Consider the following 72,089-nt stretch of genomic DNA (forward strand, 5'->3'; position numbering starts at 1 on the left):
ATGCGGTAATCCGCCGCACAAACCGCGGCGGATTAGGTGTAAGATGGTGGTTGTGGTTTACTTCGATTAATACAGTGTTAGTCAAAAAAAAGTTTACACCTAGAAAATTGCTAATTATTTTAAAAAATCATCTATGAACAGTAAATTATTTATCTGATGAAAGAGTGTTTTATCCCGAATCATTTGGTATCATTTTTGTGGGGTATGTGTTCACGCTTGGATGAACAGGAGGCATTTTTTGCGTGAGTGCAAAATTCGACTTGCGCCAAAGTTGCTTATGTGATGTCACATAAAAACAATTTGGATTTGGGTATTAATTCGGTCTTTGCAGATCCACATAACATTCCTAACAAAATTAATCATGCCACACATATTAGATATCAACGAACATTTTGTGCGCGCGTGTGTGTATGTGACTTTGTTTTTGCAAAACGCATATGCAATCCATTTCATTTGATACATTAAATTCATTCTCTCACTCCACTAATCCGAACATAATACATACTGTAGGCATCACTTTGGCACAAGTCGATTTTTGCACTCTCGCAAACAATGCCTCCTGTTCATCCCAGCGTTAACACATACCACAAAAAAGATACCAAACGATTTGGGATAAAACACTCTTTCATAAGATGTATAATAATTTACTGTTCATAGATGATTTTTAAAATAATTAGCAATTTTCTAGGTGTTAACTTTTTTTTGACTCACACGGTATAGAGGGCTTCTTTTGATTTTTTATTTCGAAATCTGTGTTGGTAATATCTTTAATTTTAAAGCATTACATACTGCATTCTATTCAACATTGTCTTGAAGACTGCAATGCTGTTTGCAGACATGGGAATTCTGGTCTTGTTTCTTAATCTTTACCGTTAATGTCTGTGTGACTATTATTTGTTTTTATTTTATGCTCTTTTACTTTTGTACCATTAATTAAATCATGAATTTTAGTTTTCATTTCATCGTTGAAAGACAATCTTTATTATTATCCTTGGCATATAAGTTCATTTCGTAAATTCAATTGTAAACTTAAACTTCTTCTAAAATGAGGAATTCTTCTGTCAAAGTCTAAGTGTGTGAACCAAGTTAAGTCACAAACGGTAGGCCTATACTCGCCGTGGGCCGGGAGCGGCAGGGAGGACGTTTCTTGAAATCAATCAAAGGGCCCTTGTATATACGCAGCGCATGAGGCGGTAATAGAAACGTCAAATTTAACTACTATATGGAGGGGAATTTTTCTTTCCTGGAGGGGCCGTTATAAATAGGCAATTTGTGCTTAAAAATAGGCAACAACAGGATTATAAGCACCAGAAGGGGCCGGGGAGGGGGGGCGAAATTTTTATTCCCAAACAGGTTGGCAATTTCTTATATTTCCGTTCTTCTCAATGGCTGATATGTTCTACGTCATTAGCAGCTTGGAAAGAGGTCACAAACAATTAGACTTTGATTTTTTATTGCTTTGCCTCACTATTTATAAAGGCAAAAAAAACTGTATAAACTGAGACTTGAACCCACAACTTTAAGATTGTATTACGCTGACCTTACCGATTGAGCCAACGATAGGTTAATGTAAAATGATTCTGCATGATTTCTATAACCCTATCACTCACCCGAACGGTTACGTCATTGCTAATGACGTAACATATCAGCCAATCAGATGACCGGAAATATTAGCATAAGCAAACTGTTTGGGAAAAACAAAAAAGCGGCCGGCGAGGGGGGGGGTGTAGGTAATGTTCAAAATCTAGAAGAAAAATGTTTCGCAAGTAGACCTCATAAATCAAGTAAACCCTTTGTAAAATCGGTTATTAATAAGTTGCCCACGTTATAAATCCGTCAACCTAGTTTGAATGGCTAAGTTCTATCCTATTTAAATCATTGAAGTTGATATTAAATGAATGAATTTTAATCCATAAAATTTGTCATTAAATTTTGACCTGAATATTCAACCCTCTCTTAAAGGGAAATTTGGTGGAGTTATTTATAATCTCTCATTTGATACACTTGTATGTTGTATTTCTTCTGAATAAAAAGTTGGTATAAAGGGAAACAATTAAATGTCTTTGTTTATTTGTTGAGTTATGTTCCATTTTTAAGTAGGCTGAGAGGCAAGGAAATGTCCATATTTCTTTCCCCAAAGAATGAAAGACCTTGTCAGTGGTAAATATATGCGTTTTATGGTTCGGTATAAAAATGTCAGAGGTAAAAATGCCAGAATTGACAATTCTACACCAAAGATTTTGATAGATTCCTCCACATTTCCTTTTCCTCTATCAATTAAAAAGAAACATTCCTAAGCAAAGTATCCTATCCAAAATTACTGCACTAGATGTTAACGTTTCAACATTACACGTCCCCCCCCCTTTTCTCCGTTTTTTAAAGTTTTTTTCGACCTCATAATACTGAATGTGAGTGTGAATGTTGCCTCTTTTCAAAGAACGTCAGTTATCAACCAGAAAAGCTCCATAAGAAAATAAATGGCTATCATACATTTCGGAATTCGGCGCTCACCACACGATCCTCTTGCGATCCCATTTTGGTTGAAAGGCGGAGGTTATTTTTTATGTTGAAAACTAAATTACCACTATCCTCCTGATTTTGTTCTAAATAATGATAATAATATTAATAATCGAAATAAGTGTAAGCATTTAACTCTTCTAATCGAGAAAAAAGGCCGAAAAGGCTCCCAATAATTGTAGACAGTCGCAATATTGGTCTGGCGTCCCAACGTTTCCGTAGCCGATTTAGCTTCCCCCTCGAAAGAAGCATGAAATCCCGTGAAATTTAGATTTTAATGATTTTAATTAATGACTATTCAGATCCTCGGCAATTAAGATGTTACATACTTATGTATGGATGTCCAAATTAAATTGTGTACAAATTATTCAAAAATCGGATCATAATCAAATCGTGAAGTGTGCGCCAGGCTTTAAAGGAAAATAATTACATGACTACTAAAACAACTATAAAACTGTTAATTTATTATCCGATTATTTGTATTAAACAAAAGCTATAGATGTGTATATTGTCAATGAGGAATTCTTCTGTCAAAGTCTAAGTGTGTTAACCAAGTTAAGTCACAAATGGTAGGCCTATACTCGCCGTGGGCCGGGAGCGGCAGGGAGGACGTTTCTTGAAATCAATCAAAGGGCCCTTGTATATACGCAGCGCATGAGGCGGTAATAGAAACGTCAAATTTAACTACTATATGGAGGGGAATTTTCCTTTCCTGGAGGGGCCGTTATAAATAGGCAATTTGTGCTTAAAAATAGGCAAAAACAGGATTATAAGCACCAGAAGGGGCCGGGGGGCGAAATTTTTATTCCCAAACAGGTTGGCAATTTCTTATATTTCCGTTCTTCTCAATGGCTGATATGTTCTACGTCATTAGCAGCTTGGAAAGAGGTCACAAACAATTAGACTTTGATTTTTTTATTGCTTTGCCTCACTATTTATAAAGGCAAAAAAAAAAACTGTATAAACTGAGACTTGAACCCACAACTCTAAGATTGTATTACGCTGACCTTACCGATTGAGCCAACGATAGGTTAATAAAAAGAGATTCTGCATGATTTCTATAACCCTATCACTCACCCGAACGGTTACGTCATTGCTAATGACGTAACATATCAGCCAATCAGATGATCGGAAATATTAGCATAAGCAAACTGTTTGGGAAAAACAAAATAGCGGCCGGCGAGGGGGGGGGGGGGGGGGGGGTGTAGGCAATGTTCAAAATCTAGAAGGAAAATGTTTCGCAAGTAGACCTCATAAATCAAGTAAACCCTTCGTAAAATCGGTTATTAATAAGTTGCCCACGTTATAAATCCGTCAACCTTGTTTGAATGGCTAAGTTTTATCATTTTTAAATCATTGATGTTAAATGAATGAATTTTAATCCATAAAATTTGTTATTAAATTTTGACCTGAATATTCAACCCTCTCTTAAAGGGAAATTTGGTGGAGTTATTTATAATCTCTCATTTGATACACTTGTATGTTGTATTTCTTCTGAATAAAAAGTTGGTATAAAGGGAAACAATTAAAAGTCTTTGTATTTTTGTTGAGTTATGTTCCATTTTTAAGTAGGCTGAGAGGCAAGGAAATGTCCATATTTCTTTCCCCAAAGAATGAAAGACCTTGTCAGTGATAAATATGAGTTTTAATGGTTCGGTATAAAAATGTCAGAGGTAAAAATGCCAGAATTGACAATTCTACACCAAAGATTTTGATAGATTCCTCCACATTTCCTTTTCCTCTGTCAATTAAAAAGAAACATTCCTAAGCAAAGTATCCTATCCAAAATTACTGCACTAGATGTTAACGTTTCAACATTACACGTCCCCCCCCCCCCTTTTCTCCGTTTTTTAAAGTTTTTTTCGACCTCATAATACTGAATGTGAGTGTGAATGTCGCCTCTTTTCAAAGAACGTCAGTTATCAACCAGAAAAGCTCCATAAGAAAATAAATGGCTTTCATACATTTCGGAATTCAGCGCTCACCACACGATCCTCTTGCGATCCCATTTTCGTTGAAAGGCGGAGGTTATTTTTTATGTTGAAAACTAAATTACCACTATCCTCCTGATTTTGTTCTAAATAATGATAATAATATTAATAATCGAAATAAGTGTAAGCATTTAACTCTTCTAATCGAGAAAAAAGGCCGAAAAGGCTCCCAATAATATTGTAGACAGTCGCAATATTGGTCTGACGTCCCAACGTTTCCGTAGCCGATTTAGCTTCCCCCTCGAAATAGGCATGAAATCCCGTGAAATTTAGATTTTAATGATTTTAATTAATGACTATTTAGATCCTCGGCAATTAAGATGTTACATACTTATGTATGGATGTCCAAATGAAATTGTGTACAAATTATTCAAAAATCGGATCATAATCAAATCGTGAAGTGTGCGCCAGGCTTTAAAGGAAAATAATTACATGACTACTAAAACAACTATAAAACTGTTAATTTATTATCCGATTATTTGTATTAAACAAAAGCTATAGCTGTGTATATTGTTAATAGTTTAGCATTATGTATAGGTCTCTTCAGGGATAGATAATTTACCTTTTGCTGGGGGGGGGGGGGGGGCAACAAGTCGTGAAGGCTATTATTTCTTATTTTGATAACGGTGATGATGATGATGATGATGATGATGATGTTGATGATACTAAAAGTAGGCCTGATCATATTGGTAATAATAATATCATTAAATAATAATAATAATTAATTATATTTATAAAGCGCTTAATACAATGTTTTTAAGCTCTTAACATAACGAGGTACAATGTACAAAAAACATACAGTAATAATAATACATCATTCTAATAACAACATTACAGATAATACTTACCGTTAAACTTAAACTTACTTTAAACAAAACTGCCCTATAGCTTACTGTCAAACAAATAATACTTCAAACTTGCCTTAAAAGACTCTACAGGACGGGGATTGACGGATACTAATTGGTAATTTGTTCCACAATTCTAATACTATTATTACTACTAATAATAATAATAATAATCACTATTGTCATAATAATAACAACAACACTAATGATGATGATAAAATAATAGTAATACTAATTATGAAAATTATGAAAATTGGCCACTAAAAAAGGTGCCTCTTACCTTACGGGTTTTTTCACACAAAGTAAGTTAATACTTTAACCCAGGTATCTATGAATTTTCAAAATCGTAGGTCAAAGGGAAATATTTTAAATGTTTTGTTAATTATAGTGTTTTCTAGTGCAGAGCCTTGTATAATTATGTGTAGTGTAACCACGGACAAAAGTACTACTCATAGTGACATAGTGACATAGTAATTTATTGGTTAAACACCACTATAACAAATGTCACGCAAAACAAACACTCACAAATAATTATTCAATAAAATCTGAGAATGTATACTATTATTTAGATCTATTAGGAATAAATCATTGTCAAAATCATTCCATAAATAAATTGGGGTAAAAATAATTATTCCACCTTTATGACCAACAGTGTACTAAATGTCCCCTATACTTGGAGATTATTGGTAGACAGGTCAAATGGCTCAGTGAAAAAATAAAAATATTACGGAATGCATTTACATGTTGCCAATATGATAGTTGGCTGCTAATTAGCTAATTTGCATATTATTTTAATGACAAATTACTTATTTTTTTGCGCAGATAGGCCTATATAATACTTTCCAAGATCAACATACCTGTAAAGCAAAGGGAGGTAATATTAAATGATGTGTTACATTGTTACTTAAATGTACATGTATCCACATATCATGTATCGTAACTAAAAGATGATATTGACTTTTAAGATGATTATAACATTCATGTGCAACCTTATTGAGTTTCCTCCAAAACACACCCCCCAAAAAATTGACCCCCCCCCCCCCGCGCCATACGCGCCTGGTACTACTACTTCTGCCTACTATACTGCTACTATTACTAGGCTTAGAATAGTAATACTTCTAATATTGATAATAATAATAATAATAATAACAATAATAATGACAATGATATAACTATAAGAATAATCATTCATAAATTATTAAGTAGAAATAAAAAGTCATATATTCTCTGACCAGCTCAAAATATAGAGTCTTGTGGCATTTGTAAGATGCCGTTGAGTAACTTTGGTTTACTTACGACTTGGGGGGGGGGTGGAATATGACATTTTTTTACGTTTGTAATAAGGCATATCAAGTCAAGTCCGTCACTTATACGCATATCTACTGAAGATACCAATCAGTGACCTCAGTCTAAAATAAAATTCATCAAGACTTGCATAAAGACTATGCAAAATGTTAAACGCCTGTATTTTATTTATGCGTAACTTTAATATTTTCTAGCAATTAATCATCTTTTTCATTAAATTTAAAACATATTGTCATAAACGTTATATTTTTGATATATTTTAACTAAATTAGTATATAAATTAACCTTATTCAATGCTTTTTTTGGACAAATTATTCTGTTTTTAAAATAGAGTTGACTGTCATAAAGACTAGAATTCTCTAATAAACATGCACAATAGATTTAACAAGCTCTGGGTACGAAGAGCAATGGCGTCTGTACATAAGTTTCCCGATTTCGCCGTAATATGCTCCTTTTTGGAGCGTTACGGCGAAATGTTGCAGCTGCCCGACCTCACAATCCCAGAATTACAAGAAGCAATAGAAGAAACAAAATGTGGTAAGTAACCATTACGACTGCATAGCCCCTAAAAACTGGAAATTGTTGTGATTGTCGTCTAGTCTCGCGAAATAGAAATGCCTTGAACGTTGAATTATATGCAGACTTGCTTGAACCTGTGTGAGTGTGAGTGGGACTGTAGCTTTGACTGTCGACTGTGCAGCTGTGTGTTGTTTTACCCAGGCCAAAGCCTAGCCCTGGATCTGGCCTCGTCTGTAAATCAGTGCGAGTTTGATTCAGTGTGATTGCAGTGCCTGGATGTACTAATGAAAAATGGGCAACAAATTGAATGCTGTCTGCATCTGACTCTTCTGAGACTGAAACTGAAAGTGATGTGTGATGTGATGTTTGTCCATGACATATCGGTCCGAGAATAAGGATCGTCCACATAAACGAGGAATGCCTTTGCATACTCGGAAAGACCTGTGCACAAAAAATAAGAATCGTCCACATTTTCGCAGACGTTTTATATTTCCGATCCGCGCATTGGGGATGCAAAAAAACGGATTCTGTGATGTAGACTCTATTTCACATTGAGTTTGTACAGAGACTCTTACGTTATGATCAATAAATCCTTGGGAAGACCCATAAAAGTAGATGGTGAACAGGGGTTATTTTATTAGTAGTTACCTGTTACCTGTAGTTGCCTGGAGAGTCTGTTTTTCGCAATGCCAGCGCACGGTTCGGGAACCTGTAACCCACAGCGCGGATGGAAAAAAACGTCCATGAAAATGCGGACGATCCTTGTTCTTAAGGATGCAATTTGTCCGCATTTACGAGGATATCCTCGTTTATGAGGACGATCCTCATTTGAGACCAGTGCCCCTTAAACATAAATCTGGTGATTGGGCTTTGGCATAATCGTTAGTAGATAGTATTGTGTAGTACTAGTAGAAGCAACCATCATGACCATTCGCCTCAGTCCACACTGTAGTGTTTCATATAAAATTTCATTGCATCACACGCTTCAGTCTCCTTTTTGTTAGTACCCATAGACAGCAAATTGCAAAGCCGTGTGAGGCGCAATTCTTCGACTGACACAAAAATTTCAATGAAGGATGTAAAGTATTTGAAATTAAAGTAAAAAGTTGGCAACAAATTTTTGACAACTTTGGAACTTTTACTTTCATAAACAATACATGCATGACACAGCGTTCAGGTACCGTTTATTAACTCAAAGCTCAATGATTGCACATACGTACATACGTACGTACAGAAATTGCAAATTTGCACACCACTAAAATCAATCCACCTTAAAACTTAAGTATTTAATTGTTACCAATCATATTCTAGCTCATCCTGAATCAATCCAAACTGCTGATATAAATATGGGTTGCAAAGCAGTTCATAAACAATACATGCATGACACAGCGTTCAGGTACCGTTTATTAACTCAAAGCTCAATGATTGCACATACGTACATACGTACGTACAGAAAGTGCAAATTTGCACACCACTAAAATCAATCCACCTTAAAACTTAAGTATTTAATTGTTACCAATCATATTCTAGCTCATCCTGAATCAATCCAAACTGCTGATATAAATATGGGTTGCAAAGCAGTTCGCCCCATGGGGTTGTTGTTGCCAGCTAGCTGCTAGCTAGCTACTGTACTGGCCGGGTCTCTCGGCAGGATTAATAAATCAGGTTGAAAGAAACATTAATGTTTGAATAATAAAACTGTTTTCTAAAAAGTACTTCTTTACAACATACCGATCGAACAATTTTTAAAAGACAAAATAGATATTTTTTCTTTTATTTTGAACACCGCATGCTTCTTTAAAAATCTGAAAATTACTTGGTAATCACAAGAAGTTTCGATACGGATAGCTGTTGCAAGGCAAGTTGAGACTAGTCTCGGAAAAATGCGCAGTGCACCTCGTTAGCTGTAATGCGTGCCAGAACGAACCCAAACAAAGACGTGATCGTAACAAGAAAAAAATCATTAAAAACTACGAGAGCACAATTGGAAAGACAACTACTCAAAATTATCGTAAGCAGATACATAACTTGGAGGAAGAATACAATAGTTAATTGTCCAAGAAAAGCCACATAAATAGTGATATTTAGGGAGTTACTATACATGTAGGTACAATCATTATCGGAAGGGCCTAGCTGCTGCGATATCCGAATTACACGTGTTTAAATTGAACACGAGGCTAGAAACCAAATAAGGCCCTCTACGGTAAAAAGCAGTAAAACAAAGGATTCGAGTATTTGCAGCAGGCCCCTTGCGATAAAAATGTACCCAGTTACTCCTCGATTATCACAATTTCTGTGGCATTTCTTGGGCGATTATTGTGTTCTTTGTCCAAGTTATGTATCTGATTATGGTAATTTTGAGCAGTAGTTGTCTTTCCAATTGTGCTCTCGTAGTTTTTAATGATTTTTTTCTCGTTACGATCACGTCTTTGTTTGGGTTCGTTCTGGCACGCATTACAGCTAATTACGAGGAGCACTGCGCATTTTTCCGAGACTAGTCTCAACTTGCCTTGCAACAGCTATCCGTATCGAAACTTCTTGTGATTACCAAGTAATTTTCAGCTTTTAAAAAAAAGCATGCGATGTTTAAAATAAGAGATAAATATTTATTTTGTCTTTAAAATATTATATGATCTGTATATTGTACAGAAGAATTTTTTAGAAAGCCGTTTTATTATCCTAACATTCATATTTTTTGACCAGATTTATTCAACCTGCATAAATCAAAATGGCGGCTCGAATGTTGTCTTTCCATTTCTGCCCCAGTTTTTTTACTTTTAGAGGCACGATAATGGCACTAAACATCGCCAATCATGGATGAAAATAATGTCAAATGGAAGAATATACCGATCTGAGCCGAGGTATGCATGTGTTGATTTATTTGATTGATAAAAAAGGTCACTTTTAAGGAACATACTGATGATATGCGCTTTTTATAGAGGCAAGTGACAAATCCTGCGAGCTGATTTCGGGACACCGGGTCCCGATCGGTGCAACGCCGTCGGGACCCGGTTTATGAAAATCCCGACATGACTCAGGCCTAAGCCATATTACCCACACACAAAAAATGAAAAAAGTTGTACAAACTATACTTCTAATTATTTTTATTTATTTATTCATTTTAAATGGTTTATTTCATTAAAAAACATCTTTTTTTTTTTACTCTACAACCCCCCCCCCCCCCCCCTCCTCCTTGAGCCAGGAGTGGGGGCCCATGCCCCCCTGGATCTGCCACTGCTGCCATCTATGATAATTTTGAAAGAGTAATCAGAAAATCCAAATTGATGGCTCAGTGGTAGAGCAGTGGTCTCTTGACCGGAGATCCCGTGTTTGAAACCAAGTTGATGTGGTAGTGCCCTTTGGTAAGGCATTAATCCTCATTACCAAGTCCCTCAGAGAGGACTTACATGTAAATGGTTAGTCCAATGGTTGCTTACTTACAATCACATGCTTTCTTAGTAGGCTGTAAAAGAAACAAACCGACCAACTTACTTCAAGATAATGTCTTATAAACTCTCATATTTTGTTTTATTCTTCAGATGTTCCAATTTTGAGAGAGATGATCATCAAGTTGATGCGTCGTCTAATCAAAAACGTGAATGCCGAAAAATGGGAGAGACATTTAGTCAAGGTAAGAGAGAAAGTAAAGTTTGCTCAGTTTCTATGCATTTTTAGTTTGATTTGAAGTGATTTGAGTTAGATAAAGTGTATTTATTTCTAGTGATGACTGTAATATTGTTTTTTGTTATTGTCTTCAGTTGTTAATCACTTGTCAAGAAATTATAACTTACCTTTGAATCTGGGGGGGGGGGGGGTGTTTCACAAAGACTGGACTTGAACTATGGCAGGCCATTCATGTCACTGGTTGCTCTCACAATTTGTCTCTCTAGGGACGTCACAAATCTACAGAATTTACATTTTTGATAGTTCATTGTTCAAGGGGAAAAATTTACTTACATTGTAAGCTTAAGTTATATTTAAGACTTGGACTTATACTAGATGTAACATGAGAGGGGAAAAAAAAAGAAATTTTGATCTTTCCTTCAATAATGAACTATCAAAAAATGTAAATTCTGTAGCTTTGTGACCTCGATTTATACGTCCTTTGAGAAACCAATGCCAGGAATGGTTAGAGGAACTAGTGGCATGAACTGCCTGCCATAGTTGAAGTCCAACTTAAGTCGATCTTAGTCTTTATGAAACACTCGCCAGGTGTACCGTTGATAGAAATGACAACTTCCTACAGGTTGAACTTCGATATATGAAATGCCTTGCTATCTTTTAAGGTATGTACTAAATTATTGAATGTGCACAATCTTATTTCTCTCCGTATACATGTAGATAAGCCGCTACTATTCAGGAATGGCAGCATGGGAGGTGGACACCCTAGGTTACATGCAGAGTAAAACAGAAACAAAATTAGGTCTCCTAAAGGTAAGATTGTTGTCAATATTTCCCTATTTTCAAAGAAGAAAGAAGATTAATTTCCCTTGAATATGGTTATCAACCTGTACATAAAGACCACCTGCCTATTAAGACCACTTTTCATGTTTCCCTTGTGCAGTTTTTATATACAGGTTTCACGTAATGTAAACAAATAATTCATTGTAGAGAGGACCCAGTTGAGGATATGAACCCAAAGTTATCTCTTTGATTTTTTTTCAACAGTCATTTTTGTTTGTTTGTCTTTCATTATGTAGTGATCAGAATCGAACAGTAATCAATGCAAGTGCATGCATCTGATAAGGCGAGCATTTTTGTGATCACACGATATTTGAAATACAATCTTAAAATCTTAAAATACGATTTTTCATCTTTAAAAAAAAAAAAAAAAAAAAAACCATAAAAACAGCAGAAATCACATAAAAACCGACGGGCCAGTGGTAGTGTCAAGTTTTCGTGAAAATCTGATTTTTCTCTCCAAAATCTGATTTTTTTAGGATACTCAGTCTGTTTTTTTGTGCCAAGAGGTTGGCATCTCTGCAGGTATACAGAAATTGTAAATCCAATCTCTACGATGAAAATGTAAATGCAAGATTCCCCTTGTGGTTTTCAACAGTTTCTATGCGATAGCCAATTTGACGAGCCAAAGTCCAAGTTCAGGCTGGCTGTGAATGAGATAGAGCCAGAGACCATGAGGATACAGCCAATCGGAAGGGATAAGATGGGACTCGTCTACTGGTTTCAAAAGGTATGTCAGAGCTGCTAACTATTACGTTTTTCTAGGAATTATTCTGTTTTTTTCCTCCAAATTATTATTTTTTACATTTTTTTTTTTACATACCACACGTCAAACAACTGCCTGAAATGTTGTTTTGATCACAAATTCAAATAGAAAGATAAGGTTAAACATGCTTGAAACATACTGGAATAGGCAAATATTCTCAAAAAGGATGAAACGCAGATAATACAAAAATAACAAAAAAAAAATATGTACTTGTATTAGGCGCCACGGATTTATTCAACTGGCATTCGGAATGCATTCGGAATGTCCTTGTTAATCTTTCTGGAATGTATCTGGAATGACCCCATTCTAGCCACATTCTCAAAAAATCGATGCGACCTGCGCCTATTGTCTAGAGAACAAAGGGGCATTCCAGAATGCGCACATTCTGGAATGCATTCTGGAATGCGCCTTTGTTCTCTAGACAAAAGGCGCAAATCGCATCGACTTTTTGAGAATTGGGCGATTAAAAAGCATGCCCGAGACGCTGGCGATTAATCAGAATTGCGTGATTTCAAATGCCTGCCAAAGTGACTACAGCGCGGCGCACAACAGGCTATAACATTCGTTCTCTCAACTTCTGATTTTCTGAAGTTGATAACAGCGGAAATACGTTGTCTCCTAATTGAAGGGAAAAAATATCTTGGAATTACGTTTCCATTTTCCAATAAAAAAAGAGTTACGATCGCTTTATTTCTTAACCGTTAAAATGAATTTTGACGCTACGAGCTTGTTTTAATACAAGTATTTTCCTGCTCGAAAAAAGATTGCATTTATATAAAATAAATTGTTTGTGTTTTCAAATTTCTGCCGACATAGTGTTGGAATATGAATAAGTATCATATTTATATAGACAGCGCGGAGCACTTTTAGAAGGAGTAAGAGCTATTTTTATTTATCTTTTTAAACAAGGTATAACATTCGTTCTCTCAACTTCTGATTTTCTGAAATTGATAACAACGGAAACACGTTGTCTCCTAATTGAAGGAAAAAATTATCTTGGTATTACGTTTCCATTTTCCCATAAAAAAGTTGCGGCCGCTTTATTTCTTCCCCGGTAAAATGAATTTTGACGCTACGAACGAGTTCTAATACAAGTATTTTCCCGCTCGAAAAAGATTACATTTATATAAAATAACTTGTTTGTCTGTTCAAATTTCTGCCGACATAGTGTTGGAATATAGACAGCGCGGAGCACTTTTAGAAGGAGTAAGAGCTATTTTTATTTATCTTTTTAAACAAGGTATAACATTCGTTCTCTCAACTTCTGATTTTCTGAAGTTGATAACAGCGGAAACACGATGTCTCCTAATTGAAGGAAAAAATTATCTTGGTATTACGTTTCCATTTTCCCATAAAAAAGTTGCGGCCGCTTTATTTCTTCCCTGGTTAAATGAATTTTGGCGCTACGAACGAGTTCTAATACAAGTATTTTCCCGCTCGAAAAAGATTACATTTATATAAAATAACTTGTTTGTCTTTTCAAATTTCTGCCGACATAGTGTTGGAATATATATAAGTATCAGTTTATATAGACAGCGCGGAGCACTTTTAGAAGGAGTAAGAGCTATTTTTATTTATCTTTTTAAACAAGGTATAACATTCGTTCTCTCAACTTCTGATTTTCTGAAGTTGATAACAGCGGAAACACGTTGTCTCCTAATTGAAGCAAAAAATTATCTTGGTATTACGTTTCCATTTTCCCATAAAAAAATTGCGGCCGCTTTATTTCTTCCCCGGTAAAATGAATTTTGACGCTACGAACGAGTTCTAATACAAGTATTTTCCCGCTCGAAAAAGATTACATTTATATAAAATAACATGTTTGTCTTTTCAAATTTCTGCCGACATAGAGGCTGTTCACACCGGCAGAGATAGCGCGCGCTAGACCGCGCTATCTCTGCGGTGTGGAAGGTACAACGTCGTTTCGGTCCGCCCAACAGCGAGCCACGGCGAGCCAAAACGGCGTGCCACTGGAGCACCTCTTGGGGGTGGTCCACGAGAGATAGCGCCGTCCAGCGCGCGCTAGAAAAAAGGGGGTGCTACGATAGACCGCGCTATCTCATTGCGGTGTGAACAGCCTCATAGTGTTGGAATGTGAATAAGTATCAGTTTATATAGACAGCGCGGAGCACTTTTAGAAGGAGTAAGAGCTATTTTTATTTATCTTTTTAAACAAGGTATAACATTCGTTCTCTCAACTTCTGATTTTCTGAAGTTGATAACAACGGAAACACGTCGTCTCCTAATTGAAGGAAAAAATTATCTTGGTATTACGTTTCCATTTTCCCATAAAAAAGTTGCGGCCCCTTTATTTCTTCCCCGGTAAAATGAATTTTGACGCTACGAACGAGTTCTAATACAAGTATTTTCCCGCTCGAAAAAGATTACATTTATATAAAATAAATTGTTTGTATTTTCAAATTCTTTAAACTCGGTCAAACTATCATCAATCTCTTTCTCTCTCTTTTGTTGTTGTTGCCATTTTGCTTTCGTTCAAATCAACTGCGTGTCAAGTAAATTACACTACCCGTTCAATAAATGCAAGGGAAAAGATTTAACGGTGGAGGCAAAGGACGTATTTTACTCAGTGGGAACATCATAATTATTCTGTATTAACATCGACTTCCATTACGACTGGTTCCTAGGAAACCAAAAAATATCGATGGACGATGCTCCACCCCCCCCCCCCTTCCCCGAAAGATTGAATGGAATATGAAACATCTGAGACTTGGCATTTATAAATTGTACTTAATTAAAATAAATGGGCAATCCAACCCTGTGGTGGAAATTTGCTTTAAAGGAAAGCAAAACAAATCAGGGGAAAACATTCATAAAAGTTTGAAAAACGATCCGATAAACAAGATCAGATAACAAAACAAAGGCCTTTGCGGGTTGTGAAAACAGCCATTAAATAACCGACCCCTGACTTGGTAATTCTTCTCCCCTGTAATTACCAGTGTCGGAACTCTGACAATACAGTTTTCATGTTATCAACTTGATCAGTTTAGCGAATCATTCATGTATGGACCTCCTCTATTATGAAACGCTTATCTCAGCTGCCTGGACCGGATCCCACAATAAGAGGAACAAACGAATGTAAAGGTGTAACTACTCTGGAAGATTACCGTGTTGAAAGAAGAGGATGTAGGCCCAAACGTAGGTCAAGCTACATGACAATACAAACAACCACTGTTTATGTACCTTTACGAGGGCATGTAACCATTTTAGAGCAGGTTTGAGTTATAGGTATAGCCACGAATATGAGAATTTTCCTGGGCAAATATGCTACCATTGTTAAAGGGGGAAAAAAAGCAAGGCAACATAAAAAAACAAACAAGTTTTCTGGCAATAAAGAAAAGCGAGTGCAAGATGAAGAAATTAATGTCTATTATCATTACTATTCTATTACAATATTGTAAGCATCATCATCGCCATCATCATCATCATCATCATTTCATGTATACATGCCATCTACAGAACTGATCATGAGAAGATTAACAAAGTTTTATTGACAGGATAGGTTGAACGAGAACACAGATGGAGACGAAGACAAATAAATTGAATTCTCACGAGGGATAACCAAAACAAGTCTAGCTGTTCAATGGTTATCCTGATAAATGGGGTTTGTGTGTCATTTTATTCCATAAAATATATCTAGGCAATAGTGGTAAGATTGTAATATGGTAAGGCACACGACAAATGAATATTTCTAATTATGAGAAACAAAGTCGAAAGTATTCAAAGTAAATATTATTTTTGTTTTCGAGAATAAAACAATGTTCATTTCAAAATGCATAAGTTCCCCAAATAGTCCTTTATTTGATTTGCACATTTGAAAGAAAGGGCATTTAGTGTAGATCATGGCATAATGTTGGTCAGAATATAGTTACAAAATGTGTCGAAAACCCGTGTAAAACGAAGGCTTAGGCCTATTATTTATGGCTCGGTTGATAATCGGCCGAGCTTTAGCACACGACAATCATAGACAATGGGGGAATGAATGGAGGTATCGACCGATCTTACGCAATTTGTATCGTGAGTGTATTGAAAAGGAAAGACGTGAAGCTTCAGCAAAATAAGACGGCAATTTCCCTCAAAAAATAACGGACCTTATTTTTCGTATTGATGAACATTACTTATATCTTTAGAAATAAAAAAAAGTCTGAACTTTCATTTTTATATTTACAAAAAGAATCACGAAATTGACTGAATGAGGCGCAATGAAAGTAGAAAGCACCGCCAAATTTTCCATTACTTGCGATCTAACCGAAATCGCTCGAGAACCCCGTATTTCTTTATAGGGGCACATTACGGTGCGGGATCAGTCTAAAGGCCGATATTTTGTTATGCTATTAATATTATGTGCCATTTTTAGATACATGTATTCATATTACCGGACGTCTCGTAGTTTCACGGTTCAGACCTAGTGTTATCCATTACGACTGTCAATTTAAGTTCACGAGATAGGAACCAAACAAATATCAATGGATGATGCTCTTACCCCCCCCCCCCCCCCCCCCCCCCCACCTCCCACCTCCCCACCTCCTTCCCCCGACCACGAAAGATTGGTGGGGATTTGAAAGTTGGATTGATGACTGTATCTTAGGAATGTTGTAATCAACACCCAAGTTCGAACAGACTGCGATATTTATTGTTAAGTCGCCTCTGTTCTGAGAGCGCCGACATGTGGCGGGAATGTCATAATAAACCTGTCATTATTTGAATGTCGTTTTGCGACTGGTCAATGGTGAGGAGCAATTATTTACGATGACAAAAACATTTGTGTATTACAAAATAATCCAACATTTTAGGATTGCAATACCTTTAATCTCTCTCTCTCTCTCTCGATAATAATAAATCCATCTCTATCTCGAATCAACACCGTCTCCTTCTTATCTAATATGAGGCGTCATGTCAATCAACACCAAAGTTTAAAACGCGCGTATATTTGACATTGTTAAGCGCCTTTGTTCTGAGAGCGCCGACATGCTTATGGCGGGAATGTCAAAATCTGTCATTATTGGTATGTGGTTGTTGCGCACGTGTCATGTTGTTGTCCACATGCCATGTTGGCGTGAGATAACATTGTTAAATTATTAGAGCATACGGACTATTTAGATTGGAAATAAGAAATAAGAAATCTTTTTACTTCTCATATATATAAAAAAAAAAAAGACTAAAATCAGATTTCACCACCTCATATGTCAACATTCACCATCTCTTGCATCCTCTTTCTTTCCCTCGTTCTCTCCAATTCCCCTCTCACTCAGTTATCATCTCTCCCCCACTCTCTACTGATCTATATATGACCTTCTCTTTTTTTGTTTTGGAATAAATAAGCACACCCTCTACAGTTTTTATGAAATTCCGTAAAGAAATATGATATAAGTCATATTTTATTTATTATTGAAGAAGAAAAAAAAGAGATAGAATTAAAAAATTAGAGAGGGAAGATGAGGGAGGTGATGAAAAAAAGGGGGGGGTAGGATAGTGTGCGCTAAACAAACATGATACGCAACATATAAGCACAGACCACAAACAAAATTATGTCCGTCTCGGTTTGGGAATAAGATTATTCGAAACAACATACTTCATAGGTTTACATTAAAGCATGTGCTTTCCTTCATGCGCAGACTCGTGGAGGGGGGGGGGGGAGCAACGGGGCCAGGCCGCTTCCTCCCTGGCCACCAAAAAAAGACGGACCGCCCCATCCCTGCCCCCCAAAAAGTTTAAAAATAAGATGGTAACCACAAATATCCACTCTCGCTTTTTATCTATAACAAGGATAACATGATAACGGAATAGGGGCAGTGATGAGAGAGAGAGAGAGAAGCGAAAGCAATTAAATATCGAGATTCTGATATGTCTATTGATCTTTTTGTGGGTACGATGAAAAGGCACGAATGAAGTAGAAAGTTGGATTGATGACTGTATCTTGGAAATGTTGTAATCAACACACAAGTTCCAACAGACCGCGATATTTACGATTGTTACGCCTCTGTTCTGAAAGCGCCGACATGTGGAGGGAATGTCATAATAAATCTGTCATTATTTGAATGTCGTTGTTGCAACCGTGGTCAATGGTGAGGAGCACTTATTTCCGATGACAAAAACATTTGTGTATGACAACATACTGTAATCCAACATTTTAGAATTGTTACAGGCACACAGCCAATTTACACCTGTAATCTCTCTCTCTCTCTCTCGATAATAATAATAAATCCAGATCTCGAATGAACACTGTCTCCTTCTTATCTAAAATGAGGGGTCATGTCAATCAACACCAAAGTTTAAAACACGCGTACATTGTTACGCGTCTATATTCTGAGAGCGCCGACATAGTAGTGGCGGGAATGTCATAATAAATCTGTCATTATTTTATTTATAAATAAGCACACCCTCTACAATTTTATGAAATTCCGTAAGTCGTATTTTATTTATAATTGAAGAAAAAAAAACACACACACACACACACACACAAAAAATCATTATTTATAAGAGAAGGAATTTAAAAAATAGAGAGGGTAGATGAGGTAAGTGATGTAACAAATTAAAAAAAATGATACGCAACATAAGTACAGACCACAAAGAAAATTATGTCTGTCTCGGTTTAGGAATAAGATTATATGAAACAGCATACTTCATAGGTTTTCATTAAAGAATGTGCTTTCCTTCATGCGCAGACTCATGGAGGGGGGGGGGGGCAACGGGGCCAGGCTGCTTCCTCCCTGGCCAAAAAAAAAAAGACGGACCCCCCCCCCCCCCCCCCCCCCCCCATCCCTGCCCCCCAAAAAGTTTTAAAATAAGATGGTACAAATGTAATCACCACAAATATCCACTCTCGCTTTTTATCTAAATGTATCATTTCATTAGTCCTCCGATCTTTCAACACCCACCATCTCTTGCATCCTCTTTCTTCCTCTCATTTTGATCATTCAGATTCATCCGCATTTTCATGCAAAATATTTTCTTCATTTTTTTCTCAATCTTTCTTCTACTCTTTTTACCATCTTTAATGAGGCATCGTGTCAATCAACACCAACGTTTCAAAACACCGCGTATATTTGACACTGTTACGCGCCTTTGTTCTGAGAGCGCCGACTCAGGACATATTTGTGGCGGCCTGGCGGGAATGTCATAATAAATCTGTCTTCATTCTTTCTCAATCTTTCTTCTACTCTTTTCACCATCTTTAATAAGCTGAAGAAAAGGAAGAAAATCAATTACAATATCACCGACGCTTGAGAAATAAATAGTGAGAGAAAGACAGCTAGAAGCGAAAACAATTAAATATCGCTGATGTTACCGGAGTTTATGACAAAAATTAAGCCGTCGGAAAGAAATCAAAGTAAGTCCATTATCACCTGCGCTCGAGAAATGCAAAGAGCGACCGATCGCGGGAGAGACAGAAGCGAAACCAATTAAATATCTGTTGATTTCTATCAATTCTTATGGTGCATTCTATATCGAAACTCTTCCGGCACGCAATATCAAGAAGGTAGTTGCTGCCGATCGATCTCGCCTTTGTTTGGATGGCCTATTCATGGAGCATTCCAGAATGCACCCACAATGCGCCAATTAAGTCGTTAAGTACCGCATTCTAGGTACATTCTAGGTACATTCTGGAATGCGGATTAACAGAACAATAGATTCTGAATAGGGCATTCTACATGCATTCCGAATGCCAGTTGAATAAATCCGTGGCGCCTAAATAAACTATAGGTCCTAATATGGAGAAAAAAACAGCATGAGGAATGGACATTTCTGCATTGGAAGTGTGTCACTCGTTGTAAGTTTCATTTTAATGAATTCCTTTTTCCTGCCATCATGGTTCCTTTTTTGGGTTGCACAAGGTTGGCAGCTCTGCTTTCTTGGTTGGAAGTATGCATTCTAATTTAAATGTCACTTCAATACCGTCTTGATGCCGACTCAATGCAGAGAAATGCAGCAGGAAATTTTGAATGTGTCAACATTTTCTCAGACTTTTACATTTGTGGATCCGTTTCCTATAAACCGCATGGGAAAAGCAGTGTAGCTTTATCGATGTCACTTTGGTTCCGATTCAAATCATGCATTCCCAGATCAAAGTCGGCTCGTTTCTCCAGTTTTCACATCAAAGTGGAAATGCATGGGCTCAACCCATTGGTGTGACCTAGGCATTACATTTCATGTTATCCAAAGGCTTAAACAGTTATAGTAATGTTCTTTTGTGGAAATATAAGACAGAATAAAATCATCAATTGCAAAAAATAGACAGAAAATTTAAGCAGAGAGAGAGAGAGAGAAAGAGAGGGGAGTGGCAGTGAGAGAGAGAGAGAAAAAGGGAGAGAGCAAACTTTCTTTTTCACACACCAAAGCATTAAAATATGTTGATTACCGGCTGCAAGCTGGTGAATTATTACCCTTTGAATCACATCAATATGCACATCATTTACAAAGTACCCAGGACAAGCTGCTTCTAAATATACTTCACACAAAAGCAAAAGTAACTCTTGGAGATTGCCCATTAATACGCTGCTCCAAAGCTTTGGAATACCCTTCGACTAGGCATAAGAAAAGCCTGATATGTTGCTGTCTTCAAAGTTTTGCAGAAGACGCACTTGTTTTTAGGACCTTTTGAAAAGTTGTTTATTGTGTGTCTGTAAAGAAGCACTGTTAGGAGTTTTTATTTAATAAAGTATATTCATATAGTAGCTGTGCTATATAAATTGATCTAATTATTATTTGATTATTATTGTCACTTATTTAGGATCATGATGCTAACATCAGAGTGTACAGAGAAGAACAAGATGATTTAGACAACTCTTCCTGGCAGATGGTCTCACAGTAAGTCTTGTCAGAGCTCATAAATACTCACTTGATTCTTTGCCTTTCATTCTTGCAATATCTATAAATTTTTGTTTGTATGTACAGTGAAACCTGTATATAAAGACCACTCAACGGAAACATGAAAAGTGATCTTTATAATCAGGTGGTCTGTATGTTTAGATTCCTTAAGTACATATTTCAATGAGAAACCTTATTGATGAAATGAAAAATGGGGTCTTTAATAGACAGGTGGTCTTTCTATAAAGGTGGTTGCTAAAGCAGGTTTGACTAAAACAATGACAAAAAAATAAAACTGTTTAAAATTATGCTCCGGTGAAAGTTAAAAAAACTGAAAACCTGTTCCATTGACAATCTGCTTCTTAACATATCGAGAATGAGCTTCTTGAAGAAAATTGATTTTTGTTCACAGGTCTACGATATAGAGTTATACCTGCTTTAGCAACCACCTATTTTTATAAAGACCACATTTCTTTGTTTAACTTGAAATTTCCTTTTCCCACTAAAGAAACCTGCATGTAAAGGCCTCCTGCCCATACAGAGGACCCCTTTTCACATCCCTTGAGTGGTGTTTATAGACAAGTTTCACTAAAGACCTTTATATTAAGAGCACTTATCTAGTCCACCTGGCTTTAGTGGTCTTTATATACAGGTTTCACTGTATAAAGACCTGTCTAGTAACACTTATCTAGTCTCTGTTGAGGGGTCTTTATATACAGGTTTCACTGTAAAGACCTCTATATAAACAACATTTGTCCAGTCTCCCAGGCTTTAGTGGTCTTTATATACAGGTTTCACTGTAATTTGAATATTCTAATTTCCCAGGGACCGAGATGATCTGGCAGGGCTTCTTGCTGTACTGAAGAAAGGCACAAACAAACTCACCTCGTTAGAACTCAAGACAGATGACTCGGAGTCGACCACGACGTCCGTCACCAACGACGAGGACACTGAGCTTGACATCAAGGAAGAAAGTAAGACATCTAGGGGTTTCAAATACTTGAGTGGAGACGCGAAAGTTGTGGGTTCAATCCCCGAAAAGTGACTCGATGTCCTTACACAAAATGTAGGATGCGAAAATCGTTGTAGTTTACTCAGCATTGTGAGTGTCTGTAAAATGGTGCCTGGCTGAAACGCTCCCTACGGAGTGGAGAATGTCCAAGCCTGAATCCGATGACTGGGGTAATAACATTTCTGTAAAGCGCTGAGAAATATTGCATATGTATTGAGGGCTGTATGACCCAGAACATTATTATCATTGCTAATTCTCTAAAGAATACAAATGGGGGACCGACATTTGCTTTGGCAACTTTAGGGTTGTACGAGATTTACTCAAGTGACAGTTTGATCTATGTCAGTTGCTCCATGTCAATTTCGTTCATCAACAGAATTCTTTATTTCAACCCCTTACCTACATAGCAACACTGTACTTAATCATAATCCTTGCCCTTAACTTAAAACTCAATTGCAATCCTGAGCCTTGCCCTGTATCTATGAACAAAGTAAAGCCACCTCTCTGAAATTGTTATGTTGCTATATTGTGTTTTCACTTTTAAAGGTCGTAGCTTTGGATGTGACAGAGAAAAAAATGTTATAACATTAAGGACACAGCACCAAATCTGTCAAAAGTTATTATATCCATGTACTTGTAAGGACAAATGTCATTTAAATTCTTACAAATATACAATCTTTGCACAGTATAATGATATTTAAAAACTCCTTTTACCTTTTGGGCTGGGCTGGGCTGGGCTGGCCAGAAAATATATGTTTTCATGCTAGACTCGGTAACTTTGCCTCAGATTCTGAAACAAAATCCTGGATTTAGCTCATGCTGCAATCATAGTTATAAACCTTTATGTCATTCAGAAACCCCATGACTTTTACAAGCCGATCGCTTGTCTGATTATTAAGATATTTATGATTGGAAAATCGGAATTCAATTTTCACTTTCCTAATGGTTTTTATAATAATACAGTCTATTAGGGGAAAATGAGTATGGTAATACCGGTCACTCAAAGATTTTTTTACTTTTTTGAGGCACTTCATGATCATTTTGAAGCGCAATTCGTTTAGGGCTTCAATATTAAACCATACCACAGACACTGATAACACTTAGGGCCATGCATCTCAGATTTACCTTTGTTAAACGAAGCCTTTAAGCAAGTCTTCTGTATTCTCTTTTACAGTTGCCAAGCTTCGCCTGAAGGTGTCATTCAGGCAAGAAACGGACTCCGAAGGTGTGAAACTTGAAACCACGATGCAGGCTGAAGTGATGAAACCAGAAGGGACTGTGAAATCAGAGACATTAGCAGTGAAAGAGGAGCAAATGGATACCACCGATGGAGAGAAGGAATATATTGATGATAAAGGAGTGAAAGAAGAACCAATGGAATCTTGTGATTTAAAGGAGAATTTGTCTAAACTGAAAACAGAAATGGAAACAGAAAGTTCTGTTCAGAAAGATGACTGTGTTGCTTTGAAATTAGAAGAAGCTACCAAGATCAAATCTGAAGAGGGGATGGTTGACAGGGAAGGTTTGGTTGATGTGAAAAAAGAGGAGTTGGGAGTGAAACAGGAAGTACCACCCTGCAGAAGAGGATCAGTGATTATGAAGGTAGGGGACGGTGTCAAAGGTTACAAGCCGGTTTCAACTCCATCAGGGAGTGAAGCATCAGTCATGAAGGATGATAAAGAGGATGTGGATGTGAAGGCCATTGCAGGAGAGAGCGAGTCTAAGGAATCAAACAAATCAACAGATCCTTCTGAGAAGGTGCTAGAAAGGGCACCTGGTAAAGGCAATAGCAGCAAGGAGGAGAAGGAGAAATCAAAAGACATTGTAAGCGATGAGAGGACAAAAGAAGATCAAGATGGTCAACAGGGTAGACCTGAGGGCCAGCCAACCTCTGTTGTAGTGCCTGAGGAAGTCTCTGAAAGGGCACCCAGACCAGCGTCTGCACCCGAACTGACCGTGACACCGCCTAAGACCCTTGCAGGGGAACCGATGGCTTCCTCATCCACTTCATCTCTGATCCCCAGCCAGGCATCACCAAGGGCCAGAACGCCCACCACTAGCCTGTTCATGAGACCGTGGGAGACTGCACCAGCTCAGCCGGAGAAAGAAACGGAAGAGGTGGAGGGGGAGGGAACGTCAGTTGGAGTAGATTCTGGTCGGAAAGATGGTCAGATGCCAGCACAGTCTAAAGGAGGATTAGAAGGGAAAGGTAGCGTGGCCAAGCAAACGCAATTACAAGAAGATGAAGGATGTAAGGCCATGGAGGCTAAAGACAGTGACTCCCAGAGTATTCCCGAGGTTAGGAAATTGGTGGATGTCCCAAAACCCAAAGAGGACAACCCAGCATTAGAAAAGTCAGTTCAAGAAAAAGAGGCTACAGAAAAGGAGGAAGACAGATCAGCCAGAGCAGAACCCTTGGAAAATACAAACATGTCGGTTACACAAGAGAAAGGACAGGAAACAGAAGTCAAAGATGTTGTGAATAAGAACGAAGTGTCAAAAGATAAATCAGGGCCCGATAGGGACGCCAAAGTAGGCAAAGGTGTTGACTTGCAAGAGGAGGATTCCAAGAAGAGTCCTGCTGAAGCAGGTGTGGAGAGATCAGAAGGTGAAGGATCAAGGAAAAGGGATGGTATGAAAGAGAAGGAGAAGAGGAAAGAAGCAGAGGAGGAAGATGGTAAAGTTGCCACGAGTGAAGAAGATGAGGATCTCTTGAAGGGAGACGGTAAGGTGTCGGGTGTAGAGCAGCATGATGAGAGTGATGGAAAGACCAAGTGCGCAGAAGAAACTGATCCAAAAGACCAATCAGACGGGAAGGAGAAGACTAGAGAGGAGAAGGAGGAAGGTTCCAAAGTGGAGGAGGACGTGACAGCAGACAGGCCCGCATCAAAGGAGATGGAAGAGCTGAGTGAAGAAGGAGCAAAGAGGGAAACGGAGAGCACTGAGAAGAGAGATGAAGAAGAAAAGGAGGATGTTACAAAGAAGGATGACGGTGTTGAGAAGGACAAAACAGAAGCGGAGGAAGCCGTCCGGCCTCTGCGTAAAGGGTCTCGTCCTCTCAGACCAAGAAGAGGCAAACAACAGGAGGAGCAACCGGCGGAGACGAAGAAACCCAAACCAGCCCCAAAGAAAAGAGGAAGACCAAAAAAGAAAGTTGAAGTTTCAAGTCAAGATGAGAAGACAAGCCAGGATGAAGGTTTTAGCCAGGAGGATGAGGAAGAGAAGGAAAGCAAAAAGAAAAGCATTTCCAAAGAACTAATGGAAGATGAGGAAGAAGACGAAGAGGACGATGAGGAAGAAGAAGAAGAAAGTGATGACGATGACAACGACGATGACTACGGAAGGAAGAAAATTCAAAAAAAGAAAGGGGTGCGTACGGCGAAGAAGAAACGCAAGAAGAAAAGACTACGGTACACTCCCAAGAGGAAAGCGTCGCAGAAAGCCGTCAATAAGATAGTTGAAATGGAGAAAGATGAGGACGAATTACCAGCGAAGAGCAGTTATGCAGGAAAGAACAAACTGAAGAAGGCTGATGATAGTGACTGGATCTCTGAAGAGAATGATGACACCCCCTGCTGTAAATGTGGACTGTACAACCATCCCCGATGGGTAATTATTAATATCATACCACCCATTGATTTTTCGTTATTATAATTCATTGACTTAGATTGTTAATCTATCATTAGGTATATTTTATTTTACGAAAAGGACCCCGTCTTACAAAGAGTGACGATTGATGCAAATCAATCCCAAGTCCTCCAATTAATCGCAAGTTTGCAGTCTCTTATCTCTTTTGTACATTGATATCAACTCTTTGTCAGACGGGGCCCTTGTCTCTTGAGGTAATTTTGAAGGCCGTTATTTAGAAAATTCAAAATGATTTGCTTGACTTTAATACTGCAGACCTATTAAGTCACTTTGGCATCGTTTCACAAACCCATTATAAGTACAAGTTTGCCAACATGCCATCAAAAAGCGGGTCAATGTTACTACATGTGTTTTAATAGCTTGTTGGCCATCTATACACTTATGAATGTGTATGAAACAATGCCCCTGTAAATGCATATTTAATAATTATCAGAGAATTTTATGAAATGTCCTTCAACAACCAACATGGCCAGTAAAGAAATCAAATGGAATTGTCATTCAATATCTTTTTTTTCATTCAATTTCATTTATTCAATCCAAGATTCTCTTGTGTGATAAATGCGACTCTGGTTTTCATACGGCTTGCCTACGACCACCGCTAATGGCCATCCCAGACGGCAACTGGTTCTGCCCAAAGTGTGAACATGTGAGTACAAGACTGACCCATAGTATAGACAAGGGGAGGGGGAAGGGAGGGGGAAGGGAAAGGGGAAGGGGAGAAGGACTCTGTTTTCATATGGTTTGTCTACGACCACCGCTCATGGCTATCCCAGACGGCAACTGGTTCTGCCCAAAGTGTGAACATGTGAGTACAAAAATGACCCATTGCATAGAACAAGAGGGAGGGGGAAGGGAGGGGGAAAGGAAGAGTTATGTTAGGCTTGTCAGGTTTGTTTTCTCTGTGGTAAATTTTGTCTCTGGTAGCATTCATGTGGGAGCATGGTTTACTGGTTTATATAGTTTCATTCAAGTTTCCATCTTAGTCATATTATTATGAGGAGGAGGAGGGGGTGGAGGAAGAGGAGGAAGAAGATGACGATGATGATGAAGATTATAAGGATAAGAATGATGAGGAGGAGGGGAAGGAGGAGGATGAGAAGGGGAAGGAGGGTGGTGTTTCCAGTGAAACGGAAGGGACATGCTTACACTCAGTGAGGTTTAAATCATAGGTCTGGGATAGATCAAAACCCAAGATCTCATGATCTTTGATTCAACCGGCAGATGCTCTACCGACTTAGAAAATTGCCTCCACTCCCTATACTCTATTTTCATCCATTCTATCCATGAAATACACATTGTTTGTTGATTGAGAAGAAAAATCATTCTTTATTCTGTTCTGTTCACTCTGCAGGAGGAACTGATAGTCAATCTGCAAGCAAAGCTGGAAGATCTCGATGGTGACCTCAAAAAGAAGGACAGACTAGCTAGAAGGTAAAAGAAGTTTTGATGAAAATGAGCCCAATTTGTCTAATTAGCATAGAGTTCATGTATCCTTTTTTAGAGAGGTGACTTGAAAGCCTTACACAGTGATGGCAAGACTGACATTGTTAAGAAAATGGATTGTGATCATGTGAACAAGTCCAGTGAACTGTTGCAAAAAAAATCTCACAACAAATTTTGTTGAATAGATATATTTCTAATAAGCTGCAAAAGCTACATATATACATATTAAAGGCATCGTTTAACAATGTTTAATCTGAGATGCATGGCCCTACGTGTTATCAGTGTCTGTGATATGGTGTAATATTGAAACCATTAGAAAATGGTGCTTCACAATGATCATGAAGTGCCTTAAAAAAGTATAAAAAATCTTTGAGTGAACGGTTTTACCATACTCATTTTCCTCAGTAGACTGTAGTGTAATAAAAACTGTTAGGAAAACAAAAAATGAAATTTAGATTTCCAATCATAAATATCTTGATAATCAGACAGGTGATCTGCTTGTAAAAGTCATGGGATTCCTGACTGACCTTAAGGTTTATAATTATGATTGCAGCATGAGCTAAATCCAGGATTTTGTTTCAGAATCTGAGGCAATGTTACCCAGTCACTTTGAGCGCAGGCGAGCCCAAACTAGCCATGTAGTTGCCCCTTTGAATAATGTTATGTTTTATCATTTTAAAAGCTATTGCTATTATCTAGCTCATATATATTTGTTCCTGAAGCTGATATTATTATTATTATAATTATTATGATGCCTGTTTATTTCCTGCCCTTTAATCATCATTTGTTCTCTTGCTTTTATATTTCACCTGCAGGGATGAAAGAAAGCTGAAATATAAATACACTGATGTGTGTGCCGTCAATATATTGCCAGAGGTATGTATTAAAGGATGTTAAATCTGAGATGCACGGCCCTACGTGTTATCAGTGTCTGTCATATGGTGTAATATTGAAGCCTTAAACAAATCACGCTTCAAAATGATCAAGAAGTGCCTCAAAAAAGTAAAAATCTTTGAGTGACCGGTTTTACCATACTCGTTTTCTCCAATAGACTGTCATGTTATGAAAACCGTTTGACAAACGGTTTTCAAATTTGTAATTCCAATCCTAAATATTTTGATAATCAGACAAGACGATCGGCTTGTAAAAGTCATGGGGTTCCTGACTGACCTAAAGGTTTATAATTATGATTGCAGCATGAGCTAAATCCAGGATTTTTTTTCAGAATCTGAGACAAAGTTTACCGGATCCCTTTAAAGGGCAGTCCAACCCTTGTAATGAGTTGATTTGTATGAGAGCAAAAAAATAACAAACAGAATGGCAACAGTTTGAAATGAATCGGATCAATATTAAGGAAGTTATGAATGTTTGAAATATGAGATCACTAAGTCCATGCGAATCTCAAATTGGTAGTTCGGTCGATGGATTGTGATGCAGGACGTGGATAACTCTCCCATTTGCATGTACAAAAATATCATTAATTTCTGTTCTTCCTCCCTTGGGGCACTACTCAAAATATATCATAGATAGCAAAATTATTATAGGTCCTCTAAAAAGAATAGACCATCCTGAGCAATAAATATTTGTATTTTTTAAATTTTAGTCATTATATATGTTGGAACTGTTAAGTACTACATCACTTTTTTTTTATTTGATTTGATTTCTGCATTTTTTCCAAATATAATATAACTGAATAACAAAGAACATATAAATGTAAGGTATAATTCAACATATAAATTCTTCATGTCAAAATGTTTTTTTTTACATAATATATGTACATATAATAAGAAACTTAATATTTCCATAACATATCATGAATTTAAAGTATTATCCAAACTATTCTGTTGGAAAAGTGCAGGAGACCGCAATCGTAAGCAAAGCTTGACAAGGATGGCGGCCTCAATCTTCCCGCCTCGCTCAGTACAACAAAATTGACATTGACATTACTGCTTCAGCCAATTTAAAGTGCCCATAGGTACAGTGATAACAACTTTCAAAAATTCATAACTTTCTTATGATTAGACAATTATCCCTAGTTTAGGCCCTAGTCTCATTGTACATAACTAGCTTATACTTGATTTTGTATATGTAATCTCTTGCAACAGGACACAACGGTAGTCGAAAAGAAGAAGCGATCACGGCGCAATGATTATGAAGAAGAAGAAGACGAAGAGGAGGAGGTTGAATACGAGGATCAACGCAACCACAGATCCCACAGCTCGCGATCACGTCGATCACAGGGTTCGCGGTCGCGCCGATCACAGGGCTCACGCCGTCGACGATCGCGAAGCTCACGACATCATCGAGATCGGCGAAGTAGACCTCGCCGATCTCAGAGAGACTTTGTGGTGCCCGATTTCGAAGACGATTACGAGGTCGTGAGTCGGAGGTCGCAGAGGTCGCGTAAGACCATTGATTACAGCTTCAATGACTTTGACTCAGCTATCAAGACGGCCATCAATGACGAGGTGGAGGAGCATAAAAAAGGTTAGATTCTCGATTTTCAACAAAATTATTGGGTCTTGGATGGAAATAATAGAGTACCGAAGCTGTGACATCATAAAAATCTATTTTTAGAATTTCTCAATTTTTACTTAATTTTCCGAAAGAGCATCAAAAATAATGTCCGAATGTCGAAAATCGATTTAATACCGGTAAGGTAAGTATTGGCTGAGATATGACGATCTGAATAAATAGATTTCCTATAGGAACTCAGTGTTATATTGCTCTGGCTCTGGCTCGTTATGTTATTAACCAGAGCAAAATAACACTCAGTTCCTATAGGAAATTTATTTATTCAGATGGTCATATCTCAGCCAATACTCAACATATTCAATTTATTTTTGACTTTTGGACATTATTTTGTATGCTCTTTCTGAAAATGAAGTAAAAATTGTGAAATTCTAGAAACAATTTTTTGATGACGTCACACTTCATCACTCTATTAAGGTTCTAATATAACAAAATGGATTGTACCATCTTGATCAATTTATTATGATATCACTGGTCTGAACAGTTCACTTGCTATTGTTAGTGTTAGCAATTTGTACCAGGACTTAGGCAATGCATTCTATTTATATCTTCCTTTCTTAACAAAAAAATTGAGAAAAAAACCCTTGTGTTGTATGGGGAATTTCACGTAGTGTAATATTACAAATAGGAGATGCAAAACTAGGTTTGGTTTAAACCTAGGTAGTGAATCATGGCACACTAGTTCACAGCACTGCACAAAAGTATAGAAATAATCTACTGGTACCCAGAAGGCTGTACAAGCACTGGAAGAAGAACTGTATGTCATTATCACTAACCACCATTACTCCTATGATTGTCATCATCATCATTGACACCATCAATCATCACTATCATCATCATCAATATCATCATCACCACCATCATCATCATCACCATCATCATCATCACCATCATCATCATCATCACCATCATCATCAATATCATCATCACCACCATCATCATCATCACCATCATCATCATCACCATCATCATCATCATCTTCATCATCAATTATCATCATCAACAACACCATCGACATCATCATCATCAAAATCACTATCATCACAATCACTACCACTACCGTAATCATCATCACCATTATCATCGTCACTAACACAATCATCACCATTATCACCATCATCATCACCATCATCATCATCATCATCACCACCACCACCACAATCATCACCATCACCATCATCATCATCTTCATCATCAATTATCATCATCATCAACATTATCACAATCACTACCATCATCATCATCTTCACAATCACTACCACAATCACTACCACTACCATCATCACTGCCGTCACTACTATCTCTCTGTTTTCTTCTCCTAGCAGCGGTGGACCAAATCAAGTCCCGCTGGGGGGTGAGTCGAGGGAAGGACATGTCAACCATCATGGGAGACGAAGTTGACGAGGAGGAGGAGCAGGAGGGGGAGGAGACGGGGGAGAAGAGAGCCGAGGAGGTGGACGGAGAAGCTGAAGAGGGGAAGAGGCGGGACAGGAAAGGGAAGAAGAAGAGACGGCTCAACGATCTGGACGGGTCTAGCGAGGACGAGAACAGTGAAGACTTCAAGGTGGACAGGTAAAGGCATAACTCAACTTCCTTGAAAATAGATCATTCATATGATAATATGAATGAACTCTTCCTCAGCCCAAAGGAATCCCTCACATCCGGCTCCAGCGAGACTTGGCCTTCCTGGCTAAGCCTCAACCGCCTAAGAACTGGCTATGGACAATGCAGAGTCCTAATGCAGAGATGGGGTCTAGGAGACGAACAAACGGCTTGTGAATGCAGCCAGGAACAGACAATGGAACACCTGCTAGTCTGCCCACTCCTGGCAGAGCCATGTACCCGAGATGACCTGGAAGCCGTGAATTGCAGTGCCAAAGCCTGTGTGGACCACTGGACGGGACTTGTGTAGTGACTCGATAAGAAGATATGATAATAATGTTAATAATGATAATGAAGGCTTCTTATTACAGAGTACCAAAAAAAAAGTGACTCATATTTTTCCAATAATGGGGGACCAATGTCAGTGGTACTAGTAGATGGGGAATATTTGTACACAAAAAAAATGATACCAAATTTGCCGAAATAGGTTGAGTATTGCTTTTTCTGGAATTTTTGTGATTCAATGTTGAAGACATTCACTAACACTGCTCCTCACAATAAAAACATTTCGTTGTGTATTTTCAGAGATGGTATTAGCATAAGCATTGGGCAAGCAGTAATAAACGCAAGATTAAACACAACATAACATTCCACACACATTTTGTTTTTTTCCTTGACAAGAGTAGTCGGCCTTTATCAAAAAATTAGTTTTTGGTGTTGCCTGATCATCTTTTATGGCTGTCTTAATGAAAACCCGAAAGAGAAAAACAGAAATGAGACAAGAGAAAAGCAAGATTGAGTGTAGGAATGCATTACCCGTCGCTATCAGACTTCTCAACTTCACTTCCCTTCCTCACCTTATCTTCCCTTCCGCAGTGAGAATGAGAGTGAGTCGGCTGAAGATGGCAGTAATTTCTCTGAAGCGAGTGAGGACAGCTTCTTGACATCGAGACGTCGCGCATCAAGACGAAAGGCACCCTCGAAGAGGAGCCTTCGCTACGCTGGCATGCCGCGAAGAAAGAGTGAGAGGGGGAGGAAGAGGGTGAGATACTACAGCTCAGCGGAAGATGATGAAGGCAGCTATTACTCCGGAAGCTCAGGTGGCAGTTACACCGGTAAGTATTGGGAATAGAATGACGATTATTGTGGGAGAACCACAATGATATTGTATCAATGGAAAGCTGAATGAATGTAGTATAATTGATATTATTGTATTCTATGGCTTATAAGCTTTCCGTTCATATAATTCATCCATTTCATTTATCACTTCCAACAGGAAATCAAGAACAAAGCATCAACAGATCTTAGAACAATCTAAGATAATAGTTGCCATGTTTCACTTTAATTTCCTTATTGCTATCATTAAAGATAAACTTGAGTTCTTGTTAAAAAAAAGAATTCTCACAGAATCAAACAAAACTTACACGGAATGTTCAAGATTACAAATAAATGTCATTTGCCAAACAATTTTGGTAGAAAATGTATACTGGCTGAGTAATGAGCATAGAAAGGAAAGGAAATCAAGGTAAGTAGGCCTGGCACCATTTGTGTAGTCCCATATACATCTTTCTGTGTACAGTGCTTGTTACTTTACCAAGACTGGGCCAAATTTATTATGATTTGGATGAACCTTGCAGTACACACCAATACTTACATGCTACATGATCAATTTTTCTGATCCATTCCACACCTTTTCTTTCACAATTCAATCGCATGACCAGAACTCAACTTTATCTTTAATGTTTATTATCTTTAACAGGGAGTGATTCTGAGGATGATGAGGGGACCTCTGGAGGAAGACGGAAAGCCGCGGCCAAGGTCATCTCCTACAGAGAATACTCCGACAGCGACGAGGGGAGATTGAAGAAGAGGAAGCAGGCGGCCAGGACCCCGACGCCTTCTCCGTCGTCATCTTCCGAGGTCGAGGATTACACCCAACGAAAAAGGAAATTCCGCATCGATAGTGATGAGGAGGAGGAGGAGGAGGAGGAGGGAGAGGAGAAGACAAAATCGAAGAGAAGGATTGAAAGTGACAGTGAGGATAGTGATATTGGAAGGAGGAAAAAGAAGAAGAATAGCATCGATCTCCAGCGATCTTCTCTGCGGAAGCTATCCACAAGGATCGACTATAAGAAAATGGCGGGGGAGAGCACAGAATCGGACGAAAATGATAGTAAGAGTGAACGGGATCAGGACTCAAACAAGGAGAATGAGGATGAATCTGGCGACGAAAGCAGTGATGAGGCTGTTAGCCAGAAAGTGAGGACTACCAAACAACTCCCCCATTCGCAAATGGGACAATCTTACATTCCAACCACTGTCAATGGGGGTGCTAGTACAGGAGGCCTTCACGACGGGGCTGCTTCACCGGGGGAGAGGGATGCTCATGGTGGCGCAATCGGAGGGACTGTAAATGGAGAAGGCGAGGAGGAGGACGACCTTTTACAGGTCACCGACCTGATCGACTATGTGACACAAGACATTTAAGGTCAAAGGTGAAAGACTGATCTTTCTATCTGTGAGGAATTATCTGTATATAGGTATTTTGCGGGATATATTAATGTAATTTTGTTTTGTGTTTTATGTCAGATTGTAATTACGTTGTCTGTCAATCATGTTAGCTTTTAATCGTGAAACAAAATTGCCTCAGATAATAGAAGATGCAAAAAACGATACTGCCAAATAATGGTCTTCAATCATTTAAACACTGATATAATCTTAGTCTGTCTTGTATCTGAATTGCCAAAGTATTGTAAATCACTACTAAATTTCATTGGTCAACAGTAATCCTGATGCATATTATCTGACCGGCTCACAGCCAAGCATTTGATTAGGATGCATCTATCCATTTTTATAATAGTTCCGAACAAACTACTGTTAAATCATCATGCACATTCAAATCAACAAATCATGTGTAAATGCAAAACGAAAAAGTAAAAGAAATGTACTTTTCCATTTGTGATAGATGATATATTCCTTGCCTACATTTGAGTACATGAATGGTTTAAATAGCATTACAATTTTTTAATGAAAATTAAAGCCTCCATATATGCTTCTAAATTGTATTATGGTTTAATAATTAGTCATGAAAAAAGTTGTGATTAATGGTCGGTCTGCCATGTGCTTTCTGATCATCTTCTTTTGTTGGAGCTATTAGGACATTAAATTGTTATAAGTATTATTAAGGTGATAGATTTTGTTTAATGGTTTGTTTTACCTGACTGCTAAGAAAACGTGAAAACTCTTGTAAATAAGCAACCAGAGGACCGCTGGCTGTAAGTCCTCTGTGAGGGACTTGGTAATGAGGATTAATGCCTTACCAAAGGGCACTAGCGCAATAGTTGGTTTCGACAACTCATCTAACATTGAGCCATGGTGCATCCCAGTATGATAATGAAGAGAAGTTTTAAATATTCATTGTTGAAACAGACTTTCTTTTTGTTTTATTTATAGCAGTGCTTTCAACCACGCAAGTATATGTACAGCTCATTGATGGTTAAAAATGTGAGAAATCTCTTGAATAAATGCTGCAGATCTTTGCATCTAGAAATGTAGATTAGATGTGCTTCCATCCCTTGAATAGGATGTAAAAAATGAAGGTCCTCTGTGTGTAATGATGAGTCAAACCCATACTCTATGCATTAATTAGTAATGATTGAATATCGTTGTAGAAGCCTAGCCTTGTCAATATTTGTTTTTCTTGCAATGCGCATCTCTATGGGTCTCTGTTACATACAATCTAATTGCAGTAATTAAAGGTTTAACAATGAGCTACCACTTCTACAATACTGCTTGAACAAATACTTTTATGGCTTATGGGTCTCTTTTACATAAAATCTAGTAGCAGTATTTAAAGGGAATGAGCTACAATGTACCGGTACTACATTTCTACACTATTGCATTTAAACTATTACCGGTACTGGTACTTTTCTGTCCAGATATGTCAAGGGATGACGGGCACAGACATTTTTTCAGCAAGTTTGTATTTTTGCGATAGTTAACACAGGTTATTTGCAATATTTGATAACACGTAGAAACATATGCATGGATCATGTACAACTTAGAACCTTTCAATACAGCACGTTTTTCTTGTAACATGCATCTCCATGATTCTGATACGAAAAATGAAAATGTTCTGCTGTATCAAAAAGGGTAACTGTGAGCTACGCAATTTCTTTAATACTGTAGATGTGCTGTGGTGTAGTGGATAAGTCACCTAACTGTAGATCAGAAGATATGGGGTTCGCTCAGCACTGGTGTTCGTTGGCAAGACTTTAAGCTCATTTGGGTAACCTTTAATTTCTGATTCGTCTTGGTACCTGCTTTCCTTGCCCATCCATTGTTCATTACTTATAATGTACAAGCTTTTGTATCAAGATCACAAAGAATTTTTGTTTAAATCAACCTACAGCTAATGTCATTTCAATAGTGTTGTTCATTACCTTTTGTAACGTGGGCACATGTACAAGGTTTTTGTAACAGATCGCAAAAATTGATTGAGGTCCATGACCTCCTGTTAGATATAAACATGACAATGATATGTTATTTGAGGTGGTTTTATTCATTAAAGGCACACTGTCCTACTTGTAGCTACTTGCTCCCTCTATATAGAAAACTTCCCCAATCGGTGCCTGTTGGTCCCCCATGATCCTCTTTTTCTTATGTTAAATGAGTGCTGAGTTAATGAGATAGCCACCTGTCACAGTGACCTCGTTGGCTCGCTGTGTGGTCTAATCCCTTCTAGCTGCAGTAGTAACGCCTACCTTTAATAAGCATTCATTCAAAATAGCAGCCAAAGGCTGAAACAAATTGGATTCACAAAAGATTAAAAACTACATTAAAATGCAATACATTGTAATTGGTTAAATAAGATACACAAATATGCACAGTAATATGCATATAAACAATAACGTTGCACAAATTAAAGTCATCAAGGAAATGGAAAAAGACAGAAATGAAAAGGACAGACGAAGAAACAGGTTGAAATGAAGAAGAGGGAGAAAAGGCATGCTTGGATAAACATAAACAACTGTTTTGTAATCATAACATGATATTCATAGGCCAATTTTGATACAATCGGGTTTTGAATTTGCTCTTGAGTTGAGTTCTTGAGAGCCTTTGTGATCGTGCTGTGCAGAAAAAAGGCAATTTTTATAAGAAATACACCCTTTCACATCTGTATTTAATTGATGTATCTCTTCCATATGTTTGGCGGTTTACTTTTGATAATGGGTCAAACGCCTAAATAGAAAGAGCCAGATGAGAATGCAGGTCATGTGCATTGCATGTTGCTGTGGTATTCTCTCATCAAGATGATCGGTTTAAGCAGAAGCACACGATTATCATTTGTTATTGTATGATCGCATTTTGGGTTCGATAGTGTCAATTATCCCATTAGGATGTTTGTTTTGATTAAGCCTTTAAATCAACTTTCTGAGAACCAACAGGAAAACGCTCCTTCCTGTTATATTGGAATAAAGGCCACAACAATGGAAGGAATGTAGTTAATTTAGGAGTTCCTTTACATGCAAAGTCGAAAAGGGCAATAACTTGGTGTTAAGATCAAATGTGGTAACAAGATCACGTAGTGTTATTGCTTTAGCTACCCGTTAAATCTATTTCGAAAGATGAAGCGTAAGATTTGCACCTTAGGACATCTGCCCCCTGGTTCGGTGCAAACAGAAAGTGGTGTAGAAATATACATGTAATGTATACCCAGGCAGTATCTCATGAAATCATCAAAAGTACAAGTTAATAAAATTTCAACTGAAACGCTAGAGGTGTCGTAGTCCAATAGTTTGAATCACTTGACTGGAAATGCTAGGGACATTGGTTCAAACCCCGGCAGGCAGTTATATCCTTGCTTCTCTCTACCCAGGTGTTAAATGGGTACCTGGTAGGATGCGTATGTCATTTTGGTTGGATTAGCATGTTAAAGGTGACTAGCTGGAATGCTCCCCAGGGAGTGGAGAGCGTTCACTATAATGTGCAGCATAGTAATTGAATCCAGTGATGGAGGTAATAATATACTGTACTGACTTTTGTCACGTCATGTGAAAATGCTTTAAGAAACAGGTATTGTTATTATCAAAATGCATGTTTAAAGTCGAGACACATTTCTATGGGATGTCGAAGAACTTGAACTTTTGATGGTTTCATGAAACAGTGCAAGGGAAACAGAAATAGAAAGTAAGTAATCAAGTCTTCGTGATGGAAAGTCCATTTTGTCAGCCAAGGTACATGTTCCCTAGTGTTGAAGGTGCATTGCAATAGCAAATGAAACAAACGAACAAGTGTATTGGAAAAGAAACACTCTATGAGATACATATTGGTAGAAAACCTTTTAAGTTTTCCCTACTTGTCATCCAGTTATGAAAACTTGTCATCCATAGTTTTGAAAACTTAGATGATCAAGATTTAGATTTGGGTTTTGTTGCTTTGGATCTCATGTTATACATCCTCACTGTTTAATTTTGATTTTATATTTTAAATTTCTTGTTGAATTGTTTCTTGAATCAAGATCAGCTATTATATTGCATTCCTGTATTTTGTTATTTTGTTTTGTTTTATTAAGTTTCCTTTCGTCATCCCATTTATGCATTGTATTCTCTCCTAATTATTATTATTTTTTTAATAGAGTCTTATTTTCACCAAAATTGGTAATGTACATTTATATCCTCAATGATTGTATTTTTCAATTTCAAATTGATTTTGAAATAAGTAGCATATTGACCTTATTTAGGTGAAAGATTTGCAACTCAAAGTATTGGCTGTGCATTGTTCATGCATCTAGCAGGCTTTTTATTGATGTTGTTTTAAGGGGAAATCCAACCAAAGTGTATTTGCATGAAAACAGACAAAAAGAGAAACAGAAAGGTGAAAGTTTGAATTAAATTGGACAAATGATAGGAGAGATATAAATGTTTGAAATATGAGATCCCAAAACGTATGCGAATCTCAGATTGGCAGTTGGTCAGTAGATTGTGACTTAAACATGGACAACTCAACTGAGAGCTGTGGTTTTTATTGAAGATAATTTCCATTAAGTTTTTGTGAGTTTGTTTTTATTTTAATGGTTCAAACAATTGATCTACTGCAGGATAAACGATCCAGAATGAATTATAGCCATGTTCTCTCTCCACATACGATTCCCATACCAGAACTCAAGATTAGCTTTAAAAGATTCATATCTTTCGTATTGTTTGTGAACTTTCGTTCAGAGTTTCACCTGTCTGCTTCTCTGTCCTTCGACCTTCTGTAAGTCTAAGAGCAGTTCTCTATAAAGGTTGGATTTTACTTTAATTGTGATTTATTTTCACTCTTTGATGTACATATTGTAAATGAACCAGCTTTGTACAAAAAATTGCAGTAAAACGTGGCTTTCATTTTTGTTCTGAGAAACAAAATGACTAGTGAAAGGAGCCATTAAAATGTACATGTATTATGTATATTTATGCATTCAAAATTATTGTTGTCTGTGTCGTTTGTGGTACTTAAGTATTTTTCTTCTACGTGTGTGTAGTAGTATTAGTAACCATACCATGTTTCTGAAAGGATGGTATTTCATCTCCCCATCATTCTCTCTCTCTCTCTCTCTCCCTAGGTCCTTCTGCTATTTACGTCTGTCCATCTTCCCTCTCTCCCTACTCTCTCCTTCTCTATCTCTGTCTCTCTCACTTTCTCTGTCTCTCTCAGTCTTTTACACTTTTAGCCCAATATGTCTCACTCTGTTCTTCCCTCCCTACGTTAAATCCACTATATTTCCCTTTTCTCTCTCTCTCTCTCTCTCTCTCTCTCTGTATGCTCCCTTTTTAAAATAACTTATTTGTATGCTCCAATTTATCTTGGTTAATATATTCTAATCTGTCTATCAGTCTATCTCTCTACCATTCTAATTGTCTATTAGTTCGTCTGTCGATCTGTTCATCCACTACTTACCTTAATCGTGACTGAAGGCAACATGAAAATTGTCCTGTATTGAATCGAAACAATTAATAAATTCATCTGCAAGAACTAATTAGTGTAGGAATACAAACCCTCACGCCATTTACGGTCATCTTCACAATTAAACCTCGTGTCTACTTCGGTGTCAACTCTGTCTTAAAGTCATCCCTTTTTTTTTGCAAAGCTTCTGCTGAACTTTGGAACAAACTACCTTTACATGTCAAAAACTGTCAGACTGTCAACCAATTCAAAACATAATTTGATTCGAATGGTCAACAAGCTGACGCACTTCCACTGCTTAATGTCTAGTTGATGCAATGTTTATTTGAATAGTTTCTATTTCATTTCAATTTGTTTATAATTATCTTTAACTGTCCATACAGTGTCCACTATTCGCGCACTGTGCTTATGAAAAACGTCAACATATCTGACAATGTATGGACAACAATAAACGTGATATTTAGGGTAAAGATATGCTTATAAACATGCAATAATGATGATGATAATAATAATAATAATAATAATAATACTTATTGATGTTAATAATAACAATACTAATAATATTAATAATAATAATACATGATAATGAATACAAAAAATAATTATAATAATGATAACAGTAAAAATTAAAAAAACTAATGATAATAATGATATTGATCAAAACAATGATAATAGTAAATGAAGTAATAATAATGTTGATACAAATAATAATGATCACGAATGCAATATAAAGCGCGTGTTTCTGGCACCATAATTAGCGAAGAGTATGATCTATGCTAACAATACCTAAATTTAGTTGCGTTTCATGCCATAAATACGATTCGTTATTATTTCACAATACCTCAACATTTGGGTGTTTTCTTTTTCGACCAGCCTTTTCATTGACAAACCACTGAATAACAAACAAGTAGGCCTAAATGATCTCTAAACTAAAAGTAGAATGGAATGGAATTGAACGACAATAACTACGACTAAATGGAAATAAATTATCGTTGATTAAATAAATTTTCCGTCCACGCTCCTCAAATTCAGTGGCCCATTTATTCTGTAACCTTGTACTTAGGAAAGGAGATTGTGTTTATTTATCGGTCAAATAAAATTTTCCATCTGTGCTCCATTGACATTTCATTTCCTAATTTGCATTGTGAGCATAGCTAGTAGATACAAACGCATTCTCTTTAATGCTATCATTATTTTTGTAATTAGATTATCCAAAAACTCTGTGGAAAGAACATTTCCCATACGATGCGGTAGGGTGGGGGCGGGGGTGCAGCTCCCCTGATTATTTTGAACGAAATATCTATATATTTGGCAACCGTCATATCCCGGCAGCAAGATGCTAGAATAACGTTATTTTCGATTATGCGGCTATTGCTTGAATACTTCGTATGTGGTGTATTTTTCATGACGAAATAACATTTTTACCAAAACAAGGTATACTTATTTCTAAACGTTAAAAACTTAAAAATACATGTACATAATAAAGGGGAAAAGGGCTCTTGTCAGTTATTCTAAATCTTTTAAAGGAAATGTATATGCCAGTTCTCTACCCTTTTTGTGTCTCTCAGAGCCCCTCCACTCTGCCCATAAACTCCGAGTGACGCAAATTGAATTTTACAAGTATTGCTTTCTGCAACAACAAAAAACAAAATACATCGTCCAGTACATTGTCTTTATTAAGAGTTGCGATTAATCCAGTTAATTCGAAAATCCTCCGATCAATCTCAGACCTACATATTCCCATCTCTCTGGTACACAGTGGCATCTCTATGGGTGCAGGAGGCACTTCCATTTGAAGATTTAACAAAAGTGGGAGGGCACAAAAACGGTAAAAGAGAGAAAAGGAAAGGACAGACGCATAAATCAAAGCTCATCAAAGCTCCTTATTTCTTCATGATAATTTTTATGTAGACTGTAGGAAGTTTTCAAATAAACAGACACACATGAAACAGCTTTCATAATGATAGATCATAGATATATGTAATTTTCAAGCCGCATAAAGACTCCTCAAATCTCCTCATTTCTTCATGATATATTATGTAGACTTTTTAGGATGTTTTCAGAAAAGGGTGGATACTTTCTTGTCAAGTTTTGAATGGGGTATATATTTTATGGATTCTGTAGACGTCTAGATTTTAAGCTACATTTCAACCTGTGATTGTTTTGTTACAACTGTATGCATACATTTACAAAATGTCTAAACTGACTCAGTGAATCCATCATTTTCAAATGAATTTGAAACAAAAAGGGTTATGGAAAATTTAAGGGACCATATGGTATTCAATGTCACAAAATGAATTTTCAGATTGGATTCCGAAGGTCATATTATGAAAGTCTATTCTGACTCGGTGAATCAATCATTTTGAAATGGAATTGAGAAAAAAGGGTTATGGAATATATAAGGGACCATACGGTATTTAATGTCACAAACTGAATATTCTGATTGGATTCCGAAGGACATATGAAAGTCATTATCATGCACTATCACGCATATTATCAATTAATCTTCCGAATTTGAAATTGCCTTTCTCCGGGACCGAGAGTAGGTTACCAGTCCAAATATAAACTTCAGCATCCCAAGAGCTGTTTCATATTATCAGAGCAGTGGCTACCTATACCTAAACACCCCATCATCATGATCTGTGCGTTGAGTCTCGTGCTTGTTTTGGCAGTCTTACAGGGTGGTAATGGACTCACCGACGATGAGAAATCACAAATCCTGGCTAAACATAACGAGTTCCGTAGTGAAGTACAACCACCTGCTGCAAACATGTTAGCTCTGGTAAGTTTTTATATATACGATACTTGCTGATCTTGCAACACCTGCACTTGCTCTTGCGAAACTGGCTCCATGTCAATTTCCTACACTGACCGAATTCGTTTTCGGCCGCTGCCTCCTTTTTTTTTCTTTCACTATTTACTATTAAAAGTCACACACAAAAAATCCACACAAAAAAGCCATCAAAAGTATTTTTTAAACAGCCTGTGATATACATTTTGTTTGAATAACTTCTAAAGTGATACAAATCATTGTTTTGTCATACATTGCATCAGCATACTCACATAGCACAATATATGTGAATAAATAGGCTTGGCCAGCTATAATTAGCATGGCAGCCGTCTTGGGAAAAATTGCAAAATAGTAAATAGTAAATAGTAATGCCCTGCCTCCTCCTTATGTTTAAATGTCCGGACGAGAAACACATTATTTATTTTTTTATTTGGCCTTGTACCTAACCCTAACCATTTTCAAGATTTGCGGAGAGAGGCACAAACAAATTTGTTAAAATTGATAATAATGATAATAATAATAACTAGACTTTAATTCGTCACTTAGACGAATTAGGTGATACGTATTGGTTTACATAACGAAGAATGCATTACACGATATCATATTATTTTATAAAATGCTCCTCACATAATGATATATCCATATGTCAGGTTTCAATTGCTGTCATTTATGATTTAAGGGCGTAGGTCCCCTATTTGATAAGCATAGTAGCATACACATGCTTTAGCAGTCACACAAAACACACATTGTCAAATTATTATTCAATAAAATCTGAGAATGTCTACTATTGTCTAGATCTATTATTTTTAAATTATTTTAAAAATAATTCCATAAATCGGGGTAAAACAAAAATATTCCAACTATATGAGCGTCAGTATATATTGTTTATGTTGTTTGTATATGTACGTCACTCGCCAGTGGAGGACAAATTTCTTTATTTTTTAAAAATCAGACAATAAATTATCTTGAATCTTGAATCTTGAATGTCCCAATTGCAGGCCAAAAAATAAAAAGGTTAGTTTTGAAGATTTTTTAATTTTTGAAATAACCGGGTCTGGAGTAAAGACTACGCGCTATACAGATGCTTTATTACAGGGTTTTAGTTTTGAACAAATTCGACAAAATATCCCTTCAAATTTATTACATTTGTGGGTAAAGTCATTATTACATTTGTGGGTGATTCAAAATTATTACATTTGTGGGTGAAAATTATTACATTTGTGGGTGAAAATTATTACATTTGTGGGTAAAGTGTTATTACATTTGTGGGTGTTATTACATTTGTGGGCGTTATTACATTTGTGGGTGTAACGGGAAGGGGGGGGGGCTTGAGAATGTCTTAAGGTGGGAAAATAACGACTATTAGTTGTCGAATCGACTTAAGAGCTTAGAGCCAGTAAGTAATAGTCTGATTTTCAGACCATTGTACCGAATGGTCATACGTTTTATGCTGCGCAAAGATTCAATCAGTTTAATTTTGGCCATTACAAGAAGTGGGTTATTGATGTAGGCAAATGCTCACGTACCCTTTACAGCTCATTTTATGTATGTTGTTACCAAAGAAGAAAAAAGCCAGTCAGTTACTCAATAGTGTCTGACAGTGAAGTCTAGCAAGTAAAAGGGTTTCCTTTCATAATTTGAATATTACGACACTGCTAACGTCTAAATTCCACAGATAGGACATGCATGACATATGTATTATTCCTGCAAAGTTCTACAGAATCGGCATGTAGGGTAGGTGCAGGGATTGGAGACCGTAGGGAATTGGAGACCACCAAGTTTGAACCCATCACTGTCTGTCCGTGTTGGCTCCAATATTGCTATAGCGCCATTTGTGACCTTTAGCAACACTAGTGCATATATCTAATTCTTTTCGAAGACTACAATGCGTTCTTTCTCCGAGAAAATTGACCAAGATAACCAATTTTGATCGTAACATTTTGCTCTGATATAAAATCACAATTTCCACTGAATGTTGTGGTGTATGCAGATATTTAGGGGTGGCTCTTAAAAAGTAGTTTTAAAAGGAAGTTTATGAAGTGTGCCAACCATCACAGAAAACTTATGGTCATTGTGTGTTGTGAATGGATGTTTCAATGCACATTATGAATGGTGTCTGATCAGAAGTGTGTGTAGGCGACACCATGTCCAAGATGGGTTCGTTGGTTGTGAAATCATATTGCTCCGGTTGTCTCATTTTCGCTCGCTGGATCATTGCCAGCACAAACGTATCTAGTTCGCCGTCACTACCAAACTAGAATGTTCCACTATATATGTTGCAGGGTGTATATGCCATTGGGTATGATGTGTGAACCGGGTGTGCGTAAATGGTGTGTTGGGGAGGGGAAGTGAGAGTGTCCATGTGTGTGGTAATTGTATGTGTGTCAACAATTAAAGACTTATACATGACAGATGGCTAATCATAAATATACATTGACGAGTAAACTGTGTACATCACAGTTCACAGATAAATGTGCCTTGAACGTATATAGCAGACGGCAATCGGCAATCAGACGACAAGTGTCGTCTGATCCGCCGATTGCCGTCTGCTATATGCGTTCAAGTCTTGATAGTGATTTTGTATGTGAGATTGCTTTGCTAAATATAAAATACAAGAACCTTGTCCATATCTTTAAACTATCATTGATATCTGATAATTAAACAGTTGGTAAAATAAACCTACCAAACTACATAATACAATGAAATACTTGACTGAAAGTAGGGGAGTTTGATGTGGTGCATAGTTGCACCCCTCTGTTAATAATCGAATAGTCCATGGTGTTCATGAATATTCATGTTTTTGCTTGCCTATACTAAGTGGAAAAATTACGGTGGGGGTTGGCTGAAATGGACATAATGAACAAATCAGAACTGATCTATGATAATTCATGCTTGTTATCCTTCGTGTGCTTGACGTATAACCTTACAATCGCGTAGCAAATTGAGTCAAAAGTTCGACTTGTTGCACATATGTTAAATAGGCAATGGCGAGCTTGCGACCTATTTTGATCAAATTACGGTGGGTGAACTTTCAAAAGTCAATGGGACATGAGGGTTTCAATGAAAGAGCTAGTGATAACGTACGTCGGGGTGGATGTGCTTTTTGTTTTAACAAAAAATGAATTTTAACGATTTTTTGTTGGGTAAAATTCCTTAGGGTAACATGTTAGGCTGCTGGACTCTGTCGATAGGGGGCGTTGTCAAATGAGACTAAACGGAGCTATATGGTCGAGTATGCCGAGGACAGTCAATGACCCGATGCTGGTTGGTTAATTGAAGTTTATTTATTTCACATTTTACATTAAAATAACAGTTTTAATTCTTTTATATTTATTTTTATACAGGCGTATAAGAGTATATTTCACACCAAAACAACAACACAAATCAAATCAAGTACAATCTACGGAAAATAAGTACGAAATTTCGAAATATATAGATGAGACAGACAAGGTAAAAAAGACATCTGAAAATGTGGGGAGCCTAAATAAAAAAAGCATAGCTTGTATGTATCTGAATTTAAAAGGTATTATACGAGGCGAAAACGGAGTAGTATAGTATGAGATTCTAGAGACGTACAAGGAGAGTGAATTTGAGAAGAAAAGAAAAATAGGATAAAGAGTAAAGAAAATAATATAATAATGATAGTTTGGAGAAGGTGAATAAGGGAAGAAAGAAGAAGAAGAGGAAGACGAAAAAGAATTGGAAGAAGAAGAGGCAGAAAAAGAAGAGAAAGCAAATTGATGAAATCAATGGCATTGTAAACTAACATGTACAGAAATATATTGGGCCAAATTGTTTTAAAATCGTTTCACAATTACAATAAGTTCATTGGCTGCATGTATCTCTTTCAAAAAGTGTTTGAACTAACTATAACCATCCCATTTTCATTCAAAGTGTATTTAAAATGTCTTGATTTGTAACTGTCCCTTATTACCTTCACATGTAGGTAATGAGAGACCTTTGGTGATGACGTCATTAATCATTGTTAACTTATTAATCAGTTACATCATGACCACAATTTTGTTACCAAATAAAGAGAAGAAGTTGCCAACTTCATGTATGCCACGATCCATAGAACGAGTCACCTGATAGTGAAGCAGAAGATGATTTTTCCTTACTAAAGTACATTCCTCGTCAAAATGAAGGAACATGAAGATCTGCATGTGTATTTGCTGTAAGATGACATGAACAACACAAGGTTTTAAACATTTTAATTGTATGGTAGGTATTATGAATGTGTGTCTTGATATTATTAAGTTATTACTTTGTCTTTGTCACTCCCCCCCCCCCCCTCGGCCACTCCCTCAGTGTTGACAATGACCTGTCAATAGTTGAATTGACCCATTTTCTGGGGGGGGGGGGGGGTCGGTGACACCATAAGGGTGAGAGAGAAACATTATAAGTTCATTTCCTGTTTATAAAGTGCGCCCTCTATTGAGAAATCATAGTGGTTTTGTGGCCCTTTGGACGCCATATTGGATTTCGTGGTTTCCTGAACCACTGCTTAACGTTCTAACTTATCCTAATGGATTCTATGAGCCCGAAAACCATAGCATAGACACCCCAATTATGTCTCTTAGATGGATAATAAGTGACTTATGAACCTGAACCTTCGATTTTGGTCCACTTTTAGTATGTTATTCCTGAGGTCGAATACTACTAGAAACCGTTAAAAAACCTTTTGTTGCAATTTTTTTGGGGTTGGGGTGTTTTTTCCCGTATATTGACCTGACTATATGAAAAATATTTGTTTATGATTATTCTCATTATGCAAGAGTTTCATCAGGATGGTTGAAATAGCGATTTAAAAGTTCTTTTATCGCAGCTAAAAAGAAAATTTACCTGTAACAGTTTCGATGATTATATAGTTTATTATCATTTTGGAGTGCAATATGTTGAACAATTCTTCTTCACTTCTTATCCCATTTTCATACCTTATTATGTAAGTTTGTGAGAATTCATTCTTTTATATAATTTTGAGCAATGCAACTATGTAATTTTTGTATGTATCAGTCGTTGGACTAATTTGAAAGTAATTTAAAACTAATTTACTTTCAATGAAGCGACATAAATGAAATGCAAAAGTATCCTATAATTGCCTCGTTCTCTGATTATAGCGATGGAGCGAGAAGCTTGCAAATGATGCGCAGTCGCGGGCTAACACGTGCACAACACCGGGAGGCATGAGCGTCGCCATGGTGGACATCACAAGAAGTTTTGTTTCGATTATTGATTTGTGGAATAATGAGAAGGAAAATTATGACTTCAACCTCAACATCTGTTACAGTACCTGTGATCAATACACTCGGGTAAGTTTTAAAGCTCAAAACCTGTTCTAGCCATTGACAATACATACACTTAACAACTGCATTATTCATACCCTTACCAAGTTTGGTCATTATCAAGTTTGTGAGAAGAAAAAAAAAATATCTTCCTTATTTATGTTTCCTGAAAATGTGACAAATTGCAGCTGATATTGCAGCTTATAAGTATTCAACAAAGACCCAAATTCAACCAGTCCGCCTTTCATTCTTCAGTTACGAAAAACACACAAAAACATTAAATCAAAAGTTAGTAATATTATTATTTTTATTATCATTATTATTATCATTATCCTGATATATATGTTTCATTTTTGTACAAACAGATGGTGTGGGCTAGAACTTCTCTTGTTGGATGTGCCTCGGCTGAATGTTTTGAAGGCCAAGAGAAATCATTCGTCTGTATGTACGAATCCTTTTGGAGGTAATTTATTGTCATCATGGCATGATCGCTGTTCTCATTTTTCTCGGGGATATTGACACACACACACACACACATAAAATAAAATAAAATATTATGGAAATTCACCCCTCATGGTTATAGAAATATTTTTTTTTAATTGAATAAAGATCCTCGTGAGTTTCAATTCACTATTACCGTTTTCAATTTATTTCGTCAGATGGTGAATTGAACATTAAAAACAAGCGCAACAAACTGTATACAAAAAAGGAGTACATGACTATGTACTTTGCGTTGAAATGGTACATTGTGTATTGTTACATCATAGTCATAATCATTTCATATTTATCTTTCTCTACTTGTGGAAATATATATCGGAGAGACAGGAGAGATTTTAAGGAATAGAATGATAATTTATCGCCAACACATCAGAAAGAAAAACCCAAAACTTAATATAAAGTAAACATATATCGTAATGTGCAAAATAAAAAAAAATAAACAAAATTGATGCTGAATATACAATTCTATACATTGAGAACAGAAAACGAAACGAGAAGATAAAATCCCTTTTCCCTTCCCCCGAGAAAAAAGTACAATGCATTTTATTAGTAACTTTCAACCACAGCTGAACAAGTTGCAATTAAAAATAGTGAAGAATGATGGGATTATTAAATTAAACTTGTTATTAATGAGTTAAAGTCTTGATATTGAATGGTTCTTTTACTTTCTTCCAGCATTTACAAAAGCATGCGCCCATACGAAAAAGGTTCGCGCTGTACTAATTGCCCCTATAAGCATGGAGTTACATATGGCTGCGAGAATAATCTTTGCACCTGTAAGTATTCAATTCAATTCAATTCAATTCAATTTAATCAAGGTTTATTTAAAGGGAAGTCAACCCTGGGATTGAGTTGGTATTGATAAAAGCAGAAAAATGAGAGAAATAGATTATTGACAATTTGAGCAATATCAGACTAAATTAGAAAATTTATGAATTTTTGAAGGTGTCATCAGTGGGAAACGAATTGGCAACACTATGACGTATCATGCGAGCTCCTCTCCAATTCTCTCTGTACATACATTTCATAAACTTTCATTTTCTTAGTAATTGGTGACAGAATATTAATTGTCATACCGGGGTTGTATAAAGACATATTTGCAATAATTATATTGAGGGTGAATTTATGATTGAAAATTTTCTGAAGGGAAAATATAATTTTTGGAAGTTTTTTGGTACAACCGTGGACCTACTATAATCAGGGAAAATTGGAGGAGAACTCATAATCATTGATTTTTATATAAATATTTTATCAAAATTTACATTTTTCATGATTTAAATGAAGAAAAAAAAAATCTATATATTATCAATATAACTTGGATGCTGGTGTGCGGAAAAAGGATTTTTAGGAGGAAAATTCGAAAATTTATATTATCAATATGAGAAAACAATTAGTGGATAGTGAAGTAATGACGTCACAGATTCATGAGTGAGTTGCCAATTTGTCTTGTGATTTTCAAAGTTGTTCAAGTCATTAAAATTCATAACTTTTTTATTAGTTATCCGATTTTGCTCAAACTTTTTTTTGATTGGTTTGTCTGATTTTTTTTCTGCTTTTATTGAAAGTAAGTTTTTTTTTTAAAGTGGACTTGCCCTTTAATTAGGTCAAGAAAGAAAATCAAATACACATAAGTTTAAGTTTAACATGTTTTCATAATTATTCTCTTTTTAAGCGGATCGCTAATGGCTTGGCAAGGCTGACATGACAACGAGATTGGACTGAACTACCCAACGTCAACACGTTCAAAGGACCTGATTATGTTATAATTTTTCTTCTACTCATCAAACCGCCGTACAAACCGCGACGGGTTTCATTTTTTAAAGGGTAAAACCTGCTGGTTGTGGTTAACTTCAATTAATATATATAGAGGCCTTCTTTTTATTTTTAGTTCGAAATCTTTGTTGGTAATATCTATACTTTTAAAGCGATGTTATATACTGCATTCTATTCAACATTGTCTTGAAGACTACAATGTTGTTTGCAGACATGGGAATTCTGATTTGCTTTCTTAATCTTTACCGTTCATGTCTTTGTAACCATTTTTTGTTTTTATTTGATGCTCTCTCTCTCTCTATTTTACCATTATTTAAGTCTTGAATTTGTATATCATCAATGGATTTCATCGTTGAAAGACATACTTCATTATTATCCCTAGCATATAACTTTATTTCGTTCATTCAATTGTAAACTTATACTTCGTTTAAAATGAGAAGTCTTTTGTCACAGCCCCAAATGTATAAACCAAGTTAAGTCACGTTTCAGGGATTTCAGGGAGGACGTTTCTGAAATCAATAAAAGTGCCCTTGTATATACAATGCGTCCCAGAAAAATCGAAACCGAGAATTATCGATGTTTTACCATAACTTAATCACAACTATAATTAATAAATGACACATATTTGGAGAGCGTAGATCCTCCTCTTTCATTTGATGCAACTCACATGATGCATATGACACGCATGAGTGATTAAAATCATTTTGAAGAGAGGAAACTAAAAAGTCATTTGGCGGACGGTATCTGAATTTCTAAAGGAAAAATCATATTTCTAGAAAGTTCGGTTTCTGCCCTTTCATATGACACCTCAATCAGAAAAATGAGCTAGGAATAACGAAGTTCTGTTCGTGTAAAGTAATGCATGCATTTACGTAATTTCATTAAAATAATTCGTTTTCAATTGCTGCCTGTCGTAGCAACAAGCAGAATTGACAAAATACTTAACTCCGTTTCGTTGACAATCAGCCACACATGAAGTCTTTCGTCTAATGACTTTTTGGTTCCCTCTCTTCAAATTGATTTTAATCACGCATGCGTGAAAGGAAAGAGGAGGATCTCAGCTTTACAAATACGTGTCATTTGTTAAATATAATTATGATAAAACGTCGATAATTCTCTGTTTCGTTCTTTTCCGGGACGCACTGTATATACGCAGCGCATGAGATGGCAATAGAAGGGTCAATTTTACTACTTTGGAAGGTTTTTTTCCGGAGGGGCCAGTATAAATAGGCAATTTGTGCTTAAAAATAGAAATAACAGGATCATCAGAAAGGAGGGGGGGGGGTGTACATAATTCGACTTAGGCAATAGGTCTATTCAAAATCTAGAAGGAAAATGTCTCAAAAGTAGACCTCATAAATTGAGTATACTTTTATTAAAATCGTTTAAGTAACCCACCTTATACATCTGTCAAAGTTTATCATTTGACCTGAATATTCGACTCTCTCTTGAAGGCATTTTTGGTTAAGTTATTTGTAAGCTCAACTTTAATATATTTTGTTGTATCTCTTCTGAATAAAAATCTGGTATTAAAGGGAAACAATTAAATGTCTTTGCATTTTTTATTTGCTCAACTGGGTTTTGATTCATTTTTAAGTAGGCTGAGAGGCAAGGAAATATCCATATTATTCCCCCAAGGAAAGAAAGACCTTGTCAGTAATAAACACGCGTTGTAAAGGTTCGGTATAAAAATGTCAGAGGTAAAAATGCCAGGGGTAGAAAAATGCAAGAACTGACAATTCTACACCATCAATTTCGACAGATACATTTCCATTTTGCCTCCACTTTTCCTTTTCCTAGATCAATTAAAAAATAAACATTCGATGAAGCTAAATTTTCCAACCAAGATCACTGCACTAGATGTTAATTTTTCATTATTTCTTCTTCCCCCTTTTGCTCTGTTCTTGTGAGTTTTTCGACCTTATAAAACCGAATGTTAGTGTCGCTCCATTTTCAAACTACGTCAGGTACGCGGGCCAGATGTGGCCCTCCCATGGGTCAGAGAGGGGGCCCCCTCCCCCATTATTTCAAGTACCCCAAAAGTGCCCGTTTTTACATAGGGAAAGTACCCCTTATACTTTGGCAAGTGCCCCTATTAATTTGTAGAAGTATCCCTTTCCCTTTTTCACCGATGATAAGTTCCCCTTTTATTTTTAAACGAGTCCCTTTTCCTTCCACAAGTTCCCATTTTCCTTTGCAATAAGTGTCTATTTTTCCATTCTCATAAGTACCCCTTTTCACTTTTAATGAGTGCCCCCTTTTAGGCTCTGATAATTGCCCTATTGAAATCTGAGATGTGCCCCTTTTACCTTGACAAGTGCCCCTACCCCTTTTAATAACTAGTCCCTTTTTAACTCGGATAAGCGCACCTTATATTTTCACTTGTGCTCCTTTTTCTAATGATAAGTGCCCCATTTAAAAAAGACCTCCTTCCCCTTCTAATAAATACCCCTTTTCATCTCTGGTAAATGACTCTTTTCAGGTACGAGAAGTTACTCCTTTTCAATTAAGATAAGTGCCCCCTTCACCTTCGATAATTATTGTCCCTAATCAAATCTGAGAGATACTCGTTTTTCTTTGACTAGTGCCCCTTACTCTCCTGATAAGTGCTTTTTTTCATCTCTGATGAGTTTTTTTTTTTTTTTTTTTTTGGGGGGGGGGGGGGGGGGTTTAAACACATTTCAATACCAAAGGGGGTTTAACCCCTCCCCCCTGTGTACGCGCCTGCACGTGACTTTTATCATTAAACTTGAAATCCATTTTACATAGCCCAAGAAAATGTCAGACAAAATCCATTAAACTTTTACTACAAAGCCTGTGCCTAAATTAAAATCTTTAAAAGAACCCACTAATAGGTATAGGTGGGTAATTTATTCGCGTAACTGTGCAATATGTTTACATGTATGTTTGACTTCTCTCCCCCCCCCCCCCTCCCCCCTCTCTCTCTCTTTCTCTCTCACTCTCTCTGTATGCTCCTTTTTTAATGTATAACCCATGGACTTAAATCGGGAAAGATGGGTATTCCCATCAATCCCATGCAACGATATGGATTTCATTTCACAGGCAGGTAAGGTGCATTTTCGGTTTACCCTGTGGAAATTTACGGTGGTGATAACATATTTGGTGCAAGAAAAAGAAATCAAATTAATTGTATTAATTCATATATTTCACGATAGGAGTGGGTGCATGATGTAGGGGAAAATTCAAATAAAAAAAGAGACAAATTACCAGTGACGAATGGGTGGGTGGGTGGGTGGGGGAGGGGAGGGCGCACAACTGGCCTTTGCCAGTAAAACTGAATATTGCATGTTAAATGATACGACTGTGACTTAAGTAAGCCTATAATACACTCAAGAAGTGAATCGCCTAAGCTCGTTTTTTGTTCCCAAAGACACCTTCTTCTTCTTAATTTGTTGTCAGATATTGTTCAAAATGATCCGCGCCCTTTAAAAAAAAGGAGCACTCATTTTTTTCTCCAAATTCGTGAGGAAATATTTAGCGCCGAATCAACGTTGCACAATAACAAAATGTTAAGATTGTCAAGAATTTCTTATTCTTTTATTTTCTTTCCTCCAACTTTTATGTATGTACTCTCCAAAAATACAAAATTCTTTGTACATGTGCGTGACACTCCATCCTCCTACCTACTCGTATAACAGCATTTAACCCCCTCCCCGGCTCCTATCGACTCAACCATTCATGCTTATGATAGTTGGACTCTGCATTTATTTTTATTCTTTGATATACCTCCATACTTTCGATATCTATATGTAATTTTTGTTGTATTTCAGTTGTCATATTTCATATGTAAATCAATTTATTGTTGTTTGAATGTTTTGCGTTCAATTTTCAATACATGCAGAAACATAGCAATCAAATGAGAGGTCGAATAATCTACCACACATTTGATAAAATGGCAACTTCGGCGCTTAAGTTTCTTGACATTCCTTAGGTGTGGTAATCGTGCAACCTTGAACTTCAAGGTTATACCAGCACCGCCCCAACGGCAAAAATGGATAAAATATCCGGTTGGTTTTCCCCATTCATTTATATTCTTGACACGATTTTCACGTCTTCTTGCGGACCTATTGTCCCATGATTGAGTACTATCGCGTATGGACCTTTTTTTTGGGGGGGGGGGCGGGGCGGCTATAGCCCCAAGCCTCCACCCTCCCTCTAAAACCTCTACTGCTCAGGGCCACGTTCACTGTGCCAGGTCAATTATAGACAGGGTGTCCTCATATTATCACCAAAATGAAGAATATGAAACAATAATTTTATTCGGCAGTTCTTGACCCACATGAGATGTCGGACAGTCAAAGCACCCCCCCCCCCCCCCGGAGCAATTTGACACTTTGCTCAAATCATTGTGAACACCCCCCCCCCCCCCCACATCCTCTTAAATTTGTGTCTAAGTTGCTTGAAGGGGAGACAGTAAACGACGTCAAGATGTCTATAAACGGTAGCTCTTCTAATCACGAGTTGGGAATCCCAAACTCATTTATCAGACCAATCAATCGAGCAGCTATCCGCTTTGGAAGTATGATCGGAAAACCGTGTCCTGTACTATAAGGACAATCAATCTTGATATCATAATGGTAATCGTGTACCTTTCGATTTTATTTGTTTTAATCAATCAAAATAAATCTACTCTATAGTAATGGGTACTTACTAACAGTAAGATAGATTTATTTGACACATAAACTTTATTCGCCAATGCCATCACCCCTAACAAATAATGTACATTGCCTGCTTGCTCCGTTCCCTCGCATAATTATTACTGAATTTCCTTGGACATTACTGTTACTAATGACATTAAATAATTGTAATTTACAAAAAAGGAAGAAATGGGAAATAAACACGTGCACGTCACGAAAAGTATTTCTTCTAAACTGATATAGGAAGAATGGAAAGCTGGAAAATTCTCACCAGAAGCTGAGGTGTCAAAAAGTAGATGGACTTTACAGCCCAATTGATATACAGTGAAACCTGCGTTAGTGACCACCTGCATAAAAAAAAATCTTCAAAGACCATATTATTTTGTTTCAATAGAAAATAGTTTCTCATGTAAACGTGTAGTAAAGGAGCCTGTAAATAAAGACCACATACATTATAAAGGCCACTTCCTTGGTTAGTCTTTATAGACAGGTTTCACTGTATCTCCTTCGTCCACTGCCATGGAAAATGCTTTGTGGCTAATTGTTTGTTGCCTTTTTTGTGGAAAATAAATTCGACTTTCATTGACACAAAGACCACAGCTCTAAATACCGAAATCTAATCAATACGAATTCTACGTGGTATCGAATTGTTATACGTATCACGTAAATAACATGAAGGGAAAACAAGAAAATGAAGGAGAAGAACAAGCAAAACAACAACACGAAGAACAACAACAACATTAGCAACAACAACAACAAAACCGTCACCAACAACAACACAAATGACAGTGGCAACTACATCAACAACAAACCACAGCAACGATCAAAGTTTAATAAAAAAAAAAGAGGACATCAACAATATATTGCTGACTGTCCATGTATCTTCTTTATTGATCATCTATTATCTTGGTCACTTGTGATGATGTGGAGTATCTTCTTTCTATACTTTGTTTTCAACATCACTTTTGCCGAGACACAAATTGGAGAGAAGGCCATCCTATGCCAGAAGATAGAAAAGAACAAGTTGCAGTATTTTGGACACATTTTTAGGAGAGGAGGTGACAACCTGGAGAAGATCATTACCCAAGGTCATGTTGAGGGTCAACGAACACATCAGGTAGGCCAAAAGTTCGTTGGGCTAACGGAATAAAAGAGATTAACTCTTTGCCAAGAGTTCAGCCGAATCAAAATCAACATCGGCACCAGATAATCCCCCTTTATGAACTTTGTTTTGCAAGAAGCGTACACCTCAACACCTATAGTCTATCAAAGCATGACGTAATCAATAACATTCATCGATCACATGCATGGTTAACCGCGGGTATTCCCCTATCCCTATGTGTCATCTTTTAACAGTTCATGGGCTGAACCGCTGAAGGATGCGCAAATAAAAGTTCGGGCCACAATATCACTTTGTGTACACAAGTCATGCATAATTGTTCTGAAATACACGAAAGAGAGGTAAAGTGTTGTACCATAACTCAAGGGCAATGTCAGTATCCTATTGTATCTATCCATTGGAACTCTATAAGCACTTGCCATTACTCACATTTATCAAAACATATCGCGTATGTTTCGATTTCTTTATTTTGATTATTAAAGGCCTTGTTTTATTTTGAAACCATGGATACAATATTTAAAGAGTGGCGGCAATAGACCATTTCGTAGTTAGCACAAAATGATCCCAAATATCCACAGATCTTCAATTACTCATGGAGAAGTCCCACTTCGTGTATTTTTAGAACAATCAATGCCAAAGTCATGTATGTGCTTCATTAATATCTTTTGTTTGCCCTGTTGTATCAAGGCCTGAATTGTTTCGAAACCATGGAAACAATGTTTAAAGAGTGGCGGCAATACCCTCTGTCATGAGATTGCTATATACTTCAATTCAATTCAATCCAATTCATTGGTCATTTATGATACACCTATTGCGTAATATCTCGATTTCTGTATTTTTATTAAGGCCTTGTTTTGAAACCATGGATACAAATCATACAATATTTAAAGAGTGTCGGTACTAAAATACCCTCTGGCATGAGATTGCTATATACACCAATTCATTTCAATTCAGTTAAGATTAAATTCAATTGATTGGTCATATACAAAAATAAATATAACACATTTATTGCATATTTTGATTTCTGTATTTTATATAAGACACCTATTGCGTAATATTCCGATTTCTGTATTTTTATTAAGGCCCTATTTTGAAACCATGGATACAATATTCAAAGTGTGAAGATAGCGCACTATGTCAATAAGTTGCCATAGAAACCGATTCAATTCAAATCAATTCATTGGTCATGCACAATAATAAATATAAGACACCTATTGCGTATTTCAATTTCTCTAACCTCATCATCTCGTCATCACGTATATATTTGTGTCTCTTGTTTGTTCTTATTGGTAAATTTATTTTGAAACCATGGATACAATATTCAAAGTGTGACGATAACGCACTATGTCAATAAGTTGCCATAGAAACCGATTCAATTCAAATCAATTCATTGGTCATGCACAATAATAAATATAAGACACCTATTGCGTATTTCAATTTCTCTAACCTCATCATCTCGTCATCACGTATATATTTGTGTCTCTTGTTTGTTCTTATTGGTAAATTTATTTTGAAACCATGGATACAATATTCAAAGTGTGACGATAACGCACTATGTCAATAAGTTGCCATAGAAACCGATTCAATTCAAATCAATTCATTGGTCATGCACAATAATAAATATAAGACACCTATTGCGTATTTCAATTTCTCTAACCTCATCATCTCGTCATCACGTATATATTTGTGTCTCTTGTTTGTTCTTATTGGTAAATTTATTTTGAAACCATGGATACAATATTCAAAGTGTGAAGATAACGCACTATGTCAATAAGTTGCCATAGAAACCGATTCAATTCAAATCAATTCATTGGTCATGCACAATAATAAATATAAGACACCTATTGCGTATTTCAATTTCTCTAACCTCATCATCTCGTCATCACGTATATATTTGTGTCTCTTGTTTGTTCTTATTGGTAACATGTTCTTCTTTTATATACTTATTTTAGATAAAATCCATTTTTTTTTTTATCTATCTTTGTATTTCAAATAATTACATCATCTTAATCCCTTGTAATCAACTCAACTTTATTTTACTGTATTTTGAGAGCTGAAATGCCTAATATTCTCATCTATGAGGTAGTCTAGACATACGAAACTACAACGTTTCCTTTTTAAAGCTTAATCATTCCATGCAGGTTGGCCTTTATCAATATCTCTTCCTTCCTCGGGGCAGATTAATTAATTTCTCTTTTATTCCAAGAATTTTGTAAAAACTGTTAGTTTGTTTTCTCTTTATTTTCATATTTCGTCTGACTTGTAATCCTTATATTGAAGAAAGCATGGTATATAATTCTCCCCATTTAGTTTCCATACGTTGAATTAACCAATTTGTCCTAATACGAACAAGCCAGTTGGTTGTTGCCTTGTTGGATACTAAACATGTGAAAATGCTGATGAGAGTGTACAGAAAAAGCATTGATACAAAACATAAAAACACCTGGGCCCCGTCTTATAAAAAGAGTTGATAGGAATCGCAACTTATCTGCGACTGATATCAATCGCAACTATATGTAAATAAGAGATAGGGAGGGGGTGGGGGGGGGGGGGTTGTCAGTTGGTATAATCATAAGCCTGTTTAGTTTAGATGATTAAGAAAATGAATATAGAATTGAAGAGCAGAAAGAGTAAAGAGATTCGATGTACTCTAACTTCGATTTAATCATTTTTTTAGAGTGAAAATTCGTCGCATTTTTATAATGAAAATGCATATACTTCATCATCATAATAAACCTCCTCCTCCTCCTCATCACTACCTTCATCATCAGTATCAGAGGGGGAGGGGAGGGGAGCCAAATATAGATTTGATGGTAGTGGTTTACATGGTTTATAATTATTGTGGGTCAATGACCAAGATATGTGTTATAATGAAGGCTTTCAGTTTTCCCCTTTAGCGCGAAGCGCGGAAGGTTTGACGTTTCCTTAAATTATTAGAGAAAGCAGACGATTCGTTGTACGGTTTTCGAATCTTTGTTTGAATTCAGTTTCGCCCTTCCCGCGCGAAGCGCGAAAAGCTTAGTCGTTTGATTTAATTATTATAGAAAGAAAACGATTCGTTGTATCGTTCGCGACTCTTAACCCTAATTTGTCTGAATTTAGTTTCCCTCCTCCCGCGCAAAGCGTGGAAGCTTTGACGTTTCCTTAAATTCTTAGAGAAAGCAGACGATTCGTTGTACCGTTCACGACTCTTAACCCTAATTTGTCTGGATTTAGATTCCCTCCTCCCGCGCGAAGCACGGAAGCTTTGACGTTTCCTTAAATTCTTAGAGAAAGCAAACGATTCGTTGTACTGTTCTCGACTCTCAATCCTTATCTAGATTCACCCCCCCCCCCCCCCCCGCCCGAATCGCGGAAGCTTAGACGTTTCCTTGAATTATTAGAGAAAGCAGACGATTCGTTGTACCGTTCACGACTCTTAACCCTAATTTGTCTGGATTTAGATTCCCTCCTCTCGCGCAAAGCGCGGAAGCTAAGACGTTACTTTAATTTTTTTGAGAAAGAAGACGATTCGTTGTACCGTTGTTGACTCGTCTAAATGAAGTTTTCCCCTCCGCGCGAAGCGCGGAATTTTGGGCGTTTCGTCAAAATATAAAGAAAGGAAGACGATTCGTCGTACCGTTGTTGACTCTTAAACCTCGTTTAAATTTAGTTTCCCCGAAAATTGTAAACCTCTGATTTCTTTAGTTGATATTATAGGAAATTGAAACTTCGAGACAATACAAGTATTGTAGTTGCAATTACTCTTGAAGTTGTCACAGCGGATAAAAAGTCACAGTTCGTAAAAAACAACAAAAAAACTTGTCGGCCGACCGACAATATACATCTCACCGACTTCAAACTTCTGCATTGATATAGTACACGAGGATCGAGCAAGAATACCGACACAGCTGACCCGACACAGCAACATATTTACCCGTGTCTTTCTTGCTCCCTCGACGAGACGACTCCCCCCAACAACCCCCCTCTCTCCTTTACTCCCACTCCTCCTCTCTCAGGCTCTTACCTCCCCTCTCTCTCCTCTCTTTCACCCCCGTTTCTTTTGATTCCCTTTTCTCTTTATTCTCCTTTTTTTCCTTTTCTTTCTTTTCCTTTCTTTCGTCTCCTACCTCTTTTCTATTTCTTTCTTCTCTTTTCTTTCCTTTCTTTTCCTTTTTTTTTTACTTTCTTTCCCTTTTATCCTCTCTTTTCCTTTCTTTCTTTTCTTTTCCTTTTCTTTTCTTTCCCTTTCCCTCTCTTTTCCCCCTCCCCCTTTTCTCTTCTTTCCCGACGGCAGCGCAATTTTACCGACAATATCCTGACAGGTGGGGGTGTCGCACCCCCCCCCCTGGTGTGAGTGTGAGTATGCTAAATGGATAGGTGCAAAAGAGAAGGGGAATAGATATCAAGAGAGAGAGGGAGGGAGAGAGAGAGGGAGAGAGAGGGAGAAAGGGGAGATCAAAGTGAGAGAGAGTGTGTGTCTCAATCATTTCACGAAAAGGGGTAAGAATAAATATTCCATCTTTATGGGCGCCAGTCATGTCTTATCGAATCAACATCTTATCAATCTCTCAGTCCTGTTATTTCCATGCAGTACCCTATATGGGCCTACTGACACTTAAGTTTTCGTTTTCTCTCCTGAAAAAAATAAAGTGCAGCTATCAGAGCACTGAGTTCATGGAACCTTTGTCATCACCACTTGTTTCTAAACATTACCTGTAAAATCAAAATAATGATAATTATTTTCCCTCTTTTTGGTTGGGGCTGTTCCTGTTCCGAAGCTTGGAAAAACTGAAATAAGATTAAGTAAAAACTAACACTGTCTTGCGTGTGAAAAAATTGATGAACAGGGTTAGTTTAAACGTTTAAATTTCACAGAAAGGTCATACGTGACATATTCATAACTCCTGCAAAGTTTTACACACTTTGATGTTTGCTGCAAATAAGACAAAGTACCTTTAAGAGGGGGGGGGGGTTCTACCTTATCGCGAATACACTTACTGATTCCGTCATTGTATATTGATCGCGCCTGTTGAATGAAAAGTGTTTTCTACTTGTATTCCGTTCCAAAGTCTGTCTACCTAAACCATGTTTATCGTTCGCGGTTTGTTGAATGAGTCAGCCCTTTTATTGTGAAGGTAATTCTCCAAAAGATCTCATTGGTTTGGAATGTCTTTAATAGCTCAGAAATAAAACCTTTTGTACCTGCATGGTCGGCTTGAGGTTGAATGCAACTTCGGGGTCAGTGGAAAAAAGCGTCTGTGCTGCTAAACATCCCGGCTAAACATGCTAAATCGTAGGGTTATCTAAAGTTAAACTTATCGCAGGAAATATGTGTAGGGCTTAAATCTAAAATGGTCTCGTATCTAAATACGTTACTTGCAGTGGAACTTTGAGGAATACCACATCCATAGCAAAGTTATTAATGAGTAGCCAGTTGATTGTCATGTGGTATAATTATAAGCCTGTTAGATGATTTAAAATGGATATAGAAGTGTAGAGCATGGAGTAGAGAGATTCGATGCATAATGTACTCTAACTTCAATTTAGTCATTTTTTCAGAGATATTCGTCGCATTTTTTAATGAAAATGCATCTACTTCATCATCACATACCTCCTCTTCCTCCTCATCATCACCATCGCCATCATCGTCATCATCTTCATCATCATTATCATCATCATCATCATCATCGTCATCATCTTCATCATCATTATCATCATCATCATCATCATCATCATCATCATCATCATCACAATCATCACCGTTATCATCACCATCATCTTCATCGTTATCAGCTTCCTCCTCTTCTTCCTCCTCCTCCTCCTTCTCCTCCTCCTCCCTCCTTCTCCTCCTCCTCCTCTTCCTCCTCCTCTTCCTACTCCTCCTCATCACTCCAACATGATTTACATTTTTTTCTGTAGTGTTAATTTTACTTTCAGGACAAAATTAATATTCATTTACAATCAAGCATGTATATCGACCTCTCATTTCTAGCAAACTCACATCGAGTCGGAATCGAAACCGTAAACATGATCATTTAGATTTGTGAACGGCATTGACACAGATAGATCGGAATAAACAAAACTAAAAATATAGCTCATGGCTAGAGGCGAAACAATATCCAGACAAGTTAGATAGGTTCAAGACTATAATACCCGGGGTTAAACTTTGACGATGACCGGAAAGACTGGTAAAAACGCTAGGAAAGTGAACGGAACAGACGTAAATGAGTTTCACTTTTTATTTAAACTCTTTTGATAACATTGTGATACGCCACACCCCTTCAACAACAACAAAAGAAAAATACAAAAGAAAAATCGTTATTAACGAAATGCTTGAATACTTGCGTTTTCGAGAAATGAGTTTGTCATTAAGTAGCTAAACTATATTTTATCGATTAAATGCTCTTTCGTTATTACGAAGATCGAGAGGAAGCATCCTCGAAACATCAGTCTTCAATAACTTTTGTTTTTCCTGCCCTTTCAGGCTGAAGGTCGTCGACCCATGACACCCCTGTCAACCTGAGACCCTCTTTGTCAAAGTTTGTTTTGTTTTAAGCCATAGAGATAATATTTCTTTCTCTCAACTTATTGCCATGATGTTAAAGTTATAGACCAGTACTGTTCTGGAAATGCGATTGCATTGTGAAAGAATTAACGTTGTGGAATTGATCAGAAAAGGTTGATCATCTAGCATATAAGTATTGGTGTGTATACTGCAAGATTCTGGAATCATCAAAATGATAAGAAACTTGGCCCAGTCTAGGTAAATTTACAAGCACTGTACACAGAAAGATGTATATGGGACTACGCCATATCAATCCAGTCCGGATAGATATAATAATTTACCAAATATATCAATTAGTAGGCGGTTTCCCGGCAAATTTGGTATCATCACACGTATAAGTAAAAACATATTCTTTCACATGATTGGTAATAAGAGCTTCCATTTCATGAGAGGGGGTGGGGGGGGGGGGGGTCCAAAACTGGGCTATACCTTTAAGGTTTTAATGTATAAGGTTCAGTATTACTCTACTACATGCTAAGTTTGGAACTACTTGTTCCACAACTATGTAACCAGGAGTTACATATTCTTTGTAAATATATGTTGTTATTACCTAGTAATAAAGGAGCCTATAATATTTCCTTTATATTGTCTAGTTCTCTAGTTTATTTCGAGATGGACAAGATTCTTGTTGATTGAGTATGAATGTGTGTATGTGTGATAAATTGTTTGATAACTTATTTCTGAGGACCGACAGGTGGGGAAACAAAATACAAAATTCCGCTGCGCTAGTTTCATTAATGATCCTCCCCCCCCCCCCCACTCCCCCCCCCCCCCCCACCCGAGAAAGTTCGGTGCTACACATACATACCAAAATTAATGATAGAAAATGAAAAGGCATTTTTAAGAAGAAGAAAAAATATTATCGTGCTTGGCAATTTGTGGGTGGATTTGCAGTGTTTTTGGAAACCAAACTTGAATAATTATGCAAATCGCTCATTGTGTTCTTAAAACGTATCAAATTTAATAATTGCGCCTAGATAAACAAATAAATTTAAAAATTGAAAATAAAATTCCTGATAAAAAAAATCTGTTTTAACTTGATCAACGGGTAAAACGGATTTTTTTTTTCTTCCTTTTTTTTTCTTGATTTATTTATTCATTTTTATTTTTTACTTTAGTATAGTCTGGAAAATTATTCTGATAAAATTGCCAACAAATACAACACGTTTTGGGGGACCTAAACGGCAACTCAACATTCACTCTTGTTAGGAGTTAGTTCGAAATTATCTCTGGATTAAATGACCAATAATTGCTTCTTATTATGGAGGGTTTTGAGAAGATCATCGCTTGACCCTCGCCTTTTTAGGCAAGTAAAAGTAGGTCCAGGCTATTAAGCAGCATGAATGTTGCTATTTTTCAACTTTGTTCAACTGTTTGCTATAAGTTCGTTCATCCTACTACGTAATTGACCTTGAAAATGAGAGACAATGGAGCAAACATTTCACCTTCTCTTGAACAAGAATATAAAAACCACATAAAAGTGCAAAAAGTGCATAGATTCGCATCAATGTCAAAGTCTCATGATAACGAACATAAAAGTAGCGCTCCGATAAAAGCATTACCGGAATAAACAAGACTATTTTGTTTTGCCCTGGGTTGTGATTAGTTTCCCTTTCGCTTCACTCAATCGCTGTGAAGAGTTTAATTACACGTTTTTTTTATGTTACGTGAAAATGCTCTTTATGAGACAACATCGTGATTGGTGATTCTAATTGTGACGTCAAACGCGTCGTTCTAATTGAAAGTTGATTGATGAACTCCCATTGGCTGGTGTCAAGTACATCCGGGGATGCTATTCTTAATTGAGGAAGCTCAAAATAGACAAGACGGGAAGGAAATGCTCCGTTGTTTTAAAAGTGACGTGCGACCTCTTTATAATACAATGCTTTCGCTGAGAAAGTGGGGGAAGTAAAAGAGAATGAAAGAGCGAGAGAGAGGGAGTCGGGGAGTTGTGATAGTAAGTGAGAGAAGGGGCGGGATGGAAGGAGGAAGAGAGAGAGAGAGAGAGAGATAGAGAGAGAGAAATGGAGAGAGAGAGAGAGAGAGAGAGAGAGAGAGAGAGAAAAGGGAGAGAGAGAGAGTATTTTGACCGAAGTGAATAAGTTTGTTGAGAGGTTATTTTTATAGGGTCACTATAATATGGGTTACAGGCACAGAAAGTAAGGAAGCTCTTTTTATAATGACAAACGTTATATAAACGTGATGAGCATACCAGGGACATGCTATACATTCAAAAGTGTTTAACAGCGGATAGGTTTGATCAATGTCAATGAAGAATATATAGGCTGCATGAAAAGAGTGGAAAAGAAATGAGAGAAAAATATATTCAGACAGACAGACGGACTGAAAGAGAGAGAGAAAGAGAGAGGGGGAAATAGAGAGAAGAGAGAGAGAGAGAGAGAGAGAGAGAGAGAGAGAGAGGGGGGGGGGGGGGCTAGAGAGAGAGAGAGGGGAAGCGAGATGTATAATAGCATTTTTACCAAAAACATGATCAGGAGCAGTAAACAGTTTCTTGTGAGTACGCATGCGCGCAGTGATGTCATAGCTCATGTTACTAGTAGTTTGCAGCAATAAACCTTTTGTTTGAAATTGTGCAAGCTAAATGTATCTCACGTTCATTTGAGACTATTCATGGAAACTTTTGGATATGATTTTTTGTTAGTATGTGAGGAATTAAGAATAGATGAGAATCTTTACGGAGAGTTAAAATGAATAGCATAAAAATTGATTAAAATTGACATGCGCGTACGTCATGGTTCCTTAAAGGGTCTGCACACTACGAATAAGGGTAACGCGGTGAACATGCGGGGAATCCCCGTTGGTTTTTCCACGCCGCACACAATAGTATAAAGCATCGCTGCATGCCCTGAACAGAATCATATTATACACTTCAGCAGAGACTATAGCAACATCAACTCTCCCAGGACAAACAAGCGAATCTTCATTTTCGAAATCGTTTAGAATTGATAAAGATTGAGAGTTTTATTCGCATCATTTTTAAATTTGCATTTATAGGCGCAAACTCGATTATAGGCACAACAACATTACTCCTCAAAATCTGTCTGAACTGTTCATATTTTACCGTTTTATGCATGTATGCAAAGCCTGAATGCATGCACGAAGTTCAAACCGCGGTTATTTCTGTTTGTTTCCTGAAGTGATCTAAGTTGAGAGCTGTGGTTTTCCCCGCCGTCCGTTCGCGAAAAGGAAACTGAATCCAAGTTCTACTAGTATTCAGAGACGTGTTTCGCAATACACATTGACATTCTTTCTATCGAGGGATCCCCATGAGTCATCCCAAGTCCAAGACCTCACAGATAACGACTAGGACCCAATCGATTGATTACTAGCTTAGTTATCGACCCGAACTCATCAGTTGACCACCAAGCTGTTGCCGTGAACACACACTCAGATTTGCAGCTTCTAACTTTCAATTAGCAACGCTTAGACACAAGGACTCTTCAGTTTATTTTCGGTTTTTGTCTACTTCTCAACAGAAACTCTGAGCACTTAGCAAGTTTTCATTTCATTCTGCTCGTAACAGTCTGTTCGTTGTGAGAGCTTCTCATCCACAGCTATAACCCGTACCCAATGCTTTCGTTGCTTCAGAAGCTTAGGACCAAACTGTACCGAGCAAAATCGACCACCGTACCGAAGATGGACTTAGAAGCCCGCATGGGTCACGACGACAGTCCCGCCTCCGTCTGGATCCCGTCGTCGGCGTTGGCGGAGCGACATCATCTCGACCGACATCGCAGTTTCAGACGGCTTTCGAGGAAGCTGAGTTCCGGCGCGAAACAAATTAGTAATAGTACTTGTAACCCGACCGCCTGCGCCATCGCAGTGTGTTTCATCACGGCGATTCTGGCGTTGATCGTCTCTTGCTTCACGTTCTATCTGTACGTGCAGAGCCATGGACTGGGACACGAGATGGAAATCATCGAGAAGGCTTTCAATCCGGTAAGTTAAGAGGGTGGGATAGAGAGACAGAGAAAGAGAGAGAGAGAGAGAGAGCGAAAAGGAGAAAGCTTGAAATAGAAAGATAGAGTGATATATAAAGAGAGACGGTGAGACAGACTTGACAGGGAGAGACTAAGAGATAGGGTAAGAGGGAGAGAGAGAGAGAGAGAAAAAAAAAACCTGGGGTGGGGAGAGAGCCATAATATTGGAGGTAGAGTGCGAGATCGGATTAGAGGAGCACATGTATGGTTTGGGAGTAGAAAAGCAAAGCGACAGACAGAAAGGGAGGTTGAAGAGAGAGGATAGAAACAGAATTGTATCAAAGAGACTATGATATTATACGCTTTATTCTATAACCCATCTATGGTATGTGGTATAACAGCGATTTAACAGGTTTTGATACACATGCAGTTACATCTTGTGAACGTTGTACTCTGATTAAGCTATGTTGTCGTCTTCAAAGTTTGTTAACAAACGGTTATAAGACGCACTTGTTTTAAGAAGCTTTTGAATAGTTTTTGGTATATTGTCCGTAAAGTAGCACTGTTAGTAGTTTTTTTTAACCACAGCGCGGTAGAGTATATTAGTCATGATAGAAGCTGTGCTGTTTAAATTGATGTAATTATTATTATAGGCGTTGTAAATCAGAAATTGTTTCACCTCTTTGAATAATATAATTATATCAATCAATATTATTGAGGCTACCAACGTGCATATACTCTTCATCCCCGTCCAAATATCCTTGATCAGTATATACTTTGTTCTTATCACTATTTTCTTCGAAAATCTTTCAATTGTTTACTTAATCAATATTTATTCAAACTTCGATTCGAAGAAGCACGCACTTATAATAATCAGTTATCACGAAATCATAATATCAAAGTCTTTATCATTATCCAAAAATAATCACTAAAGTAATATCATTATTAGTTATAGACAGTGTACATAACCTTATCCAGGTACGGGCACCAACTGAACACAAAAACACCTTCCTATTTTTAGATAATTGTTTACATTCGTATCAAAACTCTGCGAAAAAGACCCTCTGCCTTCGGATTTAGGCTATTGACTATTTGTATAGTTCAATGAGCATTGTCAATAGAACTGATAAAAAGTCCCTTGCGTGCATTGGAGCATTTCGCATTGCTCAATAAAACATTTAGGTGTTTTTCCACCCATCCATTGGGATTTTTTATTATTTATTTAACCAAATATTCAAGCACAAAAGTCCTACTCAGTATTTTTCAGTAGGTTTCCATGCACGATGAGAAAGATTGTCATACGACTGACTGCTTTCAGTACAAAATAGGCTATGCCTATATGAAAATCTCGCCTATGTGAAAAGAACTGCCATTTAATTTCTCTTTTTGTTGTGTACTCAGACTGCTCATTAAAAATCCAACACGTTGTTAGAACGACAGCTTTCAGTTTTGAAGATAGAGATGATGTCGAAACCAACTTTTGCTGCTGAAAACATACATTCTGCGTGGGGATGTAAAAAAGTGGAGGAAGAGTTTTGCTATGGCTTTTCTAAATGCCCAAACAATGTTAATTCACTTTTTGAAACAAATACAAGTGACTCTCACGTAGCTTACATTTACAAAGAGGACAATTATTATTTTCCCATAAAGTCCCAATCTTTGCATAGGCCTGAAAAGATTGAAACATTTATTTTCTTGAAGCAAAGACTCTTTCTCAAACTTACCATCTCATTTTCAATCTTCTTTTTTTAAAGTAATATGAGAATACCATTTTATGCTCCACTATCAACTTGTAAATCACTCTGTTAAATAATTTCCCCCTTCCTTTATGTCCGTTTCTCGTGTAGAATTCAGATAGTCAACATGGTGCTTCACCTTCACCCCGATTCGATGGTCCTCAAACAACTATGCCATCACCATCACACGAGGAAGCAGCGAAATCAGCGGCTTACGCTCACATTGTCGGGGCAGACAATGGGCCGAGAGGAAACGATAGGCAATTGGGTAAGGAATAAAGAACATAATATTTTGTTTCATTTTTATACTTCAATCACTTCTTTCACTTTTTAGTCTTGTAATTTAACTCGATCCCAGACTTTCTGAAATGGGATGAAATGTACTATAGGGTGTTGGAATTGCACTTGTCAATGGGTTTGTTTCTTGAGAGTCTTCGCGATCCTGGTCTTTGTGTCCGTTATCGAGACTGAATCAAAATCTGATTAAAGTCTGCATCTTGTAGACTACATTTTTTTTGGACCCCTTTGAAGACCAGCTTTTAGCTGAAAAGGGTGATCCTTCCCATATGTGGAAAATAAATAAATTTAAAAAAATTAAAAAATACATTGTTACTTTCCCTTTGTTAATTCTCTCTTTATCACTCCGTTTATTGTGAACTTTAGCTATGCCTCCATGTAAATAAATAATAATTTATATATATATATATATATATATATATATATATTATATATATATATATATATATTGAAGGGGGTTGGCCTATTGGAGGAATTATGACAGTTTCGTGGAAAGCCAGGGTGGTTAAGTCTGATATGAGCTCTATAGAAGAAAACTCACTATTATCATCATTGTTATTAATTGACTGTAAACTTCTAAAACATTTGTCCTCATTATTACTAATACTTAATACTTGTATTATTCTTTTTCGTTTATTAGAATGCTTAGCTCAATGGAAAGCGAACGCAACGCACAACGTGAACTTTTTGGGCACCTACGGCATTGAAATCGTCGAGCCGGGTTATTACTACGTCTACACTCAAATCTACTTCAGTGATTCCGAAAGTGGAGCGACAGTTGACCCCTCATCTCAGCAGGCGTTGCCCATGGTAAATAGTCATTTAAAAAAAAACAAATGTTTCTCGTCCTCTTCTTCTTCCTCCTCGTCCTCCTACTCCTTTTTTCCTCTTACAGCCTCTTTAAAGTTCTCATGATTTCAAAGACGACTGTCCAAATCTATCTTTTCTTTGCGTCATCTGAACTTTTTTTCATCTTTCCCGCCACCTTAATCCTTAAAACCTTTGTCGTGTTAGAAATGATCCTCACGTAGTCGTACATACATACATACATACGACATACGACATGGGGTTTTTAATGTCTAAGTTAGGTTGTCAGGCGGAAATGAAAAGTCGAGAGGCTTTGGTCAAATCGACATATTAAGACAGACATATTTCTATGGTACTATGGCAGTATGAACTTGTGTCCATACTGACTCCATAGTTAGCCATTGGTTAGGATATTTTGGCCAACTCGGTTCGAGTTGGGCATATTCTATGGCTATGGCTAATACTGTTTTGTAGGGCAATATAGCACCCAAAAAAGAAAAGAATATGCACCATGTTGTGACCAACCGAAACTATAAGTTGGCCAAATTATGTGTACATAATATGGCTCTTGTTTCCAGCAAATCATAACCCACGTCATTTCCCTTTTTATTCTCTGCTGCAGCGTTCTTCTACGAATCGCAACCACGTCCCGCTGATGGAGAGCGTCGTCCCTTTCAAAGAATACGCGACGAAGTACCACGGTGGCGTGTTCCATCTCGACAAGGGCGATAAGATCACCGTGAGCGTATCCAATGACAATCTCCGGATCAACACCGGGAGCGACAAGACCTTCTTCGGGGTCTTCATGTTGCGTTCGACGACGCCCGATCACGCCGGGGCTGCAGCAGCAAGTTGAACTTTGATCTCCGCCTAGCGGGGGAAGAGCTAGTAGGAGAAAAAGATCAAAGAAGTTCGTTTGTGCAATATTCAGAACTATGTGGTAGGAAATGTACAAATAGCACATAAATTATTATCGTACTAAACTATGAGGGTACTATTTCACGCAGAGAAGAATAGTTATTTCCCGGTTTTATCAAATGCCCTTCAAGGCATGCTAAAAGGAAAAGGGAAAGTCATTTGAGTTGGGATAATAGCACAGTAGGACTGCTGGGTAAAATTATACAGGGACGGTGCCTGACGGGCGTGTAAGCATTCGCCCCACAGGATTCGTATAATGTTAGGAAAATCCTTAAGGGGCTATTGTTACCCTGGCACCCCTTTGTTATATGCCCTGAAGGCTGAAGTTATAGACCTATTTTATAACATAGTTTGTGATAAAGCGTTTTCCTGTTAAGGATGTAACGTGGTAATAATTTCTGTCCCCTTTTTTGTTTGTTTGTCGGAAAGGCAGCAGATGTTTGGTTTAAGAGGAAAAAAACAGGACGCAGTGACAACATTGTGAAAGTGAATCTATATAAAGGTGTTCTGAGAAAATCTAGGACTATATCAGAATCGCAGGATACGCTGTCTGTAAGAGATTTATTTGTTTATCAGTTTGTTTGATAATTGTAACGGAGTGTTGTCATACCCAATACTAGCTTATAAAAGAAATGCAATGGCTTGTTCAGTAATGGCGCTGTAAACCGTCATTCGTGTAAATGAATTTACACAAGAAATTCCCACCGTGTCACGGTGAATTCTATTATTGTGATCTGATATTCAGATTGATAGTTTATGTTTTTTAATGAGATGGTTTTGTTTTTAAAAAACGATGTCGTTTGATGAGTTTTTATTTTCATTTTGTTAATCCAACATTATTTTCATTTCTCTGATTGATAATCTTATCCATATTATACGATGAGGAAATTAAATCTTGAAAACTTGTCAGTACATACAAAAGTTAACCTGCTATAACTGAACTATTTCCTATTATGACGTCATACGAGACATCTTAGATTGACAGGCGTCTTTTCGCTGTATGTAGGCAGCGAAGATTGCCAAACTGCCGAACGTTGCCAATTTAAATGCCGAGTAGCATAGGCCTACGCCAAGGGTACATTAATTCATGCGCTAGGAAATTTACGAGTAGAGTTATTGAGCATTCAATACAAACAAATGGAAAACAAATAAAAGTAGCATATCTCACATAATTAATACGTGGATTGTACACTTTATCTAGTATAATTAAAATGATGATTTTCATAATTATCGCATAGTTAACACACAAAGAGCAACTTGTATGTTCCAGTAGACTCGTCAACTAAATATATATTTTAAACTGTCTTTTTCGTTTCAAGCACAATGGTAATTATTATACGATTATTTTTGTTACGCTTTAACCTGCATTTCTCACTGCTCTCCAGTGAGTGGTATTTCTTCATGTGCCCATCTTGACAAAAGCTTTTCAATAAATAGTTTGACAAATATTATTATCATTCACACTGCGACTGGCATAATGAACACATTTTCCTCCGGCTTTAAATAATATAACTAACATCTATCCGTCAAATATCTTAAAATGTTCACATTCTTGCCAAAAGAGTTACTGCCATGTGTGTAGTTCTTTGTGAAAAGTGTACAGCAGTGAGTGTAATCTTTATGTTTCATACACAATGGTTAACTTTTATTGGTAAATGATTTATGTATGACTGTACAACAATTTGACCACTTCATGTACTAATTAAGTTTGGATCATTGTGTAAATTATGTACTCTTGATTTTCTTGAGTATTATATTCATAATTTACACTACATTTATTGGTAGATCCATCATTCTGTTGTATAGAATATTGTGTTGTATATTTTGTGAATGTATATAAAAAGAGCAATTATATTTTTGTATTAATTTGTTAGTATTGAAGTATTTACGCAGAGCACCTGTTGGTCTATTGTTTATAAAGAAGAACATGTGAATCAATGCGCTTTAATAGTAATAGAAATGTTTCATTCCAATGGTTTACACAAATTTTTACGCTAAATCTTCACCCGTGGACATTATAATCCTGAGACTTCTTAACAGTAATGTTACGATCACTTTAAATACAATAGTAATAGGATATATTTGATTATTATTTTACCGTATGTTTTTCTGTCAATCAGACTATGGACCGACCATGGGAATAACACTTGATGCCAAATTACTTTCTCTTTCATGTTTTCATAGCTAGAATTACAGCAAAACTAATGATGTATAAATATGTTACATACAGTTGAAATGTGAAAGCTATTATCGTGTACAATAATATGTATTACTCTGTGCATACTAGTAATTTATTAAAGATTTGCCTTT

The 72,089-nt window shown here is 37.0% G+C and overlaps 2 protein-coding genes across 2 annotated transcripts in view; both read left to right on the top strand.

The window, feature by feature from the left end:
- The first annotated feature begins 7,038 nt into the window (after positions 1–7,038).
- On the top strand, positions 7,039–34,612 carry LOC115918087 (remodeling and spacing factor 1-like). The gene is made up of 14 exons (XM_030981762.1): positions 7,039–7,195; positions 10,717–10,808; positions 11,519–11,611; positions 12,237–12,368; positions 21,154–21,230; positions 22,056–22,204; positions 23,417–25,851; positions 26,432–26,536; positions 27,242–27,321; positions 28,149–28,209; positions 29,439–29,820; positions 31,191–31,437; positions 32,344–32,582; positions 33,227–34,612. Exons 1-14 carry the CDS (start codon positions 7,066–7,068, stop codon positions 33,952–33,954), a joined length of 4,950 nt encoding a protein of 1,649 aa, XP_030837622.1. The 5' UTR covers positions 7,039–7,065; the 3' UTR covers positions 33,955–34,612.
- A 30,349-nt stretch (positions 34,613–64,961) lies between these two features.
- Positions 64,962–72,089, top strand: part of LOC100891737 (lymphotoxin-alpha) — a 7,151-nt gene continuing 23 nt past the window's right edge. The window contains exons 1-4 of the mRNA XM_030981763.1: positions 64,962–66,040; positions 67,869–68,025; positions 68,695–68,864; positions 69,484–72,089. The exon at positions 69,484–72,089 is cut by the window's right edge and continues 23 nt beyond it. Of these exons, the coding sequence (XP_030837623.1) occupies positions 65,672–66,040; positions 67,869–68,025; positions 68,695–68,864; positions 69,484–69,717 (930 nt within the window). The 5' untranslated portion in view covers positions 64,962–65,671 and the 3' untranslated portion in view covers positions 69,718–72,089. The remainder of the gene's footprint in view (positions 66,041–67,868; positions 68,026–68,694; positions 68,865–69,483) is intronic.

This window comes from Strongylocentrotus purpuratus, unplaced genomic scaffold (genome assembly GCF_000002235.5).
Source record: "Strongylocentrotus purpuratus isolate Spur 01 unplaced genomic scaffold, Spur_5.0 spur5_scaffold_12, whole genome shotgun sequence".
In the NCBI taxonomy this organism is placed as follows: domain Eukaryota; kingdom Metazoa; phylum Echinodermata; class Echinoidea; order Camarodonta; family Strongylocentrotidae; genus Strongylocentrotus; species Strongylocentrotus purpuratus.

Excerpts from the sequence above, each read along its gene's own strand:
- LOC115918087 (XM_030981762.1), top strand. The coding sequence starts at position 7,066 with ATGGCGTCTGTACATAAGTTTCCCGATTTCGCCGTAATATGCTCCTTT. Across the intron at positions 10,809-11,518 it reads GGGAGAGACATTTAGTCAAG|ATAAGCCGCTACTATTCAGG; the intron begins GTAAGAGAGAAA and ends GTATACATGTAG. Across the intron at positions 22,205-23,416 it reads GCTTGACATCAAGGAAGAAA|TTGCCAAGCTTCGCCTGAAG; the intron begins GTAAGACATCTA and ends TCTCTTTTACAG.